The following is a 72,089-nucleotide window of genomic DNA, read 5'->3' as shown; positions in this document are numbered from 1 at the left end:
CTTCTTTGAACATTTGTAATAACTGTTTCCTTAACTCCTCCTTGGTTGCTTGTGAGTTATGTTTTTTCATTTTATTGATATATTCTGAAAAATTATTTAGGTTTTCATATTGGGCTTGCCCTAGTATATTTTTTAATAGTATTTTCTCTGGTTCTAAGGCTTTATTTTCAAATACATCCCACCATTTTATAAAGATTTTTTTTCCCAGTCATGGGATATATTCAAAATTATTGGTTGTAATCTCAGATATTCCATATTGCCACTTCATAATCCATGGTATTTGGTAAATAGCCATGAAGTATAGGTGGTAGTCTATATTGGGATCCTTTCCATTGAATTCAACAAATTTAGCTTGAGATACTTGTAGGCTTTGAGGAAGAATTTGGGAGCCAGAGCCCGAGATTAAAAACCAGTTTCAAAACCAATTGGGGAATGTTTCAAGAATAGGCATTTTAATTTGGATAAACAAGGTGTGAGAACTATTATTACTTTGGAGAGCAAATACCTTATGCCAGGCATCAATGTATTCTGAGTATTTATAATATTTATTGTGAAATTCTTCAGCCTGTAACTTTTTTCCACGGAAGGGATCTGAGCCCCGATCATTGTATGATAATATTTTTCTTATTTGAAGCTTTGAGTAGGCAATTATATTTGTATTCCGATGGTAAAAATGTGCCAGGGTGATTGAGCCTATCTCAAGTAAAATAGCTTCATACCATTCACGGGTTTTATTCCCATTAGATGGGTTTAAATTGTTCATAAGATAGAGGTTGGCAATTTTATTTGGGTCGGCTGCCCAATGGACATCTTCTATAATGGTATCTATCAAGAAGGTGGTTTCTTCAAATTGGAACTTTCTGGATGAAGATACTTTATTTGGGATTGGTGATTGGATAAATACTGGAGTCTGAGTCTGGTATTTGCTAATTTGGCTGGAGTATTCTGAATAAGATGCTGGTGACAAAGGTGGATAACTCATTTATTGGGGATCCTACAAGTAAGGATGGAACTATTTCCATTTTGGCTTTTCCTTTGTTTTGGGGATTAGGATTTGTATTTGTATTTGTATTCATATTGATATTAAATTTTTGTTGTGGTTGTTGTTGATGTGGCGGTTGTTGGTCCTCCTCTCTGCCCCCTGCAAAAATTTGCGGGTAAGAAAATCAAGAAAGTGATTGTCAGTACCAGGGAGATGTTCAAGATGTCTTTTGCTGCCTTATAATCAGTCCGTATTAAAAATATTGTATTGAGGATATCACTTTGGAATTTAGTAACGCAGTGGACTATTGCCAATATTTCCTTCTTTATAGTGGAAGAATTTTGTTGTGTATTATTCCATGCTTTGGATGTGAACCTCACTAGCTGCTTGAGTATTCCTCTTAGTCCAAGTTCGGAGGCATCACATTCTATAATTTTATAAGCATTTGGATCAGCTAATACTAAGCAAGGTAAATCCTTTGCTTTACTTTTTAGGTGTTGTACTGCAAGAATCTGTTTATCCGTCCATTTAGGAGGATTCTTTTTTAATCTTTCATATAAAGGTCTAGCTATGATAGCTAAATCTTTAATGAAGTCGGCAATATAATTTAAGCATCCTAAGAACCTTTGTAGTTCTGTTTTATCAACAATAATATCAGGAAATTTAGCTGCAAATTCTATTGCTATATCTATTGGAATAATAATTCCTGGCCTAAAAATCTAATTTTTGTTTGGCATAAACTCATTTTCTTAGCAGAAACAACCAAACTTGCATTTTTTACCACGTTCAGGAAATCATTGAGATGCTTGAAGTGCTGCTGAATGTCTTATGAAAAAATCAAGACATCATCTATATATAAAATCATAAATTTTGTATAAGGATTAAAGACATCATTCATAATTTTTTGAAATTCAGACGGGGCATTTTTTGCCCAAAAGGCATTACATTCCATTCAGATTGACCAAATGGGACATTAAAAGCTGTTTTATATCTATCTTTTTCATTTATTTGAATTTGCCAATATCCTGATTTTAAATTGAATTTTTAGAATATACATGCATTAAGCATTCTATCTAGTAAGTCTTTTTTATTAGGTATTGGGTACCTGATCCATTCTAATACTTTATTGAGAGGTTTATAATTTATTACTGGTCTAGCTACTCCTCATTCTTTTTCAACAGCGTTTTCTACATAGAATGCTGTACAGTTCTATGGTGATGAACTTTTTCTAATTAGACCCTTTTTTAAAAGTTCATCTATTTCTTTTTTGCATATTTCTAGGAGTCTAGAGTTCATTTGTATTGACCTTGCTTTTGTACGGATTTTACTGTCAGTAAACCCTTCTTCATATGGTAGACTTACTATGTGTTTTTTCCTATTCCAGAAGGCACTTGGTAGTTCATTACAAATTTCTTGTTCTATTTGTCTTTTAATAGTCTAAATTTTTTCTTTGATTTCTGGAAGTAGTAGATGATTCTCTATTTGCTTATATTTGACTTCCGTTTTTAAAAAGCATAAGATATTTTCTTTATTTTTTATAGTATGTTTAATATTATGGATTTCTTTCACTTTTGGTTTTTTTATAAACTCAAATTTGACTTTATGACCACCTAAATTTGCTTCTATTTCTGTATTATCTATTTTTAAGGGATAGAGCAGATTTAAAGATGGAGTTCCTAATATTACTACTTGACTTAATCCTTTAACCATAATAAAAGGTATATCAAAGCAGTTACCGTTGTTGCATACAGCTGCGTTTGATAATTTATAATTAATTAAAAGTCTACTACCATCAGCAGTGTTAAGTATTTGTGTAGTTTTATCAAAATATTTTGTGGGACTAAACCTTCATTTATACAGTTTAAATCAGCTCTAGAATCAACTAATGCTAATGATTGGAAGCTGTATTCATTTTGTATTACTATTCGTACTAGAGTATACCATTCTTGAGTAATGACCTATCTATTTTAATTAAATGATTTTCTTATATGTTCTCTATTTTAGAGATTCCTGATGATTCAGGTTTATCTATTACCGTCTTATTTAGCAAATTTTCAAATTCTAGTTTTTCATTAGATTCAGGTTCAGAGAATTCTATAGCAATTTCTAGTATTCTAATTCTATTCTTTAATTGTTGTACTTCTGTTTTTACCTCATTAATTTCTTGTTTCAACTCTGCTAAAGTTGGTTCTCTTTGTATAACTTCTCTTTTATTTATTCGTTTAAGAATTTCGGATAGGCTTTATACCTGGGGTTTTATTAATTGAGGTGATTTATTTTTGGTCTTCGCTACTTGTACATATTGAGTTATTGCTTCTCTTTTCTCTTCGGGATCGGATGTTTTATCTATTAAATCAAGGATAAACTTTTCTTCTTTGGTAAGAGTTTGGCAGAAACAGTCTTGCATCTGCTCATCTGTGTCTGAACTAGTTTCAGATTCAGAGCTATTCCATACTAAATGTTCATCTTCTATTTTTCCAATTAATGAACCATCATCGGATGTTGAAGAATCATTGTTTGATTGGTTTTCTATTTGGATAATATTGTATAATTGATTTTTGTGTCTTCGTCTAAACTTAGAGCATCAATTTTTGTTTTTACTCTACAATTACTCTTATAATGTCCAACCCTGCCACATTTGTAGCAGACTGGCAGTTTCTTTTTTCCTTGTTTTTTTTTTGAAGCAAATTTTTTAATAAATTTATTATTTTGTTAATGTTCCTTCCTCTGAGATTCTTTTCTCTGAGGCTTATATTTTCTATGTCCAGAGGATATTTTATATTCTTTATTAGAAGAAGGATTTATACTATGCTCACAAAAGTCTCCTAATTCTTTCTTTCCTGTCATTCTTTGTTTATCTAATTATCTTCTTAATTTTAGATCAGTACATAGAGTTATACCTTCTGCACAAATTTCTGCAAATAATTCTCCTAATGTATATTGGGAATATGGGATTATACCATTTTTTTTATTTTTTAATCTAGTTTTGACCTTTTCGACAAAAAGGTAAGGTAATCCAGCTATGAATTTCTCCTTCCAAATGTCTGCACTACTGTCTTCTCTCAACAAAAGTCTTGAGAAGACCACGTCTTTATACCATTTGTAGTGAGAAAGAGTAGGGCATCTTAGGTTAGACAGTAGATCCTCAGATCTAGCTTCTAATAAGGATGTGCATCTTACAAAGTGAAGGGTTATGATATGAGTGTGTTTACATCATCACTCTCGCCGTGGGGAACTCCTGATTACGTTCATTTTTAACAACCCATTGACGAGTAGCTATTAAAATTTGATTTTTTGTAGTTTCATTCATATGGAAAACCCACCATCCTCGAAGCCATCCTGTAAACCCACAGATTATTGCCTTTACAACATCTTGGTCATGGCTTCCAGAAACTTTACATGTAGTAGAATACATAGTCATATGCCTCATTGTATCTAATATTTTGTGATCAGACATCCCATCTATATTTCAATTTACTATAGTTCTTCCTGAGTAGGATACAGTATGTGAAATTAGGTCTTCTAAAAATTGTATATCCGCAGGTGTTGGCCTAGTATGATACATACATTGTAAAGAAGTAGGCCTCCATTTCTTTCCATAATCTATTCTATTAATATTTAAATCTTCTTCTTTAAAGGCTTCCTCAATATGTGATATATCATTTAAATTTATTTGTTCTTGTTGAAGTACCATTGCTTCAGATTCTAAGACTATTCCTTTTCCTTTTGATTCTTTTATATTTAACTGGGATAGTCTTTTTACTAATTCATCCATTAAGTTTTTGTTGTCATCTCTAAGGGTAAGTCAATCCTTGTTTATTATAGGTGGGGGTTTTAACATTATTGCTTTTTTTTTTTCTTCAATTTGTTTATATGGTTTATTTATAATGTTTTCTATGCGGGTAGTCTGTTTTCCTAAAGAGTGAAGGTATAGATTGATATAATTATTTTGTTCTATTATATGTAAAAGTAGTTTAATTTTATGGATATGTACTCCTGAAATTATTTTATTTGGTGAAGCTCTAGATTCAACTGTCCTTTTTTTATGATAAGGGCTTTTTCAGGAAGATGTATACTTTCTTCACTTCCTTCTGTTGTCTGGAAAGTTTGATATTGACTTTCTATAGTATTTATTTCAAAATTCGGCACAGGGTACCCCTTTTCTTTGAGAGTGGGTTTTAGCCATTCAAAGTATCCAATATTTTGTTTGTGTTCTTTTAAAATTTTATTACATCTTTTATGGCACATATCTATTAATTTTTTTGGAAAAGTTTGTAAATACCAGTTTCTTATTTGTTCATTTTGTGCTGACAGGTAATCATTTTTTAAATATTTGAAGTTTGTTTTTTCTTTTTCTGCAGGGTCAAAACATGCAGGTCTAAATCAGACAACGTGACTTCATTGGTTGAAGGGCTAGGATCTATTGGCTGGTTTGGGGGCATATGAACATTACTAGTTGTTCTGCACAATCCTTGTATTCTAGGTTCATTACTTATTGATGAGGTGGAGAATCTTGAAGGAGTAGGTGTCTTTCTTGACGACTTGATTGTACTGTCATCTAATATATTTAATCTAGTCCTTCGACTAGAATTGAAGTGTAGTTCAATGTCTCCATCTGGATTTTCAATTATTTGTTTAGGAGTTTTATTCACAGGTGCTAGGTATTGTTGATTTTCGTTATGGATGGTCCAAGTTTTTCGCAGATTTATTTGGAATTATGGTATTTGATTTTTCCACGTTTGTTTGGAAAAATACAATATGACCTTTTGTATCAATTTGTAATATATTTGGGCTGAGCGTATTCATTACTTTATAACAGATTCAGTATATTAAAGCAATGTTTTGAGATCCTGGATTCATATCAAATCCCTGAGTTTTTAGATTAAGTGTAAGGATCATAAGAAGGTTGGGGTCACTTAAAGATACCGAAAAATTAAGAAAACAATTGAAGTATACCGGACCACTACACAGACTTGATTCTACTATTCCTAATAATGAATCTATAAACTTATTGTGACGACTATCTCGTAGACATAGCAATATTGAATTATTTAGTCCTAATCTTGTAAGAGGTTTAATTGCTACCTGTATTAATCCTATATGCAAATATTTATAATTTTTATTTTTATGTGATTGAAGTATTTTATTTGATAATAATTGAAAACTCTCCTGTTCACTAGTGACTGATAAACTTTGTTCAACTGTTTTGATAGCATAACCTACCTTTAAATCAAATGTTCCCTTTTTGTAGATATCAGTTATTAGGATTTTAGGAACCTATCCAATATGACTTTAGCTCCAACTAGTAGCTTACTATGTTGTGAAAAAATGTTAAAATCGCTCGTGGTCCAGTTGGTATCAGAGCCATAGTACCATAGTAGCATAGTGCTTTAAAATAGTTGGACTTAAAATCCTAAACTCTAGCAACTTAATAAAATTTATCCATTTAGGAAGTTAGTCCAAGAGTTAAGACCATTGGCGCACAGTCCAATTGACCGTTAAGGCAGGGAAGAGCCGCAGAGGTCGTAGAGACATAAGAGGTTGCCTAGAGTCATTATCCGTAACTCCAAATGGAAAATTTTATTAGGAACCTATCCAATAGGACTTTAGCTCCAACTAGTAGCACATTAAGAATTAAAAATAAAAAATAAATAGTAATTGAAAATATAGAAAAACAGAAACAAAACTGGAATATTCCTAAAATCCCAATAACTGATATCTACAAAAAGGAAACATTTGATTTAAAGGTAGGTTATGCTATCAAAATAGTTGAACAAAGTTTATCAGTCACTAATGAACAGGAGAGTTTTCAATTATTATCAAATAAAATAATTCAATCACATAAAAATAAAAATTATAAATATTTGCATATAGGATTAATACATGTAGCAATTAAACCTCTTACAAGATTAGGACTAAATAATTCAATATTGCTATGTCTACGAGATAGTCGTCACAATAAGTTTATAGATTCATTATTAGGAATAGTAGAATCAAGTCTGTGTAGTGGTCCGGTATACTTCAATTGTTTTCTTAATTTTTCGGTATCTTTAAGTGACCCCAACCTTCTTATGATCCTTACACTTAATCTAAAAACTCAAGGATTTGATATGAATCCAGGATCTCAAAACATTGCTTTAATATACTGAATCTGTTATAAAGTAATGAATACGCTCAGCCCAAATATATTACAAATTGATACAAAAGGTCATATTGTATTTTTCCAAACAAACGTGGAAAAATCAAATACCATAATTCCAAATAAATCTGCCAAAAACTTGAACTATCCATAACAAAAATCAACAATACCTAGCACCTGTGAATAAAACTCCTAAATAAATAATTGAAAATCCAGATGGAGACATTGAACTACACGTCAATTCTAGTCGAAGGACGAAATTAAATATATTAGATGACAGTACAATCAAGTCGTCAAGAAAGACACCTACTCCTTCAAGATTCTCCACCTCATCAATAAGTAATGAACCTAGAATACAAGGATTGTCCATAACAACTAGTAATGTTCATATGCCCCCAAACTAGCCAATAGATCCTTGCCCTTCAGCCAATGAAGTCACCCTGTCTGATTTAGACCTGCACGTTTTGACCTTGCGGAAAAAAGAAAAAATAAACCTAGAATATTTAAAAAATGATTACCTGTCAGCACAAAATGAACAAATAAGAAACTGGTATTTACAAACTTTTCCAAAAAAATTAATGGATATGTGCCACAAAAGATATAATAAATTTTTAAAAGAACACAAACAAAATATTGGATACTTTGAATGGCTAAAAGCGACTCTCAAAGAAAAGGGGTACCCTGTGCCAAATTTTGAAATACGTTCACTCTTTAGGAAAACAGACTACCCGCATAGAAAACATTATAAATAAACCATATAAACAAATTGACGAAAAAAAAAAGGCAATAATGTTGAAACCCCCACCTATAATAAACAAGGATTGACTTACCCTTAGAGATGACAACAAAGACTTAATGGATGAATTAGTAAAAAGACTATCCCAGTTAAATATAAAAGAATCAAAAGGAAAAGGAATAGTATTAGAATCTGAAGCAATGATACTTCAACAAGAACAAATAAACTTAAATGATATATCACATATTGAGGAAGCCTTTAACGAAGAAGATTTAAATATTAATAGAATAGATTATGGAAAGAAATGGAGGCCTACCTCTTTACAACGTATGTATCATACTAGGCTAACACCTGTAGATATACAATTTGAAGAAGACCTAATTTCACATACGGTATCCCACTCATGAAGAACTATAGTAAATTGGAATATAGATGGGATGTCTGATCACCAAATATTAGATACAATGAGGCATATGACTATGTGTGCTACTGCATGTAAAGTTTCTGGAAGCCATGACCAAGATGATGCAAAGGCAATAATCTGTGGGTTTACAGGATAGCTTCGAGGATTGTGGGATTTCCATATGAATGAAAATACAAAAAATCAAATATTAACAGCTACTCGTCAATGGATTGTTAAAAATGAACATAATCAGGATGTTCCACACAGCGAGAGTGATGTTGTAAACACTCTCATATATACCATAACCCTTCACTTTGTTGGAAGCACATCCTTACTAGAAGCTAGATCCAAGGATCTACTGTCTAACTTAAGATGCCCTGCTCTTTCTCACTACAAATGGTATAAAGATGTGTTCTTCTCAAGACTTTTGTTGAGAGAAGACAGTAGTGCAGACCATTGGAAGGAGAAATTCATAGCTGGATTACCTTACCTTTTTGTCGAAAAAGTCAAAAATAGATTAAAAACTAAAAATAATGATATAATCCCATATTCCCAATATACATTAGGAGAATTATTTACAGAAATTTGTGCAGAAGTTAAAACTTTATGTACTGATCTAAAATTAAAAAGACAATTAGATAAACAAAGAATGACAGGAAAGAAAGAATTAGGGGACTTTTATGAGCATAGTATAAATCCTTCTTCTAATAAAGAATATAAAAAATCCTCTGGACATAGAAAATATAAGCCTCAGAGAAAAGAATCTCAGAGGAAGGAACATTAACAAAAGAATAAATTTATTAAAAAATTTGCTTCAAAAAATAAACAAGGAAAAAAGAAACGGCCAGTCTGCTACAATCGTGGCAGGGTTGGACATTATAAGAGTAATTGTAGAGTAAAAAGAAAAATTGATGCTCTAAGTTTAGATGAAGACACAAAAAATCAATTATACAATATTATCCAAATAGAAACCGATCAGACAATGATTCTTCAACATCCGATGATGGTTCATTAATTGGAAAAATAGAAGATGAACATTTAGTATGGAATAGCTCTGAATCTGAAACTAGTTCAGACACAGATGAGCAGATGCAAGACTGTTTCTGCCAAACTCTTACCAAAGAAGAAAATTTTATCCTTGGTTTAATAGATAAAATATACGATCCCGAAGAGAAAAGAGAAGCAATAACCCAATATGTGCAAGTAGCTAAGACCAAAAATAAATCACCTCAATTAATAAAACCCCAAGAATATAGCCTATCCGAAACTCTTAAATGAATAAATAAAAGAGAAGTTATACAAAGAGAACCGACTCTAGCAGAGTTGAAACAGAATTTAATGAGGTAAAAACAGAAGTACAGCAATTAAAGAATAGAATTAGAATACTAGAAATGGCTACATAATTCTCTAAACCTGAATCTAATGAAGAACTAGAATTTGAAAATTTGCTAAATAAGATGGTAATAGATAAACCTGAATCGTCGGGAATCTCTAAAAAAGAGAACATACACGAAAATCATTTAAATATAATAGATAGGGTCATTACTCAAATATGGTATACTCTAGTACGAATAGTAATACAAAATGAATACAGCTTCCAATCATTAGCATTAATTGTTTCTGGAGTAGATTTAAATTGTATAAATGAAGGTTTAGTCCCCACAAAATATTTTGATTAAACTACACAAATACTTAACACTGTTGATGGTAGTAGACTTATAATTAATTATAAATTATCAAACGCAGCTGTATGCAACAACGGTAATTGCTTTGATATACCTTTTATTATGGTTAAAGGATTAAGTCAAGCAGTAAGATTAGGAACTCCATTTTTAAGTCTGCTCTATCCCCTAAAAATAGATAATACAGGAATAGAAGCAAATTTAGATGGTCATAAAGTCAAATTTGAGTTTATAGAAAAACCAAAAGTGAAAGAAATCCATAATATTAAATAGACTCTCAAAAATAAAGAAAATTTCTTATGCTTTTTAAAAACGGAAGTCAAATATAAGCAAATAGGGAATCATCTACTACTTCCAGAAATCAAAGAAAAAATTGAGACTATTAAAAGACAAATAGAACAAGAAATTTGTAATGAACTACCAAGAGCCTTCTGGAGTAGGAAAAAACACATGGTAAGTCTACCATATGAAGAAGGGTTTACTGACAGTAAAATCCCTACAAAAGCAAGGCCAATACAAATGAACTCTAGACTTCTAGAAATATGCAAAAAAGAAATAGATGAATTTTTAAAAAAGGGCCTAATTAGAAAAAGTTCATCACCATGGAGCTGTGCAGCATTCTATGTAGAAAACGCTGCTGAAAAAGAACGAGGAGTACCTAGACTAGTAATAAAATATAAACCTCTCAATAAAGTATTAAAATGGATCAGGTACCCAATACCTAATAAAAAAGACTTATTAGATAGATTGCTTAATGCATGCATATTCTTAAAATTGGATTTAAAGTCAGGATATTGGTAAATTCAAATAAATGAAAAAGATAGATATAAAACAGCTTTTAATGTCCCATTTGGCCAATATGAATGGAATGTAATGGCTTTTAGGCTAAAAAATGCCCCATCCGAATTCCAGAAAATTATGAATGATGTCTTTAATCCTTATACAAAATTTATGATTGTATATATAGATGATGTCTTGATTTTTTCAGAAGACATTCAGCAGCACTTCAAGCATCTCAATGCTTTCCTGAGTACGGTAAAAAATGCAGGTTTGGTTGTTTCTGCTAGAAAAATGAGTTTATGCCAAACAAAAATTAGATTTTAGGCCATAATATATTTCAAGGAACTATTATTCCAATAGATAGAGCAATAGAATTTGCAGTCAATTTCCTGATATTATTCTTGATAAAACAGAAGTACAAAGGTTATTAGGATGCTTAAATTATATTGCTGACTGCATTAAAGATTTAGCTATCATAGCTAGACCTTTATATGAAAGATTAAAAAAGAATCCTCCTAAATGGACGGATAATCAGACTCTTGCAATACAACACCTAAAAAGTAAAGCAAAGGAATTACCTTGCTTAGTATTAGCTGATCCAAATGCTTATAAAATTATAGAATGTGATGCCTTCGAACTTGGACTAGAAGGAATACTCAAGCAGCGAATTGATAATAAAGAACAACTAGTGAGGTTCACATCCAAAGCATGGAATAGTACACAACAAAATTATTCCACTATAAAGAAGGAAATATTGGCAATAGTCCACTGCGTTACTAAATTTCAGATTGATATCCTCACTACAACATTTTTAATATGAACTAATTGTAAGGCAGCCAAAGACATCTTGATTAAAGATGTCAAAACTATGATTTCTAAACAAATCTTTGCTCGATGGAAAGCTATTTTTTCCTCTTTTGACTGTACTATTGAACATCTCACTGGTACTGACAATCACGTTCTTGATTTTCTTACCCGCGAGTGTTTGCAGGGGGCAGAGAGGAGGACCAACAACCGCCACAACAACAACAGCCACAGCAAAAATTTAATATCAATATGAATACAAATACAAATACAAACCCTAATCCCCAAAACAAAGGAAAAGCCAAAATGGAAATAGTTTCATCTTCACTTATAGGATCCCCAATAATGAGTTATCCACCTTTGTCACCAGCAGCTTATCCAGAATACTCTAGCCAAATAAGCAAATACCAGACTCAAACTTCAGTATTTATCCAATCACCAATCCCAAATAAAGTATCTTCATCCGGAAAGTCCCAATTTGAAGAAACCACCTTCTTGATAGATACCATTATAGAAGATGTCCATTGGGCAGCCGACCCAAATAAAATTGCCAACCTCTATCTTATGAACAATTTAAACCCATAATGGGAATAAAACCCGTGAATGGTATGAAGCTATTTTACTTAAGACAGGCTCAATCACCCTAGTACATTTTTACCAGCGGAATACAAATATAATTGCCTACTCAAAGCTTCAAATAAGAAAAATATTATCATACAGTGATTGGGGCTCAGATCCCTTCTGTGGTAAAAAGTTACAAGCTCAAGAATTTCACAATAAATATTATAAATACTCAGAATACATTGATGCCTGGCATAAGGTATTTGTTCTCCAAAATAATAATAGTTCTCACACCTGATTTATCAAAATTAAAATGCCTATTCTTGAAACATTCCCCAATTGGTTTCGAAACAGGTTCTTAATCTGGGGCTCTGGCTCCCAAATTCTTCCTCAAAGCCAACAAATATCTCAAGCTAAATTTGTTGAATTCAATGGAAAGGATCCCAATATAGACTACCACCTATACTTCATGGCTATTTACCAAATACCCTGGATTATGAAGTGGCAATATAAAATATCTGAGAATACAACCAATAATTTTGAACATATCCCATGACTGGGAAAAAGATCTTTATAAAATGGTGGGATGTATTTGAAAATAAAGCCCTAGAACCGGAGAAAATAATATTGAAAAAAATACCAGGGCAAGCCCAAGATGAAAACCTAAATAATTTTTTAGAATATATCAATAAAATGAAAAAGTAGAACCCACAAGCAACCAAGGAGGAGTTAAAGAGACAGTTATTACAAATGTTCGAAGAAGAAGCCGAAAATATGATTCTCTCTTTTCAAAATGATGATGAAGTCGAAATAGGAATGGACGATGCAAAATTTTTACAGAGACTCGATTAGGGAAACTTTTCACAAAAGCCTGAATAAGTTTGAAGACCCGGGTGCAAGCCCTATAAAATCCAAAATACCTGTCTCCTATTTGAAGATTCCTTATGTCGGCCATTTAAAAGATATCGTACCACCACCTGTCGATTATCTAGAAGAAGCCGTACCTCCACCGACACCACAGTACCTCCACCGACACCACAGTGCCTCCACCGATCCCACAGTGCCTCCACCGACATCACAGTGCCTCCACTAATACCATTCGTACCTCCAGTTGGCCACAGTAAATCACTACCTACCAACAAAGGTATTATTAAAGATGCGGACCTATACAAGTTGTTTAATAATCCTTTGGGTTTCGGACTCTATAAAAGGAGGAAGAAGTGCTCAGTGAAGAGTAGATCGGAAATCAGCCCTGAGCAAAGCTCTCTGCTTCCTCCATCCCTCATCTTCTCCTTCCCTCTTCTCCTTCCCTCTTCTCCTTCCCTCTTCTCTCTATGTATTTACTCTTACCTAGTTCTACATTGTAGATCTACCGGAAGTTGTACTTCTTTCAACTCTGTAAATACTCCAAGTAACTGTTTCTATACCCTATTTTGTACCTTTATGTTTCTGTAAAATAGATGAGCGACTGTAATCTCGGTTCTTTGCCTAGTTACTGCCCTGACGAATGGAAACTATTTCATAGTTTATGTATTTGCTCTCAGTAAGTCTTGTAATTTTCTATATTTCTATCCTGTTATCAATAAATGATTAGTTATTGTGAGTTATGCAAATAAAGTTTATCTTCAGCATTAAATTCGAGGTATTATACATACTAGTTGGATAATTTTAGACATATCTCCTTTCTCTGTATTTGTGATAATACTTGTTTTACTTTATCTAAAATTTGTTAGACTGTTTAGTTGATATATATATATATATATATATAAAGAAGCAAAGCACAATTTGCCATAATAGAAACTGATACAACACACAAATGAACTTACATAATAGGGAAGAGTGGAATGTAGAGGGCGGACTGCAAACAATAACTGGTAAAATACCACCAAATATACAGGAAACTTCTCAGAAAAAGAAAGAGAGAGAGAGAGAGAGAGAGAGAGTGACAACAGAAAGTAGACGACTTAAAGAGAATAGAGAACTCAAAGAGAGGGAAGCTCCAGAGTAAGTTCTCTATTCCTTCTCTCTAAGTCCTCTACTTTCTGTTTTTTTTCTCTCTCTTTCTGAAAAGTTTTCTGCTTATTTGGTGGTATGTCACCAGTTATTGTTTGCAGTCTTTCCTCTACAGCCCACTCTTCCCTATTATTTATTGTCTGTAGTTCATCCTCCATAGTCCACTCTTCCCTATTATGTACGTTCGTGTTTGTGTTTTACATGTGCTTATTTTGTATCAGTTTCTATTATGGAAGGTTGTGCTTTGCTTCTTTTAAGCTTGTGCTACTTTTGTTGTTTGTGCTTTGCTTCTTTTAAGCTTGTGCTTCTTTTGGTATCTGAGCAAAAGATCATGGAAAGTTAGAGTTATTTTGGTATAGTAACTTAGCTTAAGGAAGTTAAGTGACAAAGTGTCAAAAGACAAAGTCGCAGAGAGCCTAGAAGCATGTAAGTCCCAGAAGAGGCAAGGTAGGGGTTGTGTCTTGTTGACTCATCTTTCCGCTGGCTTGTCATAAGGCCGAATTAAGAAGTAGTTACTATCCTAATAGCAAATTTTTTGAGATCTTGGTCTCATATCTCTAATAGTACTATGTCATCATCATTTTCTAATTTACTAAGGGTTAATAATAGTACTGACGTAATTATTGAGGATATTGAAAAATGATTAAACAATTGGAATATACCAAAGGTACCGATTAAAGATGCATATCATAAAGGTACATTTAGTTTTAAGATTGATTATGTCATAAAAACTGTGGAAAAAATAATACCAATTAATGAGTCTCAGAATAGGTTCGAATTATTATCAAAACATATGCTAAATGAAAACATGAAGAAAAAACATAACTATATTCATATAGGATTAATACAAGTGGGTATCAAACCATTAATAAGAATGGGATTAAACAATTCAGTCTTCCTATGTCTAAGAGATTGCAGGCATAAGAGGTTTGCAGATTTCTTATTAGGAATCGTTGAGTCCAGCTTGAGTGACGAGCCAATATATTTTAACAGCTTTCCTAACTTCTCAATCTCATTAGTTGATAAAAGCATCCTAAAGGTTTTGAACTTGAGCCTTAAAACCCAAGGATTTAATATGGAAAGAGGTTCACAGAATCTAGCTAATATTTACAGAATTTGTTATAAAGCCATGATAACCATCTGTCCTTATTAAGAAATCCAACCTCATAGTTCCTAGGACCATCTCTTGGAATGAAACTAGACTACTTGAAAGGTGGAACCTGCAGGAGGAGGTTCCTCCTATATATATATATAGATATAGAGAGAGAGAGAGAGAGAGAGAGAGAGAGATTATCTAAAAGGTGGAACCTGCAGGAGGAGGTTCCTCTTATATATATATATATATATATATATATATATATATATATATATATATATATATATATATATATATATATATATATATATATATAAGAAAACTCTTCCCAACGCATATAGATAAAACAGTGATTTTGCCTACTTTCATCACCATCCAAACTTCATAGCACGGTCACAGTTGTGAGGTAGTGTTCCAATTTTTATTTTTTTTTACAACTCCAAATTACTTGAAATTTGGAGCGTGTGTACATCTTAGTGAGGTGCACCTAATAAAAATATAAAAAAATAATTCACAAAATATAAATTGACCAAAATACGCCCAAAACGTTTTGGGGGTATTTTGATCAATTTATGTTTTGTGAATTACTTTTTTCATATTTTTATTAGGTGCACCTCACTATTTCGATTAATAAAAAAAATGAAAATTGAAACACTACCAGACAACTGTGACCGTGCGATAAAGTTTGGATGATGATGAGGGTAGGTGAACTGTTCATTTTCTTCTATAGGCATTTTATAGTATCTTCCATATATATATATATATATATATATATATATATATATATATATATATATATATATATATATATATATATATATATATATATATATATAGGGTACGCTTTGTATGGAGCTGAGGTTCTAAATATTCAAAGTATAGCACACCTTCAAATAGTATCGAGAAATATGGTTTCAATAATGAAAATCTTTGTGATAGCCTTAAAAAATACTTTCAACTCTAATAATACAATTTAAAGCTCCAAAAACAGTGTAGATCGAGTAGATCTATGAAAACTTGAAAATCTTGAAAATTGACAGTCCAAAAATGCATTACAAGTTGCACTATTTTCAAAACTTGAAATCCATGTTTTCTCTCATGTCCATGCATCTTGATGTCGAGATGATCATGGTTGAACGCATTTTTCAGCACCTTGGTCCCCGATGCGGAATAAAGAGGAAGCAGGTCTATAAAGCCTACAAAATAGTGGAAATTTCGATAATCTCAGAATTGCCCCAAAACTAATCGAGATCTTCATCAGCACTCCAAAAGACCTTCTACCAAGTTTCATCACAATCAAACATGTCTAAGGCATTGAACACAAATGAACAATTTCGGAAAAATTGGCCCCTAAAATGGATCCCTTAACTAGAACTATACTTCTGGTACGACAAATTGCTATGAAACCACCACCATTGGATCCGGCACAGTCGAAAACCCCTATAGGTCAAGTTTTGGCTTAATCAGGCACTCCAAGACAAAGTTATAGTTAAAATACCGAAAAGGGGTAACCTGCACACTATTCCCATGTGGCCACCCGGCACTAATACACCATTAATGGTGGTTGTTATTATAATCACAAGCAGGGACATTTGGGGCATATATCTCATTCATTCTTAGTCGGATCATGCTGAAATTTGGTGAGCGTGTTTGTCTTGTCAAGACGAGCGATTCGATATGTGGTACGCTCCGTGACGATGCCTGAGCAGGGAGAAAAACTAAAGAGAAGTTATTGATCTGTGAAAAAAGTTGTCGAAAATTCAGCAGCAGCACACCCCACTCTGGTGGCCAAATCACGACGCTCACATACCCGATCGACACGAAACCAATTGCATTATGTACGAAAGGTCTGTGGTCATCTCTAGTCCAAATCCCACGTACGATGAGCGGTTGGATTTCACACACGAAGCCGTCAAAGCTGATGTAAATTCTGGCTGCTCAAGACGACGAAATCTTCATCTGGACACAAAATCAAACTGTGTTTGTTGCAACGTGATTGTCATGGCATGCTCAGTGTAATTCAGCGAAGAAATTACGAAGAAACATCAAGGAACGAACACACAATCGATCCAAAGTTTTGAAGATTCATCTAAAATTCAAGTCTCATGATCATGGCTTAAAAACACGATTCATGACTCGAAGTTGGTATCAAATCGATCGCCATGTCGAGCCCCACAAGAAAATAATCATCTTTCGATCAAACGGGCATCAAAACAACCTCGGATCAGTCATGGAAGATCACGCAAGTTCTCAGGCAGCAGTAGGGACTGTTTTGGAATTCTACACATTGTTAAGCAGGGGCAAAACTGTCTTTTTGCACCCATTTTTAGAATTTCTTTTATTTCAATTAAATTGTAATTATCTTCAATTCTAAGTAGGTTTTGGGCATACTTCCATGTTTTAGCCTAATTCTATATAAGCATGCAAAGCCAAATTGTAAAAGGACCTTCGGTTCATTTCACACAAGGATCAATAAAATTTCAATTTTTTTCTTAAGCGTGTGGGTACGTCTTGGAGAGAGAGAGAGGAGAGAGAAGAAAAGGGTCAATACCCTTCGATAAGGTAACTTTCTCTCTACTCCCCTCTTTCTCATCTCTATCTCTCTTTCTCTCTCTTATTCTCGTCTCTATCTTTCTTTCTCTATCTTCTTCTCATCTCTATCTCTCCTTCTCTCTCTTCTTCTCGTCTCTTTCTCTCTCTTCTTCTTCTCATCTCTATCTCTCTCTCTCTTCTTCTCATCTTTATCTCTCTCTGCTCCTCGTCTAACACAGTCGACGAAGTCTGGTGCTGAATGTATCTTCTCTTTCTTCATTGTTTGACACAGTCGGCGAAGCCTAGCGTCGATTGTAGCTTCTCTTTCTTCCTTGTCTAACACAGTCGACGAAGCCTAGCGTCGACCGTATCTTTTCTTTCTTCTATGTCTGATACAGTTGGTGAAGTCTAGCGCTAACTGTATCTTCTCTCTCTTCTTCTTTTGACACAGTCGACGAAGCCTAGTACCGACTGCATCCTCTCTTTCTTCTCTGTCTAACACAGTCGGTGAAGCCTAGCGCCGACTGCATCCTCTCTTTCTACTGTGTCTAACACGTTCGGCGAAGCCTAACGCTGACTGCATCTCTCTTCTTCTTCTAACACAGTCGGTGAAGCCTATCACCGACTGCATCTTCTCTCTCTTCTCTGTCTAACACAGTCAGAGAAACCTAGCACCGACTGCATTCTCTCTCTTCTTTGTCTGATACAACCGGCGATACTCAGTGTTGTGTCTTCTTCCTTGTCTTTCCCTAATACAACCGGGGATGCCTAACACCGTCTAGCGTTGTCTATGTTTTTCTCTTCTCTTATATTCTTCTCCTTCTTTCTTTCTCTTCCCCCTCCTTCGTTCTGTTCTCTTCTTCTCTTATCTTACTTCTTATTCTTTCTTTATGATCTTTCACTCTGTTATTCTTTCGTTTGATTAAAGGGGATCGAGATTAGCCCTTTTATAGTAGCACTGTCGTCTGACCGTAATGTTGTTGTGCCAGAACTATTGTGCCCTCTTTATTGCCACGGCAGTTTAACTATCGTGTCTAGCTGGTCAGTATCAGTATTGGCGTCTAGTAGTAATCATGTTGAGCCGGTCTGAGTTATCGAGCCCGTTTTACTACCACGTCAGGCCAATTACTCACTAGTTTACTCATTGCGCGGATCTTCTCACCTAGTCAAATTCTTCTCTCCCCCAATTTCCTTCTCTCATTTTTCTCTTCTTCTTTTGAATGTGCATGCTAAGGTACGGTCACCAAAGAGGAAAAGGTGAGGTCTTTGACCCACCTGCCTTATAATATTTGTCATATGTGTGTGATTGCAAAAAACAAGAGAATACAAGTCAAGAGAGGTGATTCCGAACTAGGTTTATTACTGAGGGGATTTCTTCGTGACCTAAGGGGCGCCCACACGAGCCAGCCTGAGTAAGTCCCGAACCCACCTTAAATTCCTCTCTCATGGTTGATAATACCTGCCCTTGTTCTCGAACAAGGTTCTCGAGAGAGCGATCTCAAAAAGTCCCGAATCTCCCCGAAACTCGAGAAGCGTGCTGCCCGATAGTCCAAGATCTTGAGGGCTAGATCGAGGCACCTAACCAGCTTGACGATTCCATTGGGGACTTACTACCCCTAAGTCAGATCGTTCTTGTTTGGCTAGTGTCTTCTTTTATTATTATCTGCTTTTATTATCTTCTCACACTTCACTTATGGCTTGCGGTTTTGTAACCTATTTATCCAGATCGGGGATTTTCTTATCCCCACATTTGCGAGTGTCCCTAGGGAATAAGTTCCTTCAACTTCGTTCCCAACCATCCTTTGGAGAAAAGACCCCTTGTCTAGCTCCCAGGCCCTAACCTAGATTGATGTGAGGCGAGACTTAAAGGTCCCTCACTCTCCATCCGCTCGCTCTAGTGGAACTTCCGCCAAGACACCTTGCATTGGCAGCACATCTAGCATGCACCCAGCCATCGACGAGTCACTTGTCAATCGTGTTCCTGAGCTACGTCGAAAGGCTGCCTAGTCCCTTTTTGTAAAAGGCAAGCAAGTTGTCATTGCTTCTATGGGTCGCCGCAAGGCTACACCCCACATTCCTGCACCACAACGAGTCTCTATCCTTAGAGGCTCAACACATAGGGGCGGAGACCCTGCGGTCTCTACCCCTCACACACACCATAAGGCTCGTGGGTCACCCACTCGAGCCACACCGCGGGGCAACCCTCCTATTACCTCGAGTCCGAATCCAGGATCAGACCTCCCAAGGCCAGGTCCTGTTCATGCTGATCACAAGCATTTCACTGCTCAGGGCAACACCGTCATTGTGCCAACCCGAGTACACAGGAGACGACCTCCTCGTCCTCTTACTCAGCACACATAAGCGCACCCTGTAAGGGGCAGGCCTCCACCTGCTCTCTTACAGACACTTGCTCGTGATTCTCGGCCTCCTAAGGCCGGACCACTTGCTCGAGCCGGGGCTGACCCCCAGGTCCCCCGAGATCCTTCTTCAAGAGGTGCACATGCGCCACCATCACATACAACCCCTCGCCTCAACTCAGGCCTCATCATGAGTCCACCATGCTCTTGTTTGCTCCTCCTTCTTTGAGCAAGCATCTTCATCCTTGGTACTCGAAGACCTTCCCCAAGGGCACCATCCTGAACTAGCCCTCTCATTTCGGTCATGTTTCTAGAGCCCACAAAAGAGCTTAGGGCAATGACCTGATGGAAGATTGAGTCCTTCATCCTCCCCAACCCATGATGACCCCAGTCCCTGGCCCTCATCCTTTGCCGCACCTGATGGAGACAGCTCTCTCTTGTACAAAAAGAACTGACCAGTTGCAGTCTCGATCACAGTTTTGGCTCAAGATCCATCAAAGCCTCAAAGCTAAGCGTGATAGAGGTCTGTAAATTCTAACCAAGGAAGTGACGAAGGCGGTCAGGATAATCAGCTCTGACGACCCTCTTCGCTTGATCCCTTCCACCCTCTTCAGATGACAAAGCTTGAAGAAGAAGACCATGAGCCCTGCACTGTGGTTAGTGTCGTAGAAAATGACCCAGCCACTCAGCAGCCATGGTCCTAGCACTCTCGAGAACTGGTCCTGACGCAATCGACATACAAGAGTCGAGTCCAGTCAGAGCACGCTGACCCCCTACTGACCGATCTACCATGCATGACCCGTCAAGTTCGCAAGCCCTCAACTACAACTAATGCTGATCTCCCTAGAGAAACAATCAGTGTAATGATTTTAAGCGAGCCTGGTGACGCGCAACAAGAGCGCATGAATAAGTTTGAGGATATGGTGCATGCGATGATGGAAAAGATCGATCGTATAGACACCGCACCCCAATTGGCTAACCATGAGGTCAATTCCCATCACTCTGATGATGCGCCTCCAAGGCAGCCCCTTCCCTCTGCCTCACAGGACAATTCTATCCCTCACCCCGTTTCTCAGGCAGACATCGATGCTATGGTGACCCATAGCCAAAAGAACAGACAAATCCCAAGAATACAGGGTGCGACACCTTATCAAAGATCGTACCCTTCATATATTGACCAGGTCCCGTTTCCCTCAGATTATAAGAAAAGGAAGTTTCCTCTATACAACGAAACCACGTCCCCCAACTAGCATATAGCCCACGTCCAGACAGCGTGCCGAGAAAAAGCGACTGATGGGAGACTCCTTCTCCGTCAATTCGTTGAGACCCTTGACTATCTAGCTTTTCAATGGTATGCTCGACTCCCTCCAAACGCGGTACATACATGGGAGGAAATGGAGAAATTATTCTATCAGTGCTTCTATGAGGTCGAGAGAGAGGTCCAAACTATTGAACTTCTCATCCTGACTCAAGACCCCAATGAGCCCATAAACTAGTTCATATCAAGATGGAGAAATTTGGCCGCTCGCCAATTCAAACTTATGTACGGAACATGCAACCTGAAATTGCACTACACGTTGAGGCCTCTAATCTGACTTTTATGTCGAAGCCGATCTCTAAATCAGTTTGTATAGAAAGTCTATCATGCCACCATGGCGGGTCATGCCAACCGCCTGCAAGTTCTAGAAATAATTGGGGCAATGGTAACCCTCAGACTAACACCCAGGGCAGCTAACAAAAAGGAGTAATCAGTGCAGCAGTCACAATCACTGATCCAAAGAAGGCGCCCTCCCAAACTTTGAACCTTTCCAAAGGGGTGAGCACATCAAGATAATGCCCCAGGCGATCAAGCAACAACAGTCGTACAATCGGGCACCCCCGCCAACAAATCTTAATCGGGATGAGTATTTCACCAGGCATAGGAAGAAGGTCTACCCCTTTGAGAAGGAATGGGTCCCTGCACTTTTCCGGTTATTATTGGAACAAAATATGATTCAGCATCCAGAAGCCAAGTTTTTTGAGCAAGTTGGCCTGGACACTCTAGGGAATTATTGTGCTTACCATCGAAGGATCAATCATCCCACAAACGATTGCTACACGCTAAAATATATCATCGATGCCCTGATTCAGAAGGGTCAGATAAAGCTTTATGACTTAAAGAAATCCTTCGAGGCAGTCAAAGCCTCCCATGTTGTAACAGTCCAAGAGGAAGATGAAATGCTTAGTATCCTTTACGCCTTCTTTGTTATAATGCTTCAGGAAGGCATAATTATGTTGAAGCCTGCAAGGCATCCTCGACACCTTGCTCGCAAAGAAAATGCGATAATGTTAGGAGTTTTACAACGTCCCAGTAAGTGATCCCCAAGCCACTGCTCCACTAGTTCAAGCGGACCTCCCAACACAAGACCTTCTCAATAACGATTCACACTCTGCTGAACCCTCGGCTTCTCAGTCATGGATAGTCCATCATGGGTGAAGCAGACTCAAGTCCTTAAGACGAGAAGCAGTTAGCTAAGCTAAGGTCGTTCACAAGCCTAGTGAGACAAATCAAACACCACCGCCGAAAACCAGAAGGAGACAGGCACCAAGGGTTGCTCGTCAAAGAAACAAGACGGCTCAACCATCAGTTGAGTAATAATTTCTCAGGTCCCTTCCCCCACTGCCAACCTTACTGGATTTTATCCCAAGCACAATCCTCCTTCCTTCTCATATCACTCTGGATTCTTTCATTTCCATGTAAAGATCATTTCCTTCATGAGTACATTCTCTTACTCCGCCAAATACATATACACCTTCATGAGCTTTGGCAATGTTATTGATCAATTCTATGATGAGTACTTTTTTACCCACTCTGGCTCTCCCGAATAGCCCAATTTTTCCTCCACGAGGAGGATGTCCTTGCGTCCTCTTCCACTCAAAGCATGTCCAATGAGGGCGACAACGTTAAAAGCACTCCCCGACTGTCTAAGCAAGGGAAATACCTAAAAGACCCCCTGCACATGTCTAACCCTGGTGATGACGCAAAAAGCTGCCTAGATCGGTCTGATGAGGGGGACAACCTTAAAAGTCCTCCACCTTCTAACCCTTCTCCTTCTTCTTCTTTTGTTTCTCATTCTTCTTCTTCTATGTCTCCTACAGGTACAACCCTGATATGTTCAGACCCTCAAGTCGTTGTTCACCGTCTCGACATTGATCCGACTGTCAAGTCGGTCAAACAAAAATAGAGAAGGTTCAGGCCTGACCTGGAGATGCAGATAAACTCCGAGGTGACCAAACTCAGACAAGCATGCTTCATTCATGAAGTCAAGTACTCGAAATGAATAGTAAATGTCGTTCCTGTCAAGAAAAAGAATGGCCAAATTAGGGTCTGCATAGACTTCCGTGACCTCAATACTGCCTGTCCTGAGGATGACTTCCCATTACTATTCACCGAGATGCTCATTGACTCAACGACTTACTGTCAAATCGTTTCCTTCATGGATGGGTACTCCGGGTATAACCAGATACGGATGGCACCTAAAGATGAAGAAGCCACTACATTCCTAATGCCAAAAGGGGTCTTCTGTTACACAATGATGCCTTTTGGATTAAAGAATGTTGGTGCCACATATCAGAGAGTAATGACGACCATCTTTAAAGACACAATTCATAAAGTAGTGGAGTGTTATGTAGATGATTTGGTGGTAAAATCCGAAGAGAGCGATGCTCACATGAAAGACCTTGAAAAGGTATTTGAGCGACTACGTCTTCATCAACTTAAAATGAACCCGCTAAAGTGCGCTTTTGGCATGCGGTCGGGAAAGTTCTTGCACTGTGAGAACTGCGCTCTCTTCAAGGGCAGGTGGCTTACATCCACAGGTTCATCTCAAATCTCTCAGGTCGCAGTAAACCCTTCACATACCTGTTAAAGAAGGATACCCCATTCATCTGGGATGAAGCATGTCAAGCAGCCCTTGATGACATCAAGCAATATTTACTCAACCCTCCAGTACTCTCTACACCAGTGCTGGGAAAGCCTCTCATCCAATACGTGACTGCTCTGGACGAGTCACTTGGGGCATAGTTGGCACAAAACAATGACGAGGGGAAAGAAACTGCATTATACTACCTCGGCCGCAGGATGCAAGGGGTTGAGAAGAATTATCCTCTTATAGAGAAGATGTGCTTGGCCTTAATCTTCGTGGTACAAAAACTCTGTCATTACTTGCTCGGTCATGAAGTGAAACTTATATCAAAAGCAAATTCTGTAAAGTTTCTCATGACATGCGCATGCCTGTCAGGACGTCTTGCTAAATGGGCATTATTGCTGATGGAATTTGACATCACATATGTCCCACAAAAGGCCATCAAGGTCCAAGCCCTCGCTGATTTTCTCGCAGCGCACCCCATACCGGTAGAGTCTCTATTATCAAGCGACCTCCCTGATGAAGAAGTATTTTGTACTGCGCTTGCTCACCCTTGGGAATTATACTTCAACGGAGCCTTCCAATCAGACCGAAGAGGCACTTGAGTCGTCTTCCTAACCTCGAAGGGAGGAGTATTGCCACTTTCTTTCTCTCTCACCGAAGCCGGTTCTCATAACGAGGCAGAATATCAGACCCTTATAATTGGGTTCGAGATAGCCTTTGATCTAGACTTGGAGCAGCTCAAGATCTATGGTGACTCTGACTTGGTTATCCGGTAGCTCAAAGGGATCTACGATATGAGAAAAGACACTCTCAAGCCTTATCACGTTACTACAAAATCGTATATGGCCCAGTTTGAGGACGTATCCCTAAGTCACATCCCCAGGAGGCTAAACTCGCAGGCTGACGCACTTGCAAAACTTGGTGCTACAATTCAATTGTCCTCATCAGGACCCACGCTTGTTTGGGTGGGAGAATGGAGACTCATTGAACTAAGAACTGAGGTCGACAAAGATGATGAGAGAAAAATCTTCTCTGAGTGGCCTCCTTATCCATTCAGAGCACTTCTATTAGCTAAAGAAGTAATTAACACTGAACAAGAGATGACACGGAGTCAAGGAGCTAGGGTTCGAAACCAAGAACCATAGTTCTTTGACCCAATATGCGCGAAAATTGAGTAGGTAGAAGATTGGAGAGAGCCCATCACTAATTTTCTAAAACATGGTAGCCTCTCGAAAGATTGGGCCGAACGCACCAGCATACGTTGAATGTCTACCAGGTATACCCTCCTTGAAGGATAGGCTCTCTTCAGGCGGTCATTTGACGGTATTCTTCTTAGATGTGTGGATGTGCAAGAAGCAAATACGATGTTGAAAGAAGTACACTCAGGCATTTGTGGACTACACCAGTCCGTCCTAAGCTCTATGAACGGATACGCAGATTGGGATATTACTGGCCTTCCATGGTTGATGATTCCCTAAACTATGCTAAAATGTGTCAGGTGTGCCAATTACACTCAAGCCTCGTTCACCAGCCCCCATAACCCTTACATCCTACAGTGGCATTGTGGCCCTTCTCACAATGGGGTATGGACATTGTAGGGCCTATTGTCCCTCCTTCGGCAATGGGTCATGTTTTCATTCTAGCTCTAACAGATTACTTCTCTAAGTGGGCTGAAGCGGTCCCACTTAAGCAAGTTCCTGGGACAACAGTGTCCGACTTCATTCGTCATCACATCATATATTGGTTCGGAGTGCCTGACAAGATCATATCTGACAATGGTCCCCAGTTTTGGAGCCACCATATAGATCGTTTGGTCAACCAGTTTGGTTTCGAATGGAGGTACTCGATTATGTACCACCCTCGGGTGATTAGTTGAGGCTTTCAATAAGACTATGTGCAACGTTTTACGAAAATCGGTATCAAAGACGAAAAAGAACTGGCAAGAGAAGCTTCCTGAAGCATTATGGGCTCATCATACTACTACGCGAAATGCTACTGATTCCACTCCTTATTCTCTGGTCTATGGGGATGAAGCAGTTTTACTTCTCGAGATTCAAATCCCTTCACAGCGAGTCGTTATTCACCAAGGAATAACCGAAGACGAGAGAGTCAACTCCGGTATCAAGAATTGGATGCACTCGATGAAAAGAGGCTAGAGGCTCAGCAGAACCTTGAACTCAACCAAGGGAGAATGAAAAGGGCTTTTGACAAGTCCGTTAAGGTCCGCTCATTCGCTCGTGGCGATCTAGTTCTAGCTGTCAAGGGGCCTATTATTATGCATGACCGGTGCAAAGGGAAGTTCGAAAGTGGGAAGGTCCCTTTATAGTTAAAAAGGTCTCGCCAAATGGAGCCTACATACTGGCACATCCTGAGGGAGAGGAGGCAATGTCCCCCATCAATGGGCGATACCTAAAGAAGTACTATCCGTGATGAATATTCAAAGAAAAGGGACTCAATGCAAAAGTATGCAAGATAGTCCAAACAAATTTTAACTCTTTTTATTGCAGTAAAAACGAATTATATGTTACAAGCTAAAAAACCCATTATTAGGGAGATTATAAGTCTCTCGCATCTGAGGAAAAGAAAACATTTGCCACCAAAGGTGTTGCTTTGGCATCTGAGGATAAGATGACGGTTACAAACCAAAACCTGTCGAATCTAAGGAAAAGAAAACATTTGCCACCAAAGGTGTTGCTTTGGCATCTGAGGATAAGATGACGGTTACAAACCAAAACCTGTAGTATTGCTCTTGCATTTGAGGATAAGAGGATGGATACAGACCGAAAACAAATGCCAGCCCCATGAAGAAGAAGCAAAGAAGCAAAACCACTTAAAGAAGTTATAGCTTCAATTCATCTGACGAGTACCTCCAGCGACAACGGTTATAGGCCAGAAGAAGAAGCCAACCATTTCTGAGTTAGATTCAATTCATCTAACGAGTAAGAGGATGGTTACAGGCTGAAAGACAAAGCAAAACCACTAAGAGAAGTTAGCTTCAATTCATCCGACATGTATATCAAACATACAAGCCAAAGATCTCATCTAACGTGTATATCAAACATACAAGGCAGAATTCATTCGACGTGTGTATCAAACATACAAGGCAGGCTGCTCTGGTAAGGAACTGGCCTATGATGGAGTGCATACCCTTTTCACAGTGGATGCCCTTCCACAGAACAATATGGACTTCACTGTTGTGTTGGAGGACTTGGCTTCCAACAGGTATCACAAGCTATCCCTTACCATCATTCACCACCCTTTGTCGGCCCATGTTAGTGCCACACATGAACAACGTCGCACGTAGTTCATCACCGAGCACAACAATTCTCGCTTGTAACTTATTGCCACATGCGATCAACACTGTGCGTGTCATGAAGTGCCACATGCGCTGATGAGCGCCGTCTGAAGCCAGCGCCGGTTGCGTCGTCCAAAGGCCGATGCTGGCTGCACTCCCAACTCCTAACGCCGACTACCTTTCTTGAGAATCAACGTCAGATGTGTCAGCGCCAGTTATGCCTCTAACCATTAGTGATGGCTGTGTCAACACCGGCTGTGTCAAGGCCGGCTGTGTCAAGGCCGGCTGTGTCAACACCGGCTGGGCTTCTGTTAGCGCCGACTCTGTCGTGACTGTTCGCCTCCCGAGACTCTTTATTTTCAAAGCTCGAGTCTCTTTGCCTCCTTAATGGTTGCACAATTCCCAAGGGAAACCGTTCACCTCCTACGATGGTTCACCTCCTATGACCATTTGTTGCCCTCAATGGTCCACCTTTTGCGACGGTCCACCTCTCGCAATCGTTCACCTGCTCTGCGACGGTTCACATACGGTGACCATTCGTTTTCCCTGGCCCTTCGGTTTCTCTCCAGAACTTCTGCACTTTGGTTGTAGAGTCACCCAAATACTGTCGGGAAACCTTTGCAAATGGCCAACAACATCGGGAAACCACTTAAAACCATCGAAAAACTCCTAAGACTTGCAAAAATTCCCACTACTGCACTTCCTGCCTCTCCTACCCTCAAAATACCACCGGAGTTCTTCTGCTTCCTAGGATGCCCACTGCCACTCCAACCCGCAAAACCTTAGCCCAAAACTCTTTGTTCTCCTGGAAAATTCCCTAGAGAACTCTCTTTTCTCGCTCCCTTTTCCTACATCTTCACCAATCCTCAATAAAGTTTTTGCTCGCTGAAACCTTCCCTGCAAAACCCTTGCTGCTTGTCGGAGTTTCTACCTAGAATCCTCTGCTCAATGTTAAAATTTTTGTTTAATTTTTTTTAACTTTGGTGGAAAGTGAAGGAAAATGGGGTTTTACCCCCTTATATAGCCAACACTACCCTCAAATGCTCCTCACAAACTTGGAATCCCAATCGCGTCCAAGGAAAGCTAAACGACGATGAGCCGGGTAGGGCTTTGACACGATGCCCGAGCCAAGTCTCATCGCCACCTGTAAAATCCCCAACAAAAAAGCAAGCTAGATCGGGTCGGGCTCGGGTTGTGGCTCGAATATTAATCCATACCCAGCACCGGCTACATGGTCGAAGGTACCTAACGCCGACTGTGTTTCAACAACCACAGCGCCGGCTGCATGCTTGACACTCAATGCTAGTTGAGTTCAAGCACGTGCCAAACATCTAGCGCTAGATGTGTTCAAGCACATGCCAAACATCTAGCGCTGGATGTGTTCAAGCACATGTCAAACGTCTAGTGCTGACTGTATTTTTTTTAAATAATCTAATGTCGGCTTTATTTTTAACCTTCTAGCGTCGGCTGACTGGTTAAGAAGCAGTGTTGGCTATCTTCAGCGTCAGTTGCGTTTTCAAAGACTTAACCACGGTTGAGTGCTCAAGAAATAATGGTTGCTGATCCTGACGTCGGCTGTATTTTAAACAACCTATTGCCGCCTACTACAGGCCAAAGCCGTGTGTGTCCTATCATTATCCCAAGTGATGTTACACCTTGACTCTGACCTATTATCCCCGGCAATCAATCAAACTCAAGTCATGACTTCTCATTCCCAATAAGAGAGCTATACACATACTATTATCCGCAGTAGAGTTAGGGTTGTTTTTACTGCTGCAATCCCCAATGCTCTACACTTAGTCATTCTATCCTTAAGGAGATAAAAGACCATATTCGTCCCCATTTCCCCAAAAAGGTCGGCTTTCCTATTTTGTCCCCAGGGAGTCAGATTGCTTCCCCATGGGGTCTCACTTACATGGCGACCCAAGCCTTGGTCGTGCCACATGACCTTAAACTACGTAGCCTTGGTCTGTGCCGCATGACCTTAAACTCCATAGCCTTGGTCCATGCCGCATGACCTTAAATTGCATAGCCTTGATCCATTCCGCATGACCTTAAACTGTATAGCCTTGATCTGCACTGCATGACCTTAAACTGCACAGCCCTGGTCTAGTTGCATGACCCTAAAACTGCATGGTCCAAACTATACAACCATAAACTATAGCGGAGGTCTAGTTGCACGACATTAAACTGCACAGTCTAAGCTCTATGGCTTTAAACCATAGTACATGTCCTAAGCGCATGATGTTAAAAGGCTTCGCACTACAGTCCAAACTATATGACCTTAAATTGTAGCGGAGATCTAGTTGCGCGACCTTAAACTTCATGGTCCTAGTTGCAGAACTCTAAACTGCATAACCATGGTCCAAGCTATAAAACTCTAAACCATAGTGCATGTCCTAGCCGCATGATGATAAACTGATTTGCACAGGTCCAGGAGACATGATTTTGAATTTGCCCTCACATACACGCACACACCTTTTTGCATGCATCTTCATGCACGTCTTCCCTAACTGACCCAAACATGTGCGTGTACCACCTTCACTACCTCCTCAGTGAGCCCATTCATTCCATTATTTTCCATCATTCCCCTAGTGAGTCTCACTCGCGCTCACAAAACGGCGAACCATCCCACCACCTATACTCGTCATAAGATAGTGGGTCACCACTTTCCACATTTCATCCATACATCATTCATCTTTCATAGGTAGCCTTCACAAAAAAATAATGAAACAACGGGCATGGTGTATACCTTAATAAGGGAACACCATGAGTAAAAATGACGGACGGGCATGGTCATGAAACCATGAGTAAAAGAGTTTTGTGAATAAAAACCAGGCACGGTGAAAACCCGAAAGGACATCGTGAGTAAAAATTGAAGAATAAGGGTGGACATGACCGAAATGTCATGGGTAAAAGAGCCCCAAATAAAAAACGTTGGTGAAAACCGTCTCTAAGGCACCACTTCCCAAGTTCAAGTGAAAATCAGCAAAGAATGCTTGGACCAATAAAAAGGTTGTTGCAACACTCACCTCAGCAGGCGGCTTCAGCCCTCACTCAAATAAAAATCCCTGGTGTTACACTACCAAAATCCAAAAATATGAGCTCTAAGGAAAAGATTCCGACAGCCTGAGTCCAGTTGCAAAAAGGACTGGAAAGACAGGATACTCGCCAAGATGGCAAGACAAGTCTCATGAAGAAGAACATCATTCCCATGAGGTCACGAAATGCACTCCAAGATGCTAGAGATGCCCCAATAAGGCTAAGTCAACCATGACTTTGGAGCGGCAATCAGATGATTGTCGTAGCTGCAAAGTAGTGGGTAGGGGTGGTTGTACCCAAAGCTGGTCATCTCGATAAACTGAGGTACCCTACTCGTCAAGGAATAACTGGTCAGTCATGACTTTGGAGCAGTAATCAGATGATTGTCGTAGCAGCAAAGTAGTGGGTAGGAGTGGTTGTACCCAAAGCTGGTCACCTCGATAAACTGAGGTACCCTACTCGCCAAGGAATGACTGATGCATATAGAAGACTACGCCGATGTAAGGCTCTTCAACATACCATTCATAAAATCCTCAAAACATGGCTCAACACCAGAACTCAGACTAAATGGGAACAATGCCCTTCGGCATGACACTCAATTGTCAGATGGGCTTGATTCTGACTGATGAGGTCCATACAAATCATAAGCTTCATAATCACAAATAATCCACACGAGGGTGAGGACGTCGACAAGATCCCTAAAAAAAGTCTTTTTTCCCCTTAAAGTCTCCACGGACGTACCCACGAACAATGCATCCCTACGTCTAAGCATCCTAGTTGCACCATTGCATGAATCTCCTCGGCGTTCATGTCATCTTGGGGCTAGGAAGAAAAAATTAATAAAGCCGAATAAAAGTTTTCGAATGTTGTCCTTCTCTCGAACCGCAACATTTGGCGGAGCAAGCTGTTTGAACGCATTTTTCAGCACCTTGGTCCCCGACAAGGAATAAAGAGGAAGCAGGTCAATGAAGCCTACAAAATAGTGGAAATTCTGATAGTCTCAGAATTTCCCCAGAACTGATCAAGATCTTCATCAATACTTCAAAAAGCCACCTGCCAAGTTTCATCGTGATTAGACATGTCTAAGGCAGTGAACACAACAAAACAATTTCAGAAAAATTGGCCTCTAGCACCCTAAAATAGACCCCATAACTAGAACTATACTTTTGGTCAGTCAAATTATTGTGGGACCATCACCATTGGATCCGGCATGGTCGAAAACCCTTATGGATCAGATTTCGGCTTAATCGAGCACTCTGGGACAAAATTATGGGTAAAATACCGAAAAGGGGTAGGCCGCACACGATTCCCGTGTGGCCACCTGGCACTAAAACACCATTAAAGGTGGTTGTTTTTACAGTCACGGGTAGTGATTTTTGGGATCAATATCTCATTCGTTCCAAGTTGGATCGTGCTCAAATTTGGTGAGCGTGTTCGTCTCGTCAAGACGAGCGGTTCAATATGTAGTATGCCCCGTGACGATGCTCGAACAGGGGGAAAAACTAGAGAGAAGTTGTTGATCCGTAAAGAAAGCCCCACTCCGACAGCCAAATCATGATGCTCGCATACCCGATCAACACGAAACCAATTGCATTATATACGTAATGTTCGTGGCCATCTCTGATCCGAACCCCCATATACGATGAATGGTTGGATTTCAAACAAGAAGGCATCAAAGCTGCTATAAATTTCGGCCGTCGGATTTCAACATTCTGGCCAAAAACTTAAGACGACGGAATCTTCATCTAAACATGAAATCAAGCTGCATGTATTGCAACGTGATTGTAACAGCAAGCTCAGTGTGATTCAGTGAAGAAATCACGAAGAAACATCAAGGAACGAATACACAATCGAGCCAAAGTTTTCAAGATTCATCCAAAACTCAAGTCTCATGATCATGGCTTAAAAACATGATTCATGGCTCAAAGTTGGTATCAACCGATCGCCATGCCGAGCCCCACAAGAAAATAATCATCTTTCAATCAAACGGGCATCAGAATAACCCCGGATCAGTCATGGAAGATCACACAAGTTCTCGGGCTGCAGTAGGGGCTGTTTTGGAATTCCACACATTATTAGGCAGGGGCAAAACAGTCTATTTGCACCCATTTTTAGAATTTCTTTTAATTCAATTAAATTGTAATTATCTTTAATTCTAGGTAGTTTTTGGGCGTACACCCATGTTTTAGCCCAATTCTATATAAGCATGCAAAGCCAAATTGTAAAAAGACTTTCGGTTCATTTCACACAAGGATCAATAAAACTTCAATTTCTTCTTAAGCTCGTGGGTGCGTCTTGGAGAGAGAGAAGAAAATGGCTGATACCCTTCAGTAAGGTAGCTTTCTCTCTTCTCCTCTCTTTCTCATCTCTATCTCTCTTTTTATCTTCTTCTCGTCTCTATCTTTCTCTCTCTCTCTTCTTCTCATCTCTATCTCTCTCTTCTTCTCATCTCTATCTCTCTCTCTCTTCTTTTTATCTTTATCTCTCTCTGCCCCTCGTCTAATACAATCAGCGAAGCTTAGCATCGAATGTATCTTCTCTTTTTTCTCTGTCTGACACAGTCAGTGAATCCTAGCTCCGATTGTGTCTTCTCTTTCTTCCTTGTCTAACACAGTCAGTGAGCCCTAGTGCCGACTGTATCTTCTCTTTCTTCTCTGTCTGATACGGTTGGTGAAGCCTAGCACCCACTGTGTCTTCTCTCTCTTCTTCTTCTAACACAATTGGCGAAGCCTAGCGCGGACTGCATCCTCTCTTTCTTCTTTGTCTAACACAATCGGCAAAGCCTAGCGCCACTGCATCCTTTTTTTATTCTATGTCTAACACAATCGGTGAAGCCTAGCTCCAACTGCATCTTCTGTCTCTTGTTCTTCGAACATGGTTGGTGAAGCCTAGCGCCGACTGCATCTTCTTGCTCTTCTCCGTCTAACACAGTCGGCGAAGCCTAACACTGACTGTATTCTCTCTCTCTTCTTTGTCTAATACAGCCGACGATGCTCAGTGCCGACTATGTCTTCTTCCTTGTCCTTGCCTAATACAACCTGAAATGCCTAACACCGTCTGGCGTCGTCTGTGATTTTCTCTTCTCTCATATTCTTCTCCTTCTTTCTTTCTCTTCCCCCTACTTCTTTATGCTCTCTTCTTCTCTTATCTTGCTTTATATTCTTTCTTTATGATCTTTCATTCTGTTATTCTTTCGTTTGATTAAGAGGGTTCAAGATTAGCCCTTTAATGGTAGCCCTGTAGTCTTGCCGTAATGTTGTTGTGCCAGAACTACTGTGCTATCTTTATTGCCACGACTGATTAACTATCATGTCTAGCTGGTCAGTATCAGTAATGACGTCTAGTAGTAATCCTGTTGAGCCGGTCTGAGTTACCGAGCTTGTTTTACTACCCCGTCAGGCCAATTACTTATCAGTTTAGTCATTGTGTTGATCTCCTCGCCTAGTCAAATTCTTCTCTCCTCCATTTTCCTTCTCTCATTTTTCTCTTCTTCTTTTGAATGTGCATGCTTGTGTACGTTCACTAAAGAGGAAAGGTGAGGTCTTTGACCCACCTGTCTTATAATATTTGCCATATATGTGTGATTGCAGAAAACATGAGAATACAAGCTAAAAGAGGGGATTTCGAACCAGTTTTATTACTGGAGCTCGTGTCTTCATTTCCAGAGCAACCTTTTGCATTGCTGGAGCGTGTGTCTTCATTGCTGGAACAGTTTTATTACTGGAGCGCGTGTCTTCATTGCCAGAGCAACCTTTTGCATTGATGGAGCGTGTGTCTTCATTGCTAGAACGACCTTTTGCATTGCCAGAGCGCATGTCTTCATTGTCGGAGCGACCCTCTGCATTGCTGAAGCGCGTGTCTTCATTGCTGGAACGACCTTCTGTATTGTGGGAGCGCGTATCTTCATTGTCGGAGAGTCTTCGAATTGCTAAAGCATGTGGGTAAAACGTATAGGAAGAGAGTAGTCATGGGTAAAATTCACTAGGAGAGAGAGGGGGTATTTGCGAGGAAAGGTGGTTGTGGGAAAAAAAATGAAGAGAAAGGTTAGCTGAAAGTTTAGTTGCATAGAGAGTATACTTGAGGCCTATCAGGGTATTTCGCTGTAGGCAATTTTTAAGTCGTTTCCCAATATATATATATATATATATATATATATATATATATATATATATATGCACACGATCGAGAGAAAGAATATTGATTTGTATTAAGTTGAAGCCTATTGAGTTGAGTTTGGGCAATATGATTGGCAACCATATTCACTAGATCATGGCTGTGATAAGTTGTGTGGATTTTTCTCCAATGCAGAATGTGGGTATGGTGTTAGGACAGATGTAGTTTTAGTGGCAAAAATGTCCAAGTGGGTTTCGAAGATTAAGGGGCTCTTCTCCTCTCGAACTCTGGCTGGGGTTGATAAGGCTGGTAATCGATACTTCTCTAGAACAGAACAAATTGATGGCATGAGTGAGTCTTCTCCTCTTCTGATTATATTTGCATATTTTGGATTTTTGCCTCTGTGATTTATTGTTTAAGGTTACTTATTCTGTTTCCCTTCTCACTTTGAGAAACTTATTTTCTGCGTATGTCCAAAACAATTAGAGGATTGTTTTAAAGAAATTTCTTAATGAAAAATACGACGAAAATGTTTGTTCACAGAAGCGGAACATATCTACAGAAATGACGAATTGAAGAATTTCACTTTAGGACGCTTGCAAGCATTTGATGTGTCTCTCAGTGCTCAATTGTTCATTTTGTCAGTAGTTATTTAGTAAACTGGATTCAAATCACAATCTCAAAGTTATAACGACAAAACACTTTCAAGGTTGGCTATTATATGAAGATCAAATCGTTGTATGTGTTTAAGGATTTCCATATAACTATACGCCATAGTGAAATTCCTATTCGAAGGTGTCGTTGAAACCAATTACTCACTTCATCTGACGGTCCTAACCATATAAGCTTCCATTTGTCTCCCTATCTTGGACTATGCTTGGCTGCTTCAATTTCTCTTAATTGCATTGGTAACCTATTTTGGATCTTGAGAAATTGTTACAAAGTATCATGGTGGTGCAATTTTTTGAGTTTCCTCTAATTGAACAGTTTATGTAAAATTTTGTAGATAAAATTTTTGTAAATAAAATCTTGTATATAAAATTTTGTAGATTCCCCTGGGGATTATACTCCATTTTCTAAATCATTGAAATTACCAGTGGTTAGAAAAATGACTCTGCCAAGGTACACGGCCCTTGTTCAAGGTGAGTTACTCAACTCCAAGTAACTTGCTTGAGTCGAGCCTGAGTTAAAAAAAATAAACATAAAGACCAAAAAGCAAGTAAGCGGGCATGCTACCCAAGAAGCCATTTGATCACTTTTGACTCAAGACATATTCATATAGTAAACTATACATGCATGAGTGCACAACACACTCGGGTGAAACTTGCCTCCCCTATAGGATGGGGCCGAGTAAGTCGTCATAGTCTGTGCGAGCTCGGCCGTGTCCTGGTACACTGGAAGTCACCATTGCCAATCAAAATACAGAGAAAAAAGAAAGGTTTCATGGTGTTGCTTGCCTTTTACACATCTAAATATCATAATTAAGATGTCTGCATCTAGAAGGCTAAGATTGTAGATTAAAACCTAGCAAAAGAAAATCTTTTGATAATATTGAGAAATCTTTTTAATAATATTGAGAAATCTTTTTAATAATATTGAGAAATCCATTTATAGGTGGAACAAATTTGGATTTGCTGTGAAGATTTGATAAAGCAAGGGTATACCAAATTGCCATCAGACTTCATCTGAAATGTGTAGGATCACTTGTACCTCGTTGGCTGTTTCCAGGAGGTAGAGGGACTTTTGTCATGTAGAACTTGCACCTCTTCTTGCATATCCATTGAGATTTAGCATCCTATTTATTAGATGATTGAATGATAGATTATCCTAGCATGCTACAAAGGAAGAGTAGGTTAGTTTTCCATTAGGAATGGATGGCTGACTATATTTACAAACTGAACTAGAGTGCAAAGTGTCAACAAAGTTGATAGCTGAATATTTGGAGATACCTTGAGCTGAACTGCCTATTATCTTCTCTGATGAACCTTGGGTGGCTAAGGATCAATGAGGTGTAAAATTTAAATGGAGAGATAAGGATGGGACTGAACCTTCGAAGAATAAAACCGTAAAAGGAAAAGAAAACCTCTAAACATGATCGACAAAAAGGAAAAGTTGACCAAAAATCCATGAAAGTTGATAAGAGATACTTAAAAGTCTTTTTTGTATATTACAAGCCTTGTCCTCATTTCACTTCAAGAAGATAATGAGTAATGACACAAATTTAGGAAAACATTGGGCATATTACCTAAATAAGTCTTAAATTATCTCTTGTGATTTGTCTTTTTAATTGATGAGAAAAGAAGTTTCTTATATCATTAACCAATCAAGTTTGGCTCCTTCTGGCCTTAGTTTGAAAAGTGAAAACTATACAAATAGATAAAGTTTTTGCAATTATCATGTGAGTTCCTTAAAAGAACAAGATAACAAGGTTGTGTGGTTTTTTTTTTTTTAATTTTATGTATCCTCTCATAAATGTGGATGCATACAGTCTAGAGTAGAATATGCTCTATGACTGCTATATCTTTGGGATCGATATACTTCAGTGATTCTGAGTGAGGAAAACGGTTATAGAAATTGATGAGCCTGACTTTTTCCTTTGTTGTTAATGGTTATCTCAATAATAGATGTTATGTATATTAGTGAATACATTAGAGAGGAAACCTCGAAAGCGAGGGATTGACAAATAATACCCTTCTCGATGAAAGAGTCAATTGATAAGTCAGTCCTTGCCGATGCACTCACACATGAGAGCCAGGTAGTGTTTGGAAAAGTTGTCACTGTACTTACAGCGTCCTGGTATCTGTCAAGCTTTCCTTATAAGGGGAAACCTTATAGGAGTTCGATGATAGCTCATTGGAAGATGACTTCACTTTTAGGAACTACAGGAAGGCAAATTGGGCTCTTAGTCAATTTTCTACCCATGCTTTTATCTTCTATAACTCACATGGCCTTGTCTATATCTCTCTATGTACTGACATTGTGTTGGGGATCTATAATGCATGGATGAGGCTTTGTACACAGCTAAAACACCAAATTTTGTATTTTACATACTTTTTTGAAGTATCCTTTTTGAACTACCCAGCATGGTTGCGGCACCCATTTCAAAGTATCCATGCATTCTTGGTTAGGACCCGTCTGTCCTTCTCTTTAAATAGGTGCATCTCTTATAATATGTGTTTCTTTGGACACATTTGGAACTATGCATAAGCCTAAGGTAATTGCCCCTTTTTTGATGTATGTAACACATACATGGTCCGTGTAGGCCCATATCAAAGAAAAAAAGAAAAAAAGGAAGAAAAAGAAATGCTAAAATCTTTCTTCCCTTTATCCTACTGAGCTCTAGTGTTCAACATGGCAGTGTACTGGGTTTCTCCATAAATATGAGCTCTCAGGAACTATTATCTGATGGATGGATGTATTTGATTTGGGTCGACCATATATTTGCATGGTAGAAATAGCAGATTTGCATGCCAAAGGTGAAGTAGTTTGCTTTCTTATTTGAAATTGTATATAAGAAATCTTTTCTATTATGGAAACAGGCTGAGGTATTTTTGTATTTACCACTAACCTAGTAGATTTTGCTTTACATCAAATTTGTTATCTCACCAGTGAAAGAAAAGAGAATCGTGATATTTAAAGGCGAAGAGGATCCTACTAGCCTTCCTGGTAACTTTACTTGCTTCATTTATATACTTTCACTGCGTCTCCCATTAGGTACCTGAACAATTTTTTTGTTTTTATATTTATAAACTAAATCATGGTCGGGATTGATTTGTGGTTAGGACTTGTCCATCTGTTCCAGACAGTGTGCATGAGTGCATTTTAAAAAGCCATGTGTTTGATGGTATGATTTTCTATATTGTCTGGAATATAAGGAAGACATTAGAACATCTCTTCTTTTTTTTCTGTTTCGAACTTATGCCTCCAATGGGACTGAAAGTGTCTCTGAAAATATTCAATTGAGGGTAGGCAATCTTTTTTTTTCCTTTTATTTGAATTCCAGTACTCATACTGTTGTTATTTTGTGGCACAAAATAGTTGAATGGATATGTTGGTTGAGTGGGCAAAGGAAGAAGGCTCCAACTCCTGAGGTATAGCAGATATTTGGTAACTAAAATTGCAAGTTATAACTAAATTAAAGTTTTACTAATGGCACAGCGAATTCCTTTTCCCCTTTTTTTTTTTTTAATATCGATTGATGGCACTCGATATTTGTGTATGTTGTGTAAAAGCCACTTCAAACAGTGCAACCATGAACCCGAGATTTATATGGAAAAAATGATTTACTGGTCTAGATATTATTCATGAGTACTCACATATTTAATCTGTTGTTAGAATATGTGATGTGGAGAATGTGAAATCTGAAGTGACATTGAGCCTTGACTTCTCTCTAGCTTCTATTGCTTTTCCATGCTTGTTTGTGTTTTCAAACTTATCACCAACTAAATTTGTGGGACAAAATTATAAGAGAAACAGCAAATAAAGAAATTAAACAGTAGAATAGCATTATCTCTTTTGTTAAGTTGTTTGCTATGTTCAAGTTTTTCTCCATGGTATGCTTGCAAACAACTGCTCATGTGCCATCATTGTAATGGATATGTATCATGAGTTGTGGTTTGTCCTCTTTGGCATGAAATCATGTCCAACAAAGGTACATGAATAACTGTAGTAACCATTGGATCCATTGTTTGGCTTCACTGCCACTGAACCAGATGAATGGGGCGGATCATTGACAAAGAGGGATTTTGATGCTTCCAGTCCAATGCAAAACTTGTTGAGCGATAGTTATCAATGACTAGGTGGATTTACACGCATACCCCATATTGGTGGTGCATGTGAGGGTGATTATTTCTCTGTACATTGTGTTGCTAATTTTTTGGTCATTGCAACATCAGAATCTGCACTCTTGAGCAGCATGTTCAAGTTTATTGCAATAATAGCAACAAAGGTTCAAAGAATCAATTTGTAACTTCTTCTACTAACCTTTTTAAAATGTGCATAAAATAATTCCAAGGGAAATAATACTTCACTTGCTTTGGGATATGCTGTATTCTTTTAGAAATTGCGGGGTAGTGTTGTAGTTTCTGATGGCATCAGTATTATATGCTTGTTCAAATATTTCTTCATAGGCTTGCATAAATTGTCATCAAATTAGTATTTATTGGTTAAGTAATTCATTCAAATCAGCATGTTCTGCAATAGGAATTTCCCAGGGTTCTGTTGGTACTGTCAGAATTTAGCTTGGTCTTGACATTATCTGAGTCCTCATTCTTCAAAGGAAACTCATATATCAATTAAGTTCCAGATCTTTTGCAATTTTCTAAGAGTTGGTTTATTAGGTCTTTAGTTTGGAACAAGTGTGTTTGATGCAATTTGTCAGTACCCATGATTCTGAAGTTCCAGCAATACTATTGTAACTCATCAGGAACTCATCAATTCCTTATGATATACTATCTGCACCTTTTCTATAAAGCTACTAGTAAAGAACCTAAGCATTTCACATTATCCGGCTCTAACATCCTTGATTTAAAGAGCATAAATTCTGTTTTATGGGAATATGGTTCGGAAAAGAAGATATAATGCTCATTAAAGGCATTCTATCTGCATTGAATTGTGAGCTTGTTTACTTCCTGTTTGTGAGTTATGCTTTTTAATATCAACTCAGTTTAATTTCTCCCATGTTTCAAGATTGGAGAGAAGTGTTCTAATCAGCAATTGAAGCATGTGTTCATTTGATAATGAATGTTAAATTTGATGTTTACTCTGAAATCTTGAGATAGCATACAAATTTTCCTTTATTCACTGCTAAGGGAGAGAATGAGAACACATTCTGGCCCTTCTTCGGATCCTCATTATGGTCTAAAGCTAAAACTGTTTGTCTTATGTACGATAGTTGTTTCTTCTCCAATTACACCTGAGTTCGTATTTCTTTGAACTCTCTCTCTCTCTCTCTCTCTCTCGATTCATCAGTATGAGTCTAGTGCCAGAGCTTCCTAGGAGGTAACCATCCCGGCGTTGTTGTTGTGTGTGCATACTTAACTCCTATGTTATGATGGGGGCCATTGTACTAATGCTTGTTTAACTGTGCTTTTTTCTCCTTAAAAAGTGTTTGCATGTCTTTCATAGTTTGCAATACATTTTTGGTGCGAATCTGAGAAAATTGCAGTGTAAAAGGTGTTTAATTTCCTCCTCGATGTGCCTATTGTTTCTCATCTCAGATTTTTACGTACTTAGTTTACCTTGTTTTTAGGGAGGTAATAATCCCAGTCTTGATGATTATAGGGAAGTGAGTTATTTTGTTCATTTGTCATCAGGTATCTTTTCTATATGAGTATTGAGAAACAGACAAGTTCTGAGACTAGGCAGAATATTTTTCACCTGGGTACTTCATTGTAATCTCTTTGATTTCAGATGCCTCGAAGGTGCATATGATTTTGGTTATTACCAAATGAGGAGTGGTTTTTCCTTTCTGAAATATGATTCTTATTTTCCATTTGGTAAAATCATGAGAGAAGCTCAAATACTATTAGTGTATATTTCTGTTATCTTTTCTTTTATATATCCTCTATGCTGTTATTCCTCTGGCTATGTTTGGTGGCACCATTCTTTGCATAAATTACTTTGTAATTCCTAGAACAGTGCCTATATATTTATATACGATGTTATATTTGGATGTTTGTATCTGATATCACTATAGCTTGCAACTTTAATGATTATTAATGGAACATCTTTCAAAAATCAATATATCAATTCAAATATCAATATATCAATTCATGGGTTGCTATCTATTTTGCAATTGTTTTGAATGCTATATTTCTTGTGGTATTTCTGGCCTTTCATGCAACATACTTTTATTTGCAGGAAATGATTGAACTAGAGGCAAAACGTGAACGTGTGAAAATGAATGTTGCGAGTATGCGTATCATTTCTCCAATGCTCATTTTCTTGTTTTTATTTTGAGAGTTTTTTTATGCATTTATTGCAGTGAGTAGTGTAAATTATGTAATATCATGTTGTTGTTGAAATACCTTCTCTTGGCCTGATTAGTGAGTTGATCACTGGGATCCCCTACTAAGGGCACTGTCCCACTCTAGGAGCTCATTCGCATGACCCCGAGCAGGTCTGCTGGGTGATCAGGATTCCACATTGTGAGGGATCATGTATCCAGCTCTCGACGGACCAGGATACCTTTGATGTAAGATTTGTGATCCATATCATATGGGATGTACCCCTACATGGTAGGGATCCCTTCTATTAAGAAAAAAAACATAAAAAAAGTAGACACAATTGGGATCACAACCTCTACCCTATATGGGTTCACAACCCATGTCATCTCGCATGTTCCCAACATTTTTTTAGGACACATCACGCTTAAGAAGCAACCGTTTGTTCTCCATGACCCTTGGTATTCTAGACTGTATTGCTACACCATCTCATGATCTCTGTTTGAATATTAAGGTTTAGAGTCCATAAAACGAGTCTCTTTGGACTTTATATTTTTTAAGGCTTACAACAATAGATTGCAACTATATATCATCTCACGAGCTTTATTTGAATTTTCAAAAATTTGGAGTCTATAGAGTTGAGTCTTTGAACTTGAGAGTTTCTAGAGCTTACATCAATATATTGTAATTTTTTTTTTTAAAGATAAAGTTAACATTGTAGTGTTGGGGAGAATGATTACATGGATCTGAGAGTCCGAAGTCAACCACACTGGGTGACTCGGTAAAAAATGCCTTTAGTCTATCTTATACAAAACGGGCTTATAGAAACCGCCCAATTACATTGATTTACATGGAACTTTCAAAAAATTCCCGCAGGGCAGAAATATGCCGATATTCAAGTTGTTTTAGGTTATGTGCAAATGGTCTAGAGAATAAAAGGAGTCGGACCCGGCTTGAGCTTGTCCTCAGCTTCTAGCTCCCTCTTTAGCCAAGAGATCTGCGAAGTCGTTGGACGTCCTCTATATATGCTTCCAGGAGACGTCCATAGCCTTGCAAATGTGATCAATTTCGTAAAAAATTGAGGTTAGGTGCCATGGTGGCGAAGTCGTTCTACTTTCCCAGGAGATGACATTTTGTGAGTCTCCTTGCATTATGAGGTGTGGGCCCCCAAGAATGATTGAAATTTTTCAAGCCTAGTAAGAGGGCCAAGGCTTTTGAGTGATGGGAATCCTTGAGACCAAGGTGCTCAGAAAATGTAAGGAGGATGTTGCTTTGGTGGTCTCTAAAGATCCCCCTAGCTCCTGCCGAGCCAGGATTCCTTAGGGAACAACCATCAAAGTTTAACTTGATGATTCCTACTGGTGGTGGTTGCCAGTTCTTGTTACCAATCACGGTTGGTGATGGACATTTTTCCATAGAGTGAGGAAGAGACTTCCTGGAATGCCCGGAAAGACCTTATGGGCATTGTAATTATATGTCATCCCATGGGCATTGTTTGAATTGTCAAAAACTATGCAAGCTATTTTCATATTTTAGGGCTGTTTCTGTTTGTTTCTCTCTAGGCTTAACATGGGTCTTATTTTCCTTATCATATTTCTCTCTCCCTCATCTTTTCTCTCTTGCTGTATAGCCTCTAGGTTACATGCAGAACTCTTGTATCTGTCTCCTCTCTCCTGTTAATCCCAATTTGAATTTCTCTCATGAAATGCTTCCATCTCTAATTCTTGAAAGGATTATAAAAAGCTATTTCTTCTAATTTTAAAACAACTAAAAAAATTACGTTCTTTAATTTGAAAATGAAATCACTGAAAGATCCATAACAGAACATTGGTGGGTGGTGGCCCAACAAATCATGGATGGTGATTTAATGTTGTCACAACATGTTCTCGGTGGGGGAAGTAAACAATGGCTTATACTCAAAACACGCACAATCCCTCAAAATCTAAACAGTAGAATGGATATATAAATAAATTTCACAAAACCTATAGGAGGTGCATGATTTTATTAAGTTCTGGGCTCATGGTTTATATCTAGTTCTTCGTCTTATCTCCCTCCATATAAAATTTATATTTTATCATTAGTTTTCCTTCACCTTTCTTATCTCCATAGTCAATATTGCATTTAATTTTGGGAGTGTTTTGTGGCATCATCACATTCCTATTGATAGACCTATTAAGATGGACAGTCTGAGAAGGTTATGGGTGCTCATAACTCCATTTGGGAAAATGAAAGACAATTTCCTGATCATAATCACAAGTTGGATTGAATCAGTGAACACTAGGTGAACATGGTGTGTGTGTGTGTGAGAGAGAGATTTCCAAATACACCCTTATAGATGTTCTAATATTTATTTACCAAAAAAATTGTTCAAAAATTTAATAATGTGTAATACTTTACCAAACGTAGTAAGAATCGGCGTATTCCAAAGTTCATAATTTTCAATATCTAGTTTCTAACAATTTGTACAAAATTATAAAAATGCAATGGAAACATAAAATTTGTAAAATCATGTCCATTTAGATTATATATATATATATATATCTTGATGATTTCATTTATATGAAATGCATCCATCAAGTTTTGTGAGAACACTTATAAACAGAGATTTATAAAAATCATGTCCAATATATATATATATATATATATATATATATCTTGATGATTTCATTTATATGAAATGCATCCATCAAGTTTTGTGAGAACACTTATAAACAGAGATTTATAAATATCATGTCCAATATATATATATATATATCTTGATGATTTCATTTATATGAAATGCCTCCATCAAGTTTTGTGAGAACACTTATAAACAGAGATTTATAAAAATCATGTCCATTGAGATTATATATATATATATATATATATATATATCTTGATGATTTCATTTATATGAAATGCATCCATCAAGTTTTGTGAGAACACTTATAAACAAAGAATTATACGTGCCAAAAGATATTCTACTTCTGGGGGAGTAGAATGTCATTTTACTCCCTCAGGTGAAACATCTAGATTTTAAGATCCCAAATCTTGGGGATTTAGCCTCTTCAACCCATAGATTGACCTCAATAAAAAAATTCCTAATTATACCCTCTATGCACTCGAAAAAAATAATATCTCAATGTTTAATGGAGACCATCCAATTTTTAGATAGTGAGAGATAGTGAGATCTAAGTGTTTGAAAACTCAAATTTCAATTTTTTTTTAGAATAATCATGTAGTAACTCTTAAGTGGTTCCCAAAGTTTAGATTGAAAAAATCCTTCCAAGTAGGTCTTTTGACTGAGGGAGTAAAAGTAAACTATGCCTCCAAGGTTACATAGTGCTCGTGTTCTTTATACATTGGATGATAAGAAAGTTTGACCATAAGAGCATGAAGGTTCACTCCTTTCTTGGTGAGACCGTCAGCTACTCCATTAGCTAATTAGGTACATGTTGTAATGAACAACCAATGAAATAATTAAAATGTAATATTCTGTCCATGAAGTCTGACTCCCCCCAAGGACAGGGATACTCCCGAGACCTCCACTAGATAATATTGGGTGAATCACCGGTAGCTATAAGTTGCCCCATGAAATCTTGTGCATACTGTCTAAATCCTGCTGCCAAAGCCAACAGTTCTGCATTATTTGAACCAGTGGTTTAAAAAATGGATCGGTGCCGCGGATCGGGCACCCCAAAAACCCATCCGGATCGGTGAATCGGTGATCCGGATTGGGAATCGGCTGAATCGATCAGATTAAGCCTTAAAAAAAATCCAAAAAAATTATTACAATTCATTATAAATGTTGTTTTTTAGGAATCCAATAAGAAATCGGGGTACTACATTATTAACTTTAATTTTTTTCATCAATATGCAATTATTGAGATGTTCTTTCCCTGTATGAACTTATTTTAACCATTAAATTTACATCACACAAAAGAAAAATCATAGAATTATTATTGATGAGTATATCATCATACATGGACTACAATAAATAATGGTTTAAATCGATGAAAAATGGCCACCAAAATTATTACCTTTTATTTTATTTTTTTGACAAGAAATACTTGTTGTATTACCTCTTATTTTTTTGTATTACTTTCTATTTTTTTTAACAAGAACTTTTTGTTTTTTATTTTTTTACAAGAAATACTTGTTGTATTACCTTTTATTTTATTTTTTGACGAGAACCTTTTATTTTTTTTGACAAGAAATACTTGTTGTATTACCTTTGATGATTTTTTTTGTGACAAGAACCTTTTATTTTTTTTGACAATAACCTTTTGTTTATTTTTTTGACAAGAAATGCTTGTCGTATCAAAAAAATAAATATTGTTGTATTACCTTTTTTTTTTGACAAGAACCTTATATTTTTTTTTACAATAAACTTTTATTTTTTTGACAAAAAAAAGAAATTTCATGTGAGGGAAGGAATTTCTTGTGAGGGAAGAAAAAGAAATTTCTTGTGAGGGAAGGACGTGATAACTTGCCGAGATTCGAACTTGCGACGTCCAATATGAGGGAAGGACGTGATAACCACTACACCACAGCCCCAATTGTGATATTATTCACTCGAATAAAAAATTATATTATATTACTAGTTCAAGCTATTACCTTTTGTTCACAATAATCCCACATCGAAAACATGGAAGAAGATTGATGGGTATAAATACTACCTTGGTACCGACCCACAACGCGTGCGAAACGCATGAGGAAGCGTGAAGCTTTGTGGCTAAGAACACGTGGCTTGGAGGTTGTGGACCCTAGATTCCATGACCTTTGACCCATTTTGACCCAAAAAATTACAAGAATGCTCAAACTGGACGATTCATGACCTCATGAAGCGTAATGCAGCGATTTACTATACAGAATCACCGGTTTTTCTCTAGAACCGGGTGATTCTCCTTTTTACATAGGTATTGATACGAGATGGTCGAATCGGCCGATTCAGTGCCGACTCGGCGATTTTTAAACCACTGATTTGAACCATTTGTACCTGTTAGACCCCTTTGAATGACATAATAGCGCAGCCCTCACAATCCCTAAAGATTGCTCCCACTGTCCTATGCTTCCCATCATACTCCAATCAAAGTTGATTGTTTTTTTTTTTAAATATGAAACGCGATTGTGGCTGTCCAATCGGCCCATATTCAATCTGGGCCATTGGATGTATACTATTACGGGCTGACAAATTCTTTTTCCTAATATATATATATATATATATATATATATATATATATTTATATATATATATATATATATTTATATATATATATATATATATATACACGTATGTATGTATGTATAATCCAATTGGGATCTAGCATGTTGTTCCTCATCATTGTCTTTCTTCTCCACTGTTGCGGCACTGCCTAGCTTGTAGCGTTCTTTATTTATTTCCTTGCTACGAAGCTTTCTGTTGCCTCCCTCTGTGGTACTTGATTAATAAACTCAATGCATACAAAATTAGCATTTAAAGGCACTTGTGGCCACCTATAACTCTGAAAATTTTAGAATTTACCGATCGCTTGTTTTATCCTTTATTTTGCAAAAGTATATATTGATGCACATATTATAGCATAATGGTATCTTCAATCACATTTTCCAGAATCTGAATTACCTACCGAGATCTTCCATCTAAGGTGGTGTCTTGATTCTGAAACATGGTTCCATGGGGAGGGCTTTTCCAGTCTTCGTGGGAACTGTTTCGAATAATGTTGTTCAGGAAGGGCTCTCTTCCTCACTTCAGTAAAAAAAAAGAAAAAAGAAAAGAGAAAAAGAAATCTCTTTCTCCTCTAGTTTGCTCCATTGTGTGGTCCACAAAATGTATCGGAATGGGTTTAAAAAGAAAGGGGAACATTTTCATTCTGGACCAAATTTTGGAAGAGAAGCCAAACATCAAAATCCTTACAATAGTTATTTGAACTTTATATTTTTTTGATATTGAATATTTTTAATGGTCAGTGTATGAGTGCTTCCATCATACTTCCTATTAGGGACCTTCTGGCAAGCAAGAATCTGTTGCGCCTAACCTGATCTACCTTGAAACGTGTGCTCTCTGTCTTTACATTATTAACTCTGCATGCTTTTGCAGTGTTGCTCTATATAGTTGAGGAGCCCATTCGAAGTGCATATCTTATGCTAGTCCGGTGTTGGGTTTCCGAAGTTGCACAAATTCGATTTTACAAAATATAGTTTTCTTTTTCATTCTCAGCTTTTGTTGTTTTAGAAAACTTGCTAGGTAATGCTCCGTATGATAATTTGTCTCCTTCTGGGAAGACCAGAATGGCTTCGCAAGAAAATGTTGTGTTCTGTTTATGAGCCTGATGTAAGCAATTTGTGTAGGTTTCTCAAGACATAGCTGATATGCCTTTTCATTTCTTTTGAAGTGTTGAAGAAAGAAGAAGAGAAAAGAATATTGAGTGGTACTGGACTTCAGAAAAGCTCAGGTCAGTTATTGCTTTTATCCTCTGTCAGTAATTGATACCACAATGTTTTTCATCATTTCATGTACGGAGTTTTTCTTTCGCATTTTGTTGAAACATGAAATTGGATTTGTGGTCTTTGTATTCTAACCTTCTTCCCAAAATACGCTCTGTGAATGTACTTGGAAAGGGTTATAGGGGTTTGAGAACTGTGTTTTGGAGGCAAAACCTAAAACAATGAGTCAACTTCCCTTTTTTTTTTTAGCAAGTATATTTAATATATATGGAAGCATCTTTTTTATCTCGTTCTTATATGTGTGGAGAGACTTGAAAAACTAATTTTGTAAAGTGCTTCTTACTTTTAACGGTATGTTTCATTTGGTTTTTATTTGCCTCATGGCCTTTGGGACAAAATTTTCTTATTTTTGTAGGATTCCACTACTAGATGTGCCCTATGATTCCTTTTTGTTATCCTCTAAGCACTTCTTTATGCAAACTGAAAATCTACATGTGGTTTTCTTATAAATAGATCTAAAGTTTTCATGTTGACTATACTCATTTTTCATATGGACATGGTTTCTATGAGTCCATATAGAAATGATTCCCCTCTTAAAAATCTATTTTTGAGATGGATTTTTGGACCCTATTTTTAATAACATATAATCTCTAAGATGGAGATCATGAATATGAAAAAATAAATAAAAATAGTAATTTTATAAAGAGAAAAATTGAACTGTTAGTTTCAACTGTTTTTAGTTGGACCACCTATTCGCATCGATATTTAAGATGGATGCTTTATACCTCGGGGAGCACAAAGGTAGAAATGCGTCCCTCGACACATGAAAGAATTTTTCCTCCTATAAGCAAAATGAAACACATACGCAACAATACACACACACATACGGATGCATGTGAGGATGGACCAAATGAAACACACACGTACATACACACACACACACATGCATGCACACATTCAGATAGATGGGGTTATTCTAGGCTACGCCATTTTAATATTGAACTTCAATTTCCTGGTCGAAAATTTTTTTACTATAAAATGACGTTATATGTTCAAAAATGGCTTTTGACTAAACTGTTCATGTAGTTTACGAAGGGTACTTTTGTCATTTCAAAACTCCCCCCAGTTTCAAATTTACAAAGATTTCTTTGACTTTTTGGATCAGGTGTGATTGTAAAGTAATTTTAATTTACAAATATGCCGTTTTCAAATTTTTCAAACAAGTTGTTGCTAATGTAATTCATAGATATGTAAGGACATTTTTGTGGTAAAATCCACCCCCCCACCCCCCCACAAAAAAAGAAGAAGAAATGCTGTGTTTCCACTATCGTTGTGTGTGTGTGTGAGAGAGAGAGATTGGGGGCTGGAGGCTTCAAGAAATAGTGGAATGCAGAAACTTAAATGTTTAAAAATTATTCCTTCAAATGATGAAACTTACCCCTTCGTACGACCCTAGATTGGATGGCTGGATTAAACGATTCTAAGGATTTGAATGAAGAAAGTAGGGAACTTTCACATGCCTCCCCTATTTCATTTTGGGTTTACATAATGGAATATTACTGGATCTTCTCTTAGTGCCTAACTTTGTAATTTATCTTCGATATGATGTTACTAGGAAAATGATTAACTGGTTCATGGGCCATACTAAGTGAAGGATTAAAAGGACATAAATTCCTTTGCAACAAAGAGTATACCAGACAAAGAAATACCGATCTAATAAAGAACGAGTATGATGTCCCTGCTGTCTGTTGTACACTCAAGACCATAGTGTTTCTTAATCTGAATGTCACTCTTGAAATTGTGTATGTCCTTAATTGTATAACTTTTTTTGTTTAATGGTTTCCTGTGGTTTGGCATGTAAATTTGAACTCCAATGCTAATCCAGCGTGCTTATATACCGTAAGTCCACAAAAGTAAAAATAGTAAAACATTACATTAAAAAAAATTTGAACTGACCAAGAATTGTAGTCTCGAGTCCCATGCCAAAGGATATAATAAAATCTTCAAGTACTTGTGATTTGTCATACATACAGGGCTATTGTTGATGTTACATTGTCTAAGTAGCATTTGCAGGAGACATGGATAATTGCGAAGTTTGGTTCCATGGTATATCATTTTTAAAATGAGCATTTTAACTTTAGAGTAACTTGAGGATATAACCTCCAAGTGTCTCCACTCTCTTCAACAGGTAAAATTGATGCTCCGGACCTAAAAAGTTTCATTCAGCAGTTTCGAGATGCTTCTTTTGAACAAACAGAAGGTATAATATTTTTTTTACCAGATTTCATCTCTAGTTCCGGTTTTAGTTTTATTAGCGTTTTATATTTGAGTTTCTTTAGGCTGTCATTATAGATTGGACGCAAAATTCTTTCATAGATATATCAGATCATAAGAATAATTTTTTGTTATGTCAAGTGACTCAGTCATTCATTTCCATAGATGCTGTGAAATTCCTCTGCTTATTTCTAAATTCTCTATTTGGTGAAATATTACTGAACACATTTTTTGAAAATTCTAAAAGTATGATGTTTGTATCTTTGTTGATATGTGTGATTGGTGTACTTGAAATTTTTTATTTGTTATTTTGTTGGTTCCTTTATTTTATTTTCAGGAAATAAGTTTTATGCGTTTAAGTATGTATCTGATGTTTATACGTCTTTTTCCTTTGAAGGTAATGAATCTGAGACAATAACAGATGATTCAGATGAAATGGACAGAGACCCCAGCACAATCAGGTATGTATGATATGCCATGTCTAGATAAATTGAAGTTTAACGGTACTAAGTTTGTGTATGTATTCAACCATAATCAACTGGATCCCACCTCCACCAACCCCTCCCCCATGCCGCACTGCCATCACCCTCTCACCCTCATCCTCTTTGTGTTAAAAGAACCCCACATCCATAGACGTGAACATAGGAGATACTTTGAAAACCAATGCCTCAGTAATTGCTCAGGCATGTCATCATGGAAAATGCTTCCTAGTTATCCATAATCATTGTCTCATCTACTCTATCTGAGCTAAAGAGAGATTATATCATAGAGACATGTTTGTGCAAGTATTTGATGTAATCTACTTGTATTTTGAATTGGAGTATCAGATGCATGTCTGTTGATGTGTTTGTTGCTAGTTGGATCTTGCTTTGTAATTCCATACTATTGCGGCAATGTATATTTCATATTATGCTAATGGTGTGTGGGGTGTGTTTGTATGTTTTACAAATGATATAACAATCAATTTAATTTGGCTACAAGATGTGCTTACCAGTTCAGGCCCAGAATTGGGAGTTTTGACATTGCTCATTCCTTTTGTAATTTGCTCCATCCTGATGTTGGAGGCTATGACTGGGTCACGAGTAAGATTTTAAAATTTTTGAGCACCTTTCATTAAAACCCTTGTAACTCCCTAGTCTTTTACGTGCCTCTAATGAAATTTTATTGAGTGAAATTAGACTCAAAAGCATAGAAGAAAAGCAAGATTTTCCTCGGGAAAAATTGCTGCCACATTGCTAAGTTGGTGCTCAAAAAACAGGAAAATCAGCAAATCATGTACCTGGAAGTTGACCTAGAATTACCTTCTAGGTTTTGTTACACTCCATACGATCTCCCGGATCAATGGTGCAGCATGTAGGATGCTAATTCAACCTCTTTTTACCCTGTTTAGGCTAGGTGTCAAAGAATTGGGAGTTTTGATCTCAGGGTTTTCCGCTTCTTTACTTAGATCTCTTTATAGCTGTTGGAAGCGCTTGAGATTCGAAAACATTTTAGGAATCAGATGCATGGAATCGTGGGCGGCTAAAAGATTCTTATTGTAGGAAGCGTCATATGTACAATGCATATCATAGGAATTGAGATTCGTACTTTTTGGGAATCGTGTTCTAACCCATTGGAATTGAGATTCCTATCTTTAGGAGATTCCCATCTTTTTGGAATTGTGCACCCAACCACCTGGAACTACGTCAAAAATCATCAAGAAATGAGTTTCATAATCCTTTTAGAACCTTCCACTTGAACCAAATCGTACCTCATAATCAGTGCTTTATTGGGTCTACACTACACATGGCTTGCCCACCTAGCCTATTTTCCCTCATCTTATCGCCTATTGAAGCCACACCTAAGTTCTTTCGAATGTCTTCACTTCGGATTCTCATTTCTTGTCTTGTTATTTATCCATCTCAACATCTCAGCTACACTCATCCTATGGGTGTGTTATTTTTGGCTGCCCAATATCCCATTCTATAAAGCAAAGCTGGTCTCCTAGTTGTCCTATAGAACTTCCCTTTTAGCTTCATTGGTACGCAACGATCACATAAAACTCTGGATGCACATCTCCACTTCGTCCACTCAAGTCTAATTCTATATGTGATATGTTCCTCAATCTCTCCATTTCTTGGTTTATTGACCCAAGGTATTGAAAGTACTCTCTTTTAGGTATTTCTTGGCCATCAGTTTTAACTACTTCTTTGTCTCTACTCCTATTATTACTGTTAAAGACAATGCGGATGCTTCCTTGGTAATGCCTAAACCTTAGACAGCCAAAGGAACTAGGGAACTAGTGAACCTCACTACCGAGATAATTTATCATCATACATGTCGGCCACTAACCCATACCTTGCTTTCCCAACATCCCCCCTCCCCCCCTCCCCCCTCCCCCCAAATAAAAAAAAAAAAAAAAGCACTACGCTCAATCCTCCTTGTAGGTGGTCTATGCAGAGATTGGCCCAGCCCTCGAATTCCCTCAAACAAAGCTTCTCGTATAGAACATTAAATGGGTCTCATGCGAAAAGAAATGTTGTTTAAGCCCTAGTTCATAACTGCAAAACCCAAATGTACTAAATCTAATCGAAACCAAATTACCTGCCCCCTCACTTTCCTCAGCAAGAGAGGTATCTTAGTGGCTTCTTAAGGATTCCCTTGGAGCTCCGGAGGTGTCTGGGTCTTATGGGACCCGCCCTCTGATGACCTCCTATATTCCATTAGTAAGGGCTTATGTTGTTTTAAAAAATGCTTGCGATATGTTTCCTTTGGAAAGTCTCTCTTGTATATGGCCCAATCTGCCCTAAAGGAGCGCAACAGGTGGGTATTTGAATCAAGATCCACCAGGAGGGAGCATATTTTGAAACGAGTTATCTTACATGTTCAGGCTCTTGCATAGACTAAATAGTGGTCTTTTCACTTATCCGAATGGAATGGGCCATCTTTGAGAATTTGCAAATAAGTTGGCGTCAGTAGAGGACTGCTCCACTCATTCCAGTGGCGTGGTCATTTCCTGAGGTTCGACATTACAAGCTTAATATTGATAGGGCTTCTTTGGGAAATCTAGGTTTAGCAGGTGGTGGTGTGGTCATCCGGGACTCAACTGGTGGCTTCATCGTTGCTTTTTCTAAACACTTTGGTGTTGCTTTTAATAATATGCTGAATTCTTGGCCCTTGTAGAAGGCATTCAAGAGGCTCATCAGAGAAATTTCTTTCCGTTACAGATAGAAAGTGATTCGGCCCTGCCAGTTAATGTTATTAGGAATTGATGCCATGCTCTGTAACGGTTACAGACGATTGTTAATAATTGCCTCACCAAACTCTTTACTCATTAGTAATAAAGAAACTTTCCTTTTTATATAGTAATACCATGTTAACATTATAAAAAAAAAAAAAAAATTCTTTACTCATCGTTGGTCCATTGCGCATGTTTACCGTTAGGGGAATATGGTTGTTGATGCTCTTGCCAAGAGGATTGCTGCTACTACTGGCGCTACAGTATGGCGTCATCGCCCACTAGATTTCTTAACTCTGTTTTTTCATGATTTGTCACAATTTCCCTACTATAGGGTTGTAAGATGAATGTTCTTTATTTTCTTTAATTAATGAAAAATTGGGTAGGGGGCCTTCTCCCCCACTGACTTATCGAAAAAAAAATCTGCCCTAAAGGTTGGTGAAGCCTCAACCCTGAATTGAAATCTGAGGCGCCCAATTGTCCTTAACTGTTTGTATTAGGTGGGGAATACATTGTCAATAGGTGGGTCTAGGGGAAAGAAGCACCACAAGTATGAGGGGCCTTCTTGGACTTCATGGACCAAAGTTGCTCGAATGCCATCCCTTCGACTGAAGTGAGATTCAGTTGGCTAAACCATCTTGCTAACCATAGTTACCCAAATCTCTCATCAAAGGTCGTGATTCCAATTCCGAACCTCGATTTGGTGATTTTGACTTGGAATCTTCATGGAACCTGTTTTCATGAAGTCTAGGATCTCAATTCCTTATTTTAGGAATCTCAATTCCAACAATTATAGAACTTGTTTCCAATATTTACTTATTCTCAGTTCAACAATAGGTGAATATCGATTCTACACATGTTGACACTAGTTTCCACATTTACCGGAATTCTACCACTCTCCTTATTTTCTTTTCTTTTTGTTTTGTTTTGAGAAGTGATGTTTAGAAGTTTTCAAGGCATCACACTACTCTAGCTAGACACTCAAAACTCAACCTACAAGTTGTAGTCATCTTTTCTGGCATGAAATGACTAATAGAAACTGAAGTAATGGTCCACATTCTGTACTTAATTATTTAAGTATACAGTGTATTATCTAATAGAGAGATTGCAACTCCAAGACGTTAGAATTAGTGTATTATGAATATTATTAATGTGCATATATGGCATGTCGATTAATGAATGACATTGAGACATGTATGGTTGCCTTCTCAGTTCCCTCTCAAGTTTAAAGATGTTGGAATCTTGATTCTATAAATGAAGGAATCTCGATTTCATATTGGTCGATTCCAATTAAGTTGGAAAATCAATTCCAAACAGCTAGGAATCTCGAACCATCTATATACGGATCTTGATTCTATTTTGGTCGAATCTCAATTCCTAAAAATACAAATCTCGTCCTCCATGATTGTTCTTGTACGGATGTTGATTATGAAAACAAGAATCTTCCAGCCGGCGGTAATTCCGTGCTTCCAATTTCTAAATTGATCAGTTTCCGAATTGCTTCGTGTAACTATACTGCAGACCTTCTCACCAAGATAGATTGTTTCCTAGTGTCAACCAACCAGGAATCTAAATCCCTTGGAACCATCTCTTATGCTCTCCCAAAGGCAATCTCTAGTCACAAACTAGTACTACTCGACATAAAACCCATAGCTGGATCTAATAGCCCTTTCAGATTCGGATTACATTAGTTTAAGGAAGTAGAGTTCTCACAGAAAATCCGTCTTTGGTAGTCCTATTATAATGTGCAAGGGTGGGCTGGTTTCTGGCATACCGTGAAACTCCAACTCCTTAAAGTCTCCCTCAAATAGTGGAATAAAACCTTGCCAAGCAACTTTAAAAGTCTAATCCAATCCCACAATATTAAAATTCAAGCTTTGGAGAACACATTAGAAGCCAGACGACTATTGGAGCTTCAATGTACTGAGGGAGCAATCGCTAGAGCAAGTCTTTTAATTGCCCTTAAGCAAGAAGAAACATATCGGCTTCAGAGATATAGGATGAAGTGGGCAAAGGTAGGAGACAGGAATACTGCTTTCTTCCACGAAATAACTTGCGCTAGATGGAAAGGTAACTTTATGACCCAAATCTCTATGGAAAACTGTGCTTACACACAACTGCAACTTGCGAAAAGAAAAATCATTAGGTATTTCCTGTCTCTTTTCTCCTAAACAGAGGGCTCTAGATCTCGACTAAAAGATCTGTCCGTCAATTCCCTCCCATATCAGGATTTCATATGGCTCCATAGACCTTTGTCAGAAGTGGAAATCAGAAAGGCAGTGGCAGGCTTTGGTCAGAAAGGGAAATCAGAAAGGCAGTAGCAGGCTTTGCTTAATATGCCATGGGGTGACCCATTGGGAAGCAGCAAGAAGCTGCTCAATGGACAGTGGGGTGAGCCATTGGAAACCGAATAGCTGTAGAAATTTGAACCAGAGGGTAACATGGCCTGGCAACATAAAAGAGATGGTCATTCGTCTCTCTTTTGAAGTTGGTTCCTATTAGACTGCGAAATGGACTATGGGGTGAACCATTGGAAACTGAATAGCTGTAGAAATTGGGCCCAGAGTGGGTGAGGGGGCCTGACAACATTAAAGCTATCTTTTGAAGTTGGTCTCCTGGTAGAAGCCTGCCACAAGTAAGGATCCAAGCAAAGGCTTGAACCTTGTGGGGGAACCAGGGTGGTCCTTTTTCTTAGTAATTGAAAGACTATGATAAAATTGGGTTCTCTGCTTATCAAGGTCCCACCATCTCATTTCTTAATATTTTGATGGGACTTTCTCAATATGGTACTTTCATTATACTTGTGTGTGTATGGGTATCCCTACAAGCAACCACATCTGCATATGATATAAGTTACACACATAATGTATACTCTGGGGCCACTCCCTGATAAGCACTCCCAGGCACTCCCAAGTTTGGGAGCTTCTGCCATGGTCAATCCCCGGCTATGCTCCCACTCTTGCTTCCAATGATGGAGAGGAGGCTTCTTGATTGAAAAGGTGAAATGCCCATGACCTGTGAATGTAAACCTTTATGTTTTGCGTTTCAAGTCATAGGCTTTTCTGTCTTGTCCTCCTCTTTCTTTCACAAGATCAGGGACCCTCCCTCTGGAGGTAATTTACATGTCCTTGGATTTGATGCCCTGGAATGATTTACCCACACATTAATGAAACTCGAGGGAATATAGTTTCCAAGTTGTATGTAGCATTCTTTTTGTATCAAATACTGAATTTGATTTCCAATGATAGACCTTACAAAGAAGTTTGTAGGTATTGGTTGCAAATTCTTTCAAAGTGCAAACCTAAGAAGAGGTTCACATGCTTTGAGGCAGAGAATCCAATCATTAGACAGATCAAAATCAGTGGTGGAAACTAAAAACTGTTGGGATACATGAATGACTCTCCAGCCCATGTCTTTAAGAAAGAAAAGATTTTCTCAAACTGAAAATCTTTTCTTTCTTAAAGAGGAATACATGAATGACTCTCCAGCCCATCCATGCTCTTATTTATATTGAAAAATTATTGTTTTGAACAATATTTGTCCATACAATTAACTTTTGACCAAAAGGTCCTAACTTAAGTATAACTTGAGACTAAGCTCTCTAACTTTAATTAAAATATTTAAAAAATCCCTAGAATTACTAGAAACTAAAAACTCTAGAATTAAACCCTAAAACTAAAATCAAAATATACATCCTTTAAAATTGAATAGAAATTAAAAATAAGTATAATTTTTCTCTCCATCATTCTCCCCTTGTTGGAGAAAACTCATCTTAGAGTTTTGAAGTGTACTAAGATGAATTCAGCATCAAAACCACCTCCTTTAACCCTTTTTTTTTTTCATTAGCTCAAATATTATTCGAGGTAAAAATAATTCCTCAAGAAATGGGTCTTGATATGCATATTGAGGAATCCATGCAAATTTATCAAATTTAGTTATTCGTGAACTTCCATTGGAAATCACGTAAGATATTCCAAACTCCATTTTTTGGCCTTTAGAGGTTTTCTCAACATCTACTTGATCATTTTTTGAAATCAGGGCCTTAATTTGCGGTTGAGACGACCACACGTCCACTGCGCTACTCTGATTCCAAAGCCCTAAACTTGTTGAATGCTCCACCTCTTCAATATTGATGAGATAGTCAAAGAGCATGATTTTGATCAGTCCTCCTACTGCCTTCTTTCCATATTGTTTCCCCTCTTTTGAAATATCTTCACCATCATCTTGGTCCTTATTATAGATCGGATCTTCTAAGAAATCAAGTTGTTCATTTGAGTATATGTCGGAAATAGGTGGTGAATTTTCAACAACTTGTTGATTTTCCATGCAATCTATGTCCAAATAAAAAATATCATCCTTCACATTGAAAACCCCAGAGTGATGTTTCACACATGTAGTTCTTCTATCACTATCCTCATCAGCCGACTCCACACACAGAGCGCGAAAGTGAAAAGGCTTGTACTCGATATCCTCTAGGGCTGAAAGATCATCGTCTTGTCCATTATTGAGGCTCGCGAACTGCTGCGCCAGCTGCTGAACTTGCCTTTCAAGTTCCTCAGTTCTGTCATCCATGGGATCACAAAATTGATCTATGAAAATCCCCCTTCTATTGCCCCTTCTCGCTGTAATGGATTCGTCGAAATCACAAACCCTAAGTAAATAATCAACAAAAATTGCTGAAATCAATAAGATCTAGGTTGTTTTGGCAAACTTTTGGCCAAAATCAGCAGACCCTAGACCCCACTATAACTTTCCCTATTTGTTGTTGACCTAGGGCACAAAAAAAAAGTAGCACTACAGTAACTTCGTAGGTACTACAATAACTTTTGTACTCTAACAGTAATTTCCGTACTGCGAAAGTAACTTCCGTGTAGATCGTGGGCTCTAATACCACTTGATGTAGGAGAATTACGATCTGATACCACTTGATGTAGGAAAATTACGATCTGATACCACTTGATGTAGGAGAATTTGAGGAACAGTAAAATCAACAAGAAGGCACCTTGACACAAGCACTTTTGGAGAAACCCTAAGGCTTTATCCCACCAATGGCTCAAGCCTTAGGCTTCTTTTACAAGTCAGTCTTTCTGTTCTTAAATAGGAATACATGAATGACTCTCCAGCTCATCTATGCCCTTATTTATATTGAAAATTATTGTTTTGGACAATATTTGTCCATACAATTAGCTTTTGACTAAACGGCCCTAACTTAAGTATAATTTAAAGGAAAAATTTCTCTATAGACCTCATTTTCAACTTTCATTTCTCCATTGACCTAAGGTTGCAAAACCTATCTTACTGCATAGAAATTCACTCTATAATATGTCCTAACCCCCTGAACATATTTAATTCATTTTTGCTAATTTTTTTGACCCAAACAAATTTAAAAAAGACATTGTTTTTTAAACCCCTCTCTCTCCTCACAGGATTCCTTTCTTTCTCCCCATATCAACCTCCCAAACCCTTATCTCTCTATCTCCCCCCTCACCAACTCGCCGGGAAACTACACTACCCCAGTCACCTGCTCGTCGAAAAACTACAAGAGGCGATGATGGGCTCCAGGAAATGCCACCGGTTTCGATCACTTGAGCCATTGTCTTGACCAACTTAGTGAGAGAAAGAACTGCCTCTAATTCGTTCCAAAAACCCATGTCTCCAATTATATCTGCAACTTCTTTGGCAAGAGGATCCTGTGAGCAAAGAAGCTTAAAGGAGTCGTCCATTACAGCAAGTTGCAGAACTCGAACAGGGGCCATGATATCCTCTAAAGTGGGGCAAATCAGAGGGAAGTTTTCGCCAGAAAACCCACTGAAAAAATGGTTTTCTGGCAAAACACTGATCAACTAGTCTTTTTAGAAAGGCAATTTTCACTACTGGCTCTGTTCCTTCAAATTTTGCAGAGGAAACACTTTGGGATAGTGTAAATGCAATTTCCAATGGTGGAGTTGTTCAGAGATGTGTTGGTATAGTCGCCGATGGGTACAATGCCAAGGCTTTGAGGAATTTGGAGTCTGAAAACCATTGGATGGCGAAGCTTTCTTGCCAATTCCAAGGGTTCAATAGCTTGATCAAGGATTTCGGCAAACAGCTACCTTTGTTTCGAAAAGTAGCTGAGAATTGCCTAAAAATTGCAAATTTCTTTAACTCGAGAGCTCAATTGAGAGCTGGGTTTGAGAAGTTGCAGTTGCAGGAGCTTGATCAGGTGGGGTGCGCCCTAGGAATGGTCAGTGAGAGATGACAAGATTGATTAGGTGGGGAATACGATAGTGAAAAACTTGGAGATAGAGGAGGCTGTGGCTTACCTTTTCAGGACGAAAGCTTTAGAAAGAGAGAAACGACTTTTAGGACAAAAGCTTTAAAAAGAGAGAAATGGACTCTTTGTGGGAAGAGAGAGAGAGAGAGAGAGAGCTGGAAAAGGTTAAGAAGGAAGAGCTGGAACTGGTTAAGAAGGGATGGATCGTGCTCATTTCGAGATTGGAGTTGCAGTAGAGTAGATCCATGGAAGGTACGGCTTCGAACATTGTCCCTCGTTATTCGTAATTCTACGAAGATGACTTTCCTTCTACTTCTTCGCTCTACGCTAACTCCACTCTTGGTATTCATGATTTTCTTTCCATTTGCTTACTTATTGGTTTCTTTCTCCAAGGTTAACTGGTGAATGGGGTTTCTCTTTTTAGAGTGGTGAGAAGAGGTAGCAGTTGGGGCAGAGAGAGAAGATGGTGAGATGGGGCGAATGGTGAGGAAGCTAGAGAGAGGTTTTGGGAGATTTGCAGTGAAATTGGGGCAAGCTCCTCCGTTTAGGTGCTCGAAAGCTGTTCTCAAAGGGTTGGAAGCAAAGAAGAGAGTTGCATAGAGAGCATCGAAGCTTTACAGCTTTGGGCGTACCAGTGTCGTGGTTTTGAACCAGGATTGGCTCGGGATGAGCCCAATACCAAGCTCCCTTGCCTTTAATGGCCTTCGAGCGCACACTCGTCAAGCCTTCATAACGCTTGAGCTCTCCTTTCGCAGAGACATCGTCTTCGAAATCAGGGGTGCTGGCCATAAGAGAGAAAGCCCCGTTTCTCACTCATCCATGACACTCTTTCACATCAGGGGACACAGCTCGAGCTCAAGGTCGCCAGGAGCATTGTTCAACGTGAGCAGAGAGAGTTAGAAAAAAGAGTCTTTCTTAACTTGTTTGGGTTAAAAGTTGGAAGAAAAATAGATAAAGTTATTTGGGGTTTAGAAGATAGGTTTTGAAATTTTGGGTTTAAGAAGAAATGAAAGTTGAAAATGGGGTCTATGGAGATATTTTGCTTAATTTAAACTAAACTCCCTATTTTTAATTAAAATATCTAAAAAGTCCCTAGAATTCCAAGAAACTAAAAGACTCTAGAATTAATCCCTACAACTAAAATCAAAATATACATTCTTTAAAATTGAATACAAATTAAAAATAAGTATAATCTTTTCTTTTTTTTGTTTTTTAAATTGTTAACTGTAAAACTAAGTATAATTTTTCCCTCCATTAATGATGCAGATCAAGATCTGGTGGCTACAAACTTCTAATTTTATTTTTGTTAATTTTATTATTTTTATTTATTAAGGTTAATTGTTAAAAATAGGATTTTTAGGTTAGTTTGATTAAATCTATTTTTTTAGCAAGTATTTTTAGATAATAAGGTATAATTTCTTTAAGAAAGTTGAACCATATTTTTAGTGGTATTTAGGGAAAGGAAAATTCTTCCCAATGCCTATAGGCGAAAATGAACAGTGATTTCACCTACCCTCATCACCATCTAAACTTCATTGCACAGTCGCAGTTGTCCGATAGTGTTTCATTTTTCTTTTTTTTCTACAAATCCAAATTACATGAAATTTGGAGCGTGTGTACATCTTAGTGAGACGCACCTAATAAAAATAAAACAATAATTCACAAAACATAAATTGAACAAAATACCCCCAAAAATTTACAGGGGTATTTTAGTCAATTTATATTTTACAAATTATTTTTTCATATTTTTATTAAATGCGCCTCATTAAGATGTACACACGTTCCAAATTTCAGATCATTCCGATTATTAAAAAAAAAATGAAAATTGAAACACTACCAGACAACTGTGACCGTGCGATGAAGTTTGGATGGTGACGAAGGTAGGCGAAATCACTGTTCATTTTCGTCTATAGGCGTTTTGTAGTATCTTCCTTACGAAAATATCGATATTTTTTGTTGGGGTTTTTATTTAGGAAAGAGTCGTTCTTTAATAAAAGATAAGTACGATGCTATAAGTTGGTAGTTTTCTTTTTATAAGGAGGTGATTTCCTTGATTGATAGGAATAGATTGAGTTCTTTCTAAAAGATAAAGTTAGATTAGGAAAGTTTGTGTTTCCCTTTGGAATAGGATGTGCAAGCTTGATGGAGGTTGCTTATTAGTTGAAGATAAGGGGTTATTATCTTTTTAATTATAGAAAGGAAAGGACCATTTTTTTGAAAATTGACGTGGGTTGAGTAATGGTATTTTGTTGGTTATCTTCTTTTCTTAGTAGTTTTTTTTTTAATATGTTAACTCTATATTAACTAAAAGAAGTACAAAGAAAATGAGGTGGTCTGGATACCCACACATGGGTTCTGCCCAAAAAATAGGCTACCCATAGACGGGTGCCCTATACAAGCAGCCTAGAGAGGCTAAAATTTTTTTTATACATCACCATTTTTCCATCATTGGGTGGTCTCCAAAGGGAGGATCGTGGAGGCCTCGAGGGTTGAATCTGAGAATGGGGTTCCAACTGTGGAGGTAGTCGGAATGGGAAAGGCCCCTTAAGTGTTTGTGGTGGGTTACCCAAAAAATGACAGCTCCTTTGATCTTATCTAGTAGAGCTTCCACAGATGAGTTTTGGCTTCGACAAATTCTGGCGTTTTTTTCGTTCCAAATTACCCACAAAGTGGCAGCCACCGAAGCTCTCCACAGCAGGGTTCCAGCCTTGGGCCATGGGGTAGAGAAGGTTGAACTTAGAAGCTACAGGACGTTTGGTGGAGTGAACCATTGCCATTGGAATAACAGTAGGAGTTGAGCCTAAATAAATGAGGCCACCTTATAGTGGACAAAGAGATGGGCATTGGTCTCCTCTGCTTCAGTACACAAAATACATTTGTTTGGGATTTGTAATCCCCTTCCTTGCAGTTGGTCCACTGTGAGGGCCCTCTCGGACACAACTATCCAGCAGAAAAATTGGATATTGGGGGGGGGGGGGGGGGGGGTGATTTGTAATCCCCTTCCTTGCAGTTGGTCCACTTTGAGGGCCCTCTCGGACACAACTATCCCGCAGAAAAATTGGATATTGGGGGGGGGGGGGGGGTAAGAGTGATCCAAGCTTTAGACACAATTGATGGAGGGCATTGGTTGGGACTTGGGGGGTGAGCGAGAGATGAGTAGAAGGAGGCCATCGAGGTTTCCCAAGGGATTGGGGGTCCAAATGAGGCTGTCCTATCCCTGAAGCGGCAAAATAAAGAATCTAGAGTGTTGGAAAGGGTTGAGAAATCTTGAAATTCCGCTTCAGAAAGAGGTCTTCTAAAGATGGGGCTCCACACCCGGGGCTCCACACCCTCCTGTTGCCCACCAACTGAAAGTCAGATTCCACTATTGCATTGGGTTCTTGGGCCAGCAGGAACAGGCTGTGGTAGAGTTCCTTAAGGGGAGCATCATCAAGACAAGGGTCAATCCAGAACAGAGGTTTGTCACCACGCTGGGACCCATATCTGATCTTCTAGACTGAAAATGGGGGTAAGAGTGCATAATAGATTTCCAAATTCCAGAGGAGTTGCTGTGGGCACAACCTAAGTGGGGTCGCTGCTATGGTATTTAGACTTTATCACCTCCTGCCATAAGTGATTACTTTGGTTGGCTAACCGCCACCACCATTTTCCAAGTAAGGCAAAGTTGTTGTCTCTGAGGTTACGTATGCCTAGCCCCCCAAGGGACTTCGGTTTGCATACGTTAGCCCATGAAATAAGATGAATTTTCCTATCCCTGTTGCTAGACCACAGAAAATTCCTTATGAGCTGCTCCAATCGGTGAGCCATTGAGGCTGGCATGTGGAATAATGACATCTGAATATAGGGATGCTCGATAGAGTGGCTCTGTCCAAAGTTAGACAACCGGCCGAAGGTAAAAATCTGCCTTTCCACCCTGCTAGCCATCGGTCGAATTTATCTATGATGTGACTCCATAGGTTTAGGCGCAGTTTCCCTAAACAGAGGGGCAGACCAAAGTATGATGAAGGCAAAACTTCTGAAGAGCAACCCCAACTGAATGCTAGATAGCTCACTATGGAAGGGTCCAGAGCCACGCCGATCAAATTAGACTTAGCCATATTCACTCTAGGGCCCGTTGTCATCTCAAACAATTTGTGGAAGAGGTGGAGTGTGTCAAGTTGATGCTGGGAGGCCTTGCAAAACCAGGTGTCGTCGGCATATTGGAGATGGGAGATCGGCATATTGGAGATGGGAGATCAACGGCCCCGAATTACTGATTTTGAAACCGGAAAGCAAGCCAACCTGATATAATCGCGAGATTGATCTACTGAAGACTTCAACAACAATTGCGAACAAGAAGGGGGAGAGGGGGTCTCCCTGGCAGAGTCCCCTAGAGGACGGGAATAAGCCTTTAGGGGCACCATTGATCAAAATAGAGAAGCAAAGACCTGAAATACAGCCTTTGATGCAAGCTCTCCACCTAACTCCGAATCCCATACGTAACAGAGTTTTGTCAAGGATGGACCATTCAACATGGTTGTATGCTTTCTCCCAGTCTAGTTTAATAACTAAACTGAGTACCTTAGCTCGGTGCCTCGAGTGGATTGCCTGGGGGCGATGAAAGCTCCATTAAGAATTTGTCTATCTTTTACAAAGGCGCCTTGTGTAGGAGAGATCACCAAGCTTAGGACCTCTCTCCATCTAGTGGCAAGACCTTTGGAAAGCATCTTGTAAGAGCTATTAATCAGACTAATAGGTCTGAAATCTTTCAGTTCCTCGGCCCCTTCGACTTTAGGGATGAGCGCGATGAAAGTGGCATTCATTGCATGCCCCTTCGACTTTAGGGATGAGCACAATGAAAGTGGCATGCATTGCACGATGAGTGATCCCTCTAGTATGGAAATTGTGAAAGAAAGCGAGGATATCCCCTTTGAGAGAATCCCAGAAGTGCTTGAAAAAGGCTACCGAGAAACCGTCGGGTCCAGGGGCCCGGTCTTGGCCACGATCAGAGATGGCCTTAAGGATCTCTGACTCTTCAAAAGGTCTCTCGATCCAGGCAGCAGATAAGGGAGGGATGGACTGAAAGGTGAGATCTGCCAAGAAAGGTCTCAGGGCCTGCGCATCTACAAACAATTTTCGAAAATGATTGATGATGGCATATTTGATTGGGGGAGCTTGCTCGAGCACTGTTTCGCCCACTCTAATCTGAGTGATTGTATTGTCCTTCCTACAATTGGCTATTTTGTGGAAAAAACTGGTGTTGAGTTCGCCTTGTTTCAACCACTTGACTCTGCCCAAAAGATCTCTTCTTTCTTTAAGAGAACTTGGTGCTTGAACTTGGCTTGGGATCGGCCTGATCTCTCATGGTCTGCTAGAGGGCGTAGCTCCTCAATGGAGTCCCATTGCTGGATGGCATGGAGGAGAGATGGCTTTTGGGAGCGAAATTTTCCTTGCAATTAGGCACTCCAAATTTTGAGGGAACTCTTAAGGTGCTGCAACTTACTTTTTTTGCCGATACCCTGCCCAACAGTGGATTCAACTAGATAAGGAGGTCCACCAATTGTGAATGAGATTGGAAAAGTTAATTTCCGCCAACCAGGTCAATTCTGACCCGAACGATTTGTCAGAGCAATTGGCTGGAACAGTATCTAGCAGTATGGGGCAGTGGTCAGATGTGGGTTTGGGGAGGGCGAGTGAATGAGATCCTAGAAATTCAGCATCCCAGTCCAAAGAGATGAGATATTTAACCGGTTTGGATATGGATGGGTTGCCAGAATTATTTGTCCAAGTACATGTAGCTCCCTGGAGGGGAAGGTCAATGAGTTCGAACCTTGAAATAAGGTCAGAGAAATCCAGCATCGATTGGGAGAAAGAGGAGTTAGCGTTCCGCTCAAACGGCCATCTAGTGGTGTTGAAATCTCCCCTGATACACCAACAGGATGGTGAAGTGAGAGCCTCTTGACGTGATTCCTCCAAAAAATGAGGTCTAAGAGGGGGGAGTTGGGGCCATAGCCGGCCGAGAACTTCCAGGGGAAGGCGTAAGAAACACGAACCAGTGAAATAGTTACAGAATACTCCCCCACTTAGTAGGACAAGCTGTGGAGGGTTGAATCCTAGATAACCCAAATACGCCTCGAAGCCCCTTCGGCCTCTAAATGCACCCATTGACTTGGTCTCGACCCCCACACTTGGTGTACAAGGGAAAGGGTGGGCCTAGGGAGTTTAGTTTCTATCATAGAAAAGACTGAGGGGGAATGAGAGGAAACAAAGTTGAGGACGTTTCTTTTCTTGCGGGGATTGCCCAATCCCTTATATTCCAAGTCAGAATCTTCATGAGGGGGGCAGAGGGGAGGGTGAAGTCTGGATGACCTACGGGCAGAGGGACAATCTGAAGAGGTACTATGATTTCTCGGAGCAGTTGACCTATAGTTGATCCCAAATGCGAGATATGCTAACTCTCGTTTGCCTTTTGGCATCAGCTTGGGTTGGTGATCTTTTTCTGGAAAAATGAAAGCTTTGAGGGCCGCCTGAGGTCCATTGTAGCCCACTCCCATGACCTTCATGACCGAATTAATGTTTCCCTGGACTTCGTCCATTTGGTTGACGAAGCTGATCCTACAAATAAGGGGGAAAGGCATGGATGCACTGTCAAAGGAGGACCTGATGGGGGGCCTCAAGCGAGGGGGTGAAGGCTCTGCAGTACCAACAAGGGTGGGTGGAGAATCCAGAGGTGGAGGTTGTGAGCAGTTAGAGAGCGTGGGGGGTGGTGGTGTCTGAACCGAAAATGGTCAAGGGAAAGGGGTGTGTTGAGGAACAAACGGAAAATGGGGAGCAGGAAGACCACAAAGAAAAGCTGAACCAGGGACTGGAGGAAGCAGATGAGAAGTTTGCGGAATAGGCAACGGAATAGGGGGTTGAAAAACTAGAGAGGACAAGGAAGAAAGAGGGGGAGGGGGTTAAAAAAGAGGGCTGCTAGGGAAGTGAGGGTTCCTGGTACAGTGGTGAGAGAGAAGACAAGGGGAAAGGATAAGGAGAAGAATGGGGGGAAGAGGGGGGGTGGGGGGGAAGAAAGATCAATGAGTGGTGGGAGGGCTGGACTAGGGGGCTCCAATGGTTGTCTGACTTGTGGATCCTCAATCGAGAGGCCTGAAAGAAAAGATTTGACGGGGTTGGGAATTGTCTGAGGACCAGGCAGTATAGGCTAGGTCAAGGCAGGCAGCAGGGGTTTTGATGAGGGTAACTGTGGTAGGGGTGAATGATCTAAAATAACGGGACCCACAAGAATGGAAGGGGGACCACAGGAGTGGGCACAAGCGATGAAGGAAGGAGAGTGAAGGGGGATGGACGACAGGTGGCAAAGCTGACGTGTTGACCACGTCATTCGTGGGATTAGTGGCGGCTAGTAGCAGGGAGGGTGAATGTGGTAGGGCGAGAGGTGGTAAACCTGAGACGTTGACAGCTGCCTGCTCAATAATTGCACCATGTGAAAAGGTCTGGATTAGGCCTGACAATAGGTAAAAAGGTAGGAGCTGTATCTCCCCTTCGATTAAATGTTATGCGGTTACGAATAGGTTCTTTCCCACACCTACGATGCACAATAGTCCTACCATCCGGATCAGCCTGCTGCTTGTGCTTCACAGGGGGGGCCTTCTGTGGTCTTGGATGAAGGTTCTCGACATGGCAGATGGCTGCGGGAGACGCTGCGAACCAGAAGAGAGACTCTGAAAAACAGGCCATCAACTACAAGCCAGAGGAAAGGGGGGATGCAGCAAGGGTCCAATGTGTCGATAAGGACTTCAATGGATCCGATAAGGACTTCAATGGATCCCATAGGTAGGATCTCAAGGGATTTCCAGTGGGTGGAGATGAAGGTACCACAAACTTCTCCAATGGTCTTGAATGTCGACTGGTGCCATGCATGGATCTAAAACCAAATCCTGAGGGATGTCAAATCCTAAACATTTCAACATGTCATCCTCTCCTTTACCAATTATAATCGCCCTTGCTTCTCTTCCTTCTTCAACCATTATGGATCCTTCCTTTCAAGGGAGGACTTGAGTGGTGGAATCTCATTTGAACTTCGTTTGTAGTGTAGATATTACCACGTGTAAATTGATTTGGACTTAGTGAGATTTGATAAAGTTACGACTGACTGTTACCAAGTAATGTCATTTATTCTCCTTCTTTTAGGACTCTCAAGTGTGTAACATGCTCTGTCGTGTTGTTTTAGCGCCTCTCTTAAATTCAATATTTGTAAACAATGATAACAAGTCTATAGAAACCATCATGCCCCCATTTTGCTATTTATTGCTCTGATCAGCCATGGGAATTTGATGGCTTATTAAATCTTTGAACACGGATAATAGTTCATTGAGCACTGAATTTGCTTTTAAAACCTAGGCTTTGGCATTGAGTGGAGATGGCTAGGTCTTCTTAGTTGCTTTTATTGGATATGTCGAGGTCTCCTTAGGCTTCTAATGCTTCATTTGACCCAAGGCCCTGTCTGATATCCTGTTAAGAATTGCCCATGTCAAGATGATACTCCTTGATGTGGTACAGCAGGATGATTCTAAAGTCAAAAGGATACTTTAATGAGCACTCGATATTCTAAAGTCAAAAGGATACTTCTATTGATTTTTCTCCTTGTTATTGAATTATTGATCATTTTGTTTATCTAAGCAGGACTACAGAACCAACAGGCTCTGGTGCATCGTTCACACCAGGAACATGGCAGCCACCTAGTTGAGGTTTGAATGGCTAGTTATTCAATATGCTAATTGAGGTACCTTTTTCCCCAACATGCACATTCAAATTTCTTTCATTCACGATCAACTCAGAGGGAGAATCAGATTCTGTTATGTTGGGTCTCTAATGTACGCGATCAGCACACACCATTTCCTAGCTGAGCTACACAGTCTTTTATGACCCTTCATTTTGGGGTTTTGATGGACTGGTGTCTTGATACGAGGTGAGCACTGGGAACATGTGAATGGAATGTGTAGAGATCCAGAACGCCTAGCAAGTAAATTCTTTCTGCCAATTGCTAGAAAGGTTTAGAGCTCAAAACTCTTTGTGACGTCGATTTGCTGATTTTGAATGTCATAGTTATCTTAGTTTGAATTCTGAATGTTATGTCATACAATTGCTTTTAAGTGAACCACAAATTGTATTTAATTTGTATTAAAAAAGGGAAAGTAACTCTCTTTTCTTCTACCAACATTTTTGACACGATTCAATTGTGATCTAGGGAGCTTTCTACGCATAAAACCCAAGATATTTGATCTTCGATTCAACAGTTGCCCACTACCTTCACTTTGGTAAAAGTCGAAGTGAGTATTAATAGGGAAATTATCGCATGGATCCCCTTTTTTTCCGATACTAAAAAATGGTCTCAAAATTTTACTATTTTGCAAATAGGTTCCATTTTCACCCCTTTCTTTATTGACAAAATTGCCCTTAATACGACATTTTATGGGTCGAACTGGGATGAAAATATAGAGTCCCAAAAATTGCTCCACAAAAACTAGTTTGTACCTTAGCATGAATTCACAATAATTAAAAAATATTTCTCTAAAGCTAGTTCCAAGAGTCTACCTAGGACTTGTTTTAAGCCCACCACCAAGTTGTTAAACCTTTCAAAGGTTAAACTACGGAAGGTCAAACTAAATACGGAAGGTCAAACTACAGTAGATGGTTTGATGTAGTAACCAAGTGAGTTTGCCCCTTCAAGCATGGAATTGATTTGGTCTCCACAACACTTAAAAATCTTCTTTTTTCAATGACCATTGTTTTTTTATAAACCCGTGTTGCAGCAATTTAGGACTGCGGAATAATCAACCATCAAATTTTAGAGTACGTTTTCAGTAGGGAGCCTCCTTTAGCCGCTGGTGGGTAGTTCTATCACGTACTGTAGTCCGCAACAACTCGCGAAACTAAGTTCAGTGCTCAACCAACACCTCTCTCCTTAACCCTTAGTGTTACAACCTAACCCCCGTGCATCCTATTTGACCCTTGAAGGGTCGAACTAGTGTTTGTGAGCAATTTTTAGGTCTTAATGATTTCATCCTAATCAGATTTTTGGGCCTTCATGAATTTATCCTAATCCAAGCAATTTCATCAATGGTTACAAAAATAGAACAAGACAGATTTACTATTGAAAAGAATAGGGGATCCGTCCCTTATGTACGTGTGAAGGGAGGGATTCCAATTCAGGATCCAATTTGAAAGTCATATCTCAGCCAGGACATTTTCTTGATGCATGAGATTCCACCAATGTACAACATGTGCTTTTCCTGGTGTAAATTTTAGTTTATTGGGAACTTGGTGAGCTCATTCGTCTATCTTCTGGTTTGTACTGTATACGGGGTCAACAAATTACTTGGTGCAAAAACAGAATACAATTATATTTTTCTTTGTTGAATCATTTGGAACCTCGAACAGATACTTTGACTAGCGGATGACCATTTTATGTTTTTAGAATACCGTTAACCAACTTCATAACCAATATAGTATGAAGGATTAAATTGGGTTTCGTAGCTCTCTCTGAGGGAGAGTATAAATATTTGATCAGGGAAAAATTTCGATTTAACATAATTTGTTTTAGAGAGTGTATGTATAAATATCTATTTGATCACATTTTTTGCTTTTGCCAAACGAATGTTAGATTTCAAATAATTAATAGAGGTATTTAAGGAATAAAACGCCTCTATAAACCCATCATTAATTTGTACTATTTATTGAAAGGTAGTGTTTCTGTGTTATAGCTAATGCGAACCCCTCCAAACTTCTTTTTAAATATGGACTTTGGAGCCAAAGTTTTATGGTGCGATAATGTCAACCAGCACAACGGATGCATCTCACTTGTCCAAACAGGGCTATATATAGTCCAAATTACGCACAACACACTCACCCTCATTTACATTGGCCATTAAAAATTGCACTATGTTACTACCCACTACTTGATATGGCCCTTACACCAGCTTATATTGCCCATCGAGGAGCTTGGGGCGGTTATACATTAGGAATTCAGGCCACACACTTCACCATTATCTTTAACACACTTGCTCAGACAGGTCTGTGGTCAGGCATCTCTTGCACATACGCCATCAGATTGCTCCTCATGATTCGCCTAAGCTTCAACTTGTTAGCCTCAGTGGACTGCTATGTTATAATTAGCCATCCATCTGCACCACTTGCCCAAGGTCTTACAACAAGAGAATTTAGCCACTAGCCAACTCACGCGGGAGCCATGCACCACGTCCCAACTTCGCCGCTTGCCTAAGGTATGTCAATGCTAAAGATACTCAACTCCCTCGTAATATAGGTTAATATAGGTTTGTCAGTCTAAAAACCTGGTTTGCATGTAAAGAGTGAAATCCGTCCAAATAAGGACTTTCGTGTGATAAACGATTCTGTCATTGAGGGTTTCCGTATGCTCTCATTAAATAACAAGCACGAGAAAAAAAAAAAAAAAAAAAAAAAAAAAAAAAAAAAAAAAAAAATATAAATGAAGGAGTTCTAACAAGCCACCAGCACATTAAGTCGGCCATCCTTGTTGGACACTTGCCCTACATGGGCCCCCATAAACCATGGCTTTGGCCCAATGCTTGCACCTGCCAGGACAAAGCTACACAGTTTTGTCCATCTTGCCCTACGTGTGCTGCCCTGCGAGTCAGATGAAGAAGAGACTTAACTTGAAAACTCTCACTTTTCTTTTCTTAACGAGAGGAGTGGTATATCAAATTCACATATTTGTATAAGATTACAAAGCTAAGCAAATCATACACACAAAACAAACAGATTTGGCCCATACAAAAATATCTCATTGTGAAGGGATGAGCCGGTCTTGGAGGACTTTGTTGTTGGTGATGAGTGGGAGTTCATCTTTACAGGTTAAGTGATACCCCCCTTAAGCGGATCGGGCGAGCTAAGGGATACAATTTGTCTTGAAGCATGCAAAGACGAATAAAGTGCAGTCTTTTAGTGAATAAGTTTTTACTTGATTATGGGTGGATACATAATGAATGTTAAGATATATTCGAAGCACTTATTTCCCAAATGAAGTGATAATCGACCTTCACGTGTTTAGTATGTGCATGAAAGAGATTAGTAACTAATGATAATGTACCAATGTTGTTGCACCAATTAGTAGAAAAAATAGAAAAATGTGCAAAGTGCTAGTGAAACATGCAAAACTAGGATAACACGGCAGTAGTATGAGCTAGAGATCCATATTCGGACTTATTACTTGAACTAGCCATAATAGATTGTTTCTTAACCCAACATGAGACAGGTCAGTACCAAAGTTCACCGGCGATCATTTGGTCTAGGGCCCAGCCCACGTCAAAATAAGGAATAAGTTTTAGCAGGTCAAGCTTAAAACAAAAACTAAAAGTCGTGCCTTTAAGGTACTAGAGAATGCGCATAAATTGACACGCTTGATTGACATGAAAAGCAACGTCGGGCCGCACTAACATTTAAAATTGGAGAGCACCGACAGTACTTAGATACTTGGTACTATCAATTAGTAGAATGCTTCAATACTTAGATAATTTGC

The 72,089-nt window shown here is 38.6% G+C and overlaps 1 protein-coding gene across 8 annotated transcripts; it reads left to right on the top strand.

The window, feature by feature from the left end:
* The first annotated feature begins 34,565 nt into the window (after positions 1-34,565).
* LOC18426318 (NADH:ubiquinone oxidoreductase, 17.2kDa subunit) lies at positions 34,566-68,746 on the top strand. Of its 8 annotated transcripts, XM_088859962.1 has the most exons (10): positions 34,656-34,794; positions 38,053-38,109; positions 38,226-38,287; positions 38,482-38,534; positions 39,156-39,278; positions 41,305-41,356; positions 47,759-47,818; positions 49,999-50,070; positions 50,482-50,545; positions 68,216-68,746. In XM_088859962.1, the coding sequence occupies exons 6-10, from the start codon at positions 41,308-41,310 to the stop codon at positions 68,277-68,279; spliced, it is 309 nt and encodes a 102-aa protein (XP_088716088.1). In that variant the 5' UTR covers positions 34,656-34,794; positions 38,053-38,109; positions 38,226-38,287; positions 38,482-38,534; positions 39,156-39,278; positions 41,305-41,307; the 3' UTR covers positions 68,280-68,746. The 8 variants fall into 8 exon arrangements, with proteins under 8 accessions (XP_011620461.1, XP_011620460.1, XP_011620462.1 ...); XM_011622159.3 differs by lacking the exons at positions 38,226-38,287; positions 39,156-39,278 and adding an exon at positions 37,802-37,919 and having other exon boundaries at positions 34,566-34,794; XM_088859958.1 differs by lacking the exon at positions 39,156-39,278.
* The last annotated feature ends 3,343 nt before the right edge of the window (positions 68,747-72,089 follow it).

Source organism: Amborella trichopoda, chromosome 2 (assembly GCF_054954075.1).
Source record: "Amborella trichopoda isolate Santa Cruz 75 chromosome 2, AtrichopodaSantaCruz75HAP2 v2.0, whole genome shotgun sequence".
Classification (NCBI taxonomy): domain Eukaryota; kingdom Viridiplantae; phylum Streptophyta; class Magnoliopsida; order Amborellales; family Amborellaceae; genus Amborella; species Amborella trichopoda.
The sequence above is the reverse complement of the archived record's forward strand: the minus strand, read 5'-3'. Positions and strand labels throughout refer to the sequence as shown.

Excerpts from the sequence above, each read along its gene's own strand:
- LOC18426318 (XM_011622158.3), top strand. The coding sequence starts at position 34,683 with ATGTCCAAGTGGGTTTCGAAGATTAAGGGGCTCTTCTCCTCTCGAACT. Across the intron at positions 47,819-49,998 it reads TGGACTTCAGAAAAGCTCAG|GTAAAATTGATGCTCCGGAC; the intron begins GTCAGTTATTGC and ends TCTCTTCAACAG. Across the intron at positions 50,546-68,215 it reads AGAGACCCCAGCACAATCAG|GACTACAGAACCAACAGGCT; the intron begins GTATGTATGATA and ends TTATCTAAGCAG.